Consider the following 72,089-nt stretch of genomic DNA (forward strand, 5'->3'; position numbering starts at 1 on the left):
CATTTAAATAATACTCATCTTTCCTATTATTGCCCCCAAAATGGATAACCTCACATTTGCTTACATTGAACGTCATCTTCCATTCAGCCGCCCACTCCCCCAACCTGTCCAAGTCCCTCTGCATTTTCCTGACATCCTCCTCACACCCCACACTGCCACCCAGTTTCATGTCATCTGCAAATTTGCTCGTTATTAATAATCCCCTCATCCAAATCATTTACATAAATTACAAACAACTGAGAACCCAATACCGATCCCTGCGGCACTCCACTCGTCACATCCTGCCATCCTGAAAAAGACCCGCTTACCCCAAATCTTTGTTTCCTATTTCTCAACCAATTTCCTATCCATGTCAGCACCTTACCTCCAATACCATGCTCCCTGATCTTGCCCACTAGTCTCCCGTGCCGTACCTTATCAAAGGCCTTCTGGAAGTCCAAATACACCACATCCACTGGCTCTCCCAAGTCCACCCTCTTTGTCACATCCTCGAAAAATTCCAGAAGGTTAGTCAAGCATGACTTACCCTTAAGGAATCCATGCTGACTAGCCCTTATACTATTATTTCTGCCTAAGTGTTCTGCTATTACTCCTTTTATGATAGACTCCAATATCTTCCCCACCACCGACATCAGGCTGACCGGTCTATAATTTCCCGTTTTCTCCCTCCCTCCCTTCTTAAAAATCGGCACCACATCAGCCACTCTCCAATCCTCAGGGACCTCCCCCGAATCTATGGAACTTTGGAAAATGTCGACCAGTGCTTCCACAATTTCCATAGCAAATTCTTTAAGCACCCTGGGATGCAGCCCATCAGGCCCTGGGGATTTATCAGCCCTCAATCCCAACAATTTACTCACAACCTCCTGTTTCTGGATCCGGATATCCATTAGATCCCATACTTCCCCAGGAAAGTTCCCCAAGTCTCTTGATACCGCATGACCACTACCCCCTAACTGACCATAACCTATATCCTCCTTGGTGAAGACAGTTGCAAAGTATTTGTTAAATTCCTCAGCCATCTCCTTGTTTCCGGTAATAATTTCACCCTTTTCCATTCTTAATGGACCAATTTTAGACCGAACCAATTTCTTCCTCTTCACATATTTAAAAAAGCTTTTGCTATCTTCCATTATATTATTTGCTAATTTCCTTTCATACTTCATTTTCCCCTCTCTTATGACTTTCTTAGTTACCCTCTGATGCTCTTTGAAGGTTTCCCAATCCTCTAACTTCCCACTCCGCTTCGCTATCCTATACTTCTTCTTTGTCTTTGGCTTGGCTTCGCGGACGAAGATTTATGGAGGGGGTAAAAAGTCCACGTCAGCTGCAGGCTCGTTTGTGGCTGACAAGTCCGATGCGGGACAGGCAGACACGGTTGCAGCGGTTGCAGGGGAAAATTGGTTGGTTGGGGTTGGGTGTTGGGTTTTTCCTCCTTTGCCTTTTGTCAGTGAGGTGGGCTCTGCGGTCTTCTTCAAAGGAGGTTGCTGGCCGCCAAACTGTGAGGCGCCAAGATGCACGGTTTGAGGCGTTATCAGCCCACTGGCGGTGGTCAATGTGGCAGGCACCAAGAGATTTCTTTAGGCAGTCCTTGTACCTTTTCTTTGGTGCACCTCTGTCACGGTGGCCAGTGGAGAGCTCGCCATATAACACGATCTTGGGAAGGCGATGGTCCTCCATTCTGGAGACGTGACCCACCCAGCGCAGTTGGATCTTCAGCAGCGTGGACTCGATGCTGTCGACCTCTGCCATCTCGAGTACTTCGACGTTAGGGATGAAAGCGCTCCAATGGATGTTGAGGATGGAGCGGAGACAACGCTGGTGAAAGCGTTCTAGGAGCCGTAGGTGATGCCGGTAGAGGACCCATGATTCGGAGCCGAACAGGAGTGTGGGTATGACAACGGCTCTGTATACGCTTATCTTTGTGAGGTTTTTCAGTTGGTTGTTTTTCCAGACTCTTTTGTGTAGTCTTCCAAAGGCGCTATTTGCCTTGGCGAGTCTGTTGTCTATCTCATTGTCGATCCTTGCATCTGATGAAATGGTGCAGCCGAGATAGGTAAACTGGTTAACCGTTTTGAGTTTTGTGTGCCCGATGGAGATGTGGGGGGGCTGGTAGTCATGGTGGGGAGCTGGCTGATGGAGGACCTCAGTTTTCTTCAGGCTGACGTCCAGGCCAAACATTTTGGCAGTTTCCGCAAAGCAGGACGTCAAGCGCTGAAGAGCTGGCTCTGAATGGGCAAATCCTATACTTACTCCCTTTGGATTTGATATTACACTTGATTTCATTAGTCCTGCTTTTATGCAGAGTGGTGCATCAGTAAGTCGTCCAGAATTATTGTAGGTGGGCCAACGGTTGCCATGGTGCCACCTGTCATAAATACACAGCAGAGTAATGGCTGCCTTCCCTATCCATAATCCACCACTCAGCTGGAACCGCTCTGTGTTTCCCAGAGAGTTCCAGCTGCATGGGGGAATTATGGGTAGGGAAGATGCCATTGCTCTGCCACATATTGAGCCGCTAGCGGTGACGAGTGGCCCTGAAGCCCGAAGTGGCCCCGTGCAGTGCCAGAACAGCCGGTGGGGCTGTCACAGCCCACACTGGCTGCCCCCTAAAGGCTCCCACCAGCCGCCCTGCCCTGACGACTCCTGCCGGCTACCCCTGCCCTGACAGGCCCCGCAGGCTGCCCCTGCCCTGAGAGGGTCATGGAGGGAGATGGGTGATCAGCCCGCCCCTAGCGAGCCATTTGTTGCAGCATTACATTCATGCTAGGCAGAAGAGCACAGCCGGCCAGGGCACGTCCATGGGGGTAGGTCTCCTGGTGTAAGGGCAGAGGATCTCTGCCTTTACACTCGAGCTTTTGGACTCTATGAAAGGCCTCTCACCTCATAACAAAGCCCTAGCTTTACGACTTGGAACAGAACTGATGTATGTCTAAAAATAAATTAACAGAGACCTCAGAGTGGCCAACCATTTTAACTCCACACCCCACTCCTGGGCTGACATTTCTGTCCATGGCCTCATACACTGCCAAACCAAGGCCACCTGCAAACTGAAGGGTCAGCACCTAACATTCTGTCTGGGCACTCTCCAATCAGAAGCCATTAATATCGACCTCTCTGGTGTCTGTTAACGCCCCTTCCCCAGTCTCTCTCCCTCTCTCTCACTCTCTCTCTCTCTTTTCCTATCCCTATGTCTTCTTTCCTCTAGTTTCCCATGCCTTCCTTCTCTCTCCATTGAGAGAGCACCCTCCCCTTATCACCTCAGCTTTTTTTCTCTTCCTCCCTCCCACCCATATCCACCACTTGCTTCTTGACCTGTAACCCTCCACCTGCCCCTACTTTCCTTTTCTTCTCTCCAACACGCCCCCCCCCACCAATCTTTATATTCCAACATCTTCCTGCTTTTTGCTCATATCTTGATGAAGGGCTCAGCCCTGAAACATTGGTTATATCCCTTTACTTCCGATAGATGCTGTGAGACCTGCTGAGTTTCACATTTGTGCATCACACTACAATCACACCTTACTTGTTTATCTGCTTATGTTTCTATATATTTTATGTGTAAAGCAAAGCACTTAATTACAGAATTTCTTCAAATGTTGTTATTAGCCATTTGTTTCTAATTTACACATTTTTTAATGCTCATTGCCATGTGGCGGTGGATATATAGTTATTGAGTTCCACAGCAGAAACACAGGCCCTCTTAGGTTGGGGTATTGTCCATAAGTTACAGGAGCAGGGATAGGCCATCTGGCCTGACAAAGCCTGCTTCACCATTCAATAAGGTCACGACTGCTCTGGCTGCGAACTCAGCTCCACTTACTTGACTTTTACCCATAACCCTTAATTCTCCCACTGTCCAACCACATATATTCATATATTTAATGAGACCATTTACTGCTTCATTGGGGAGTATTCCTCAGATTTACTGCTCTCCAAGAGAAGAATTTTCTCCTCATCTCCTAATCATGTTACCACTACCAATAAAGAGCAAGAATCCCTGTAAGACACCTGCCTTCAGGCAAATTTCAGGTGCCTCCCTACATTTTGCTCACACCTTGATGAAGGGCTCAGGTCCAAAACGTTGGGTATGTATCTTTAACTTTGCTATATAAAACACACGTTGTACCTACTGAGTTTCTCCAGCATTGTGTTTTTACTTCGAGCTACATTGATCAAGTCAGTCTCATCTGTCTCTGTTTGGCCCTTATCTTTCCGTATCTTTCCGATCCATGTACCAGTCTAAGCGTCTTTTATCATTGCAATTTTACTTCCTCCACCACTTTCACTGGCAACTCATTGCATACACCTACCATTCTCTGGGTGAGAAAAAAAATTCCCCTTGGGTCCATCTGGTTTTAAACTCCCTGCCCTGGGTCCAAGACTAATCTTTCACCTTAACTATGCCCCTTGTGATTTCATACAGTCAGACCTCATCTTCACATACTTGAAGCAAATATGAATGTAAAATCCACTGTAAACAGTGCAATAAAAAACATGTAACTGGGCAGGGATCTAAATAAGTGGTCGAAGAAAGATTCCTTTTATTGAGCACCCAATAACCTAAAGAGGTTTTCAACTGGTTGAAATCATAAAATCACTATTTCTGTTGGAAATGTGCAATTTTTAACAATTTTCTCATGTTTGACTCTGCTTCAATGAAAGTTCTTTGAGAAAATAAGGCAAGATCTGCGTGGGGGAAACAAGAATTTGAATTACACTTATGACTAGTGTTACCTTTTCTGGCGTTCTGCTGATGACAGATATTTGGAGCGGGGTGGTTTGTAGAGAGAGCAAGAGGTCAGGTCATCACTGAGAGCTAGGATATGGCTCGGTCTAAATGAGTGAGTGAGGAGAGGCAGATGGAGCGTAGCGCAAGATAGAGTGGGGAGGACAGAATTAAATCGCAAATTATTATTTAAATAGAGCGAGACCATTCAACATTGCTGTGTGACGGGATCAGGTTGAGGGTGGGTGAAACATAAAGCACCGAATAGCCAAATAATTGGGCAGGTTCATTGGATGTAAGTCTTATTACAGTGGGTTTGGAGGATAAGCTGAGAGAAATGTTGGCACAAAGTGGTGAGTCTGTACTGGGGGTACCTCTTAAAGTTGTATCTATAATCTAAGGACTTTTGCATGTTATTGATTTTTAAAAATTCTCTCTATATTGCACACTCATTTCTCTATTTCATGTGTACCTATCTTCTTGAGTACAGTTTTTCGCACTACCAGTTAGTGGCAAATCTGCCTGGCCCCCATGATAAAGAATCTTACGGTTTTATGTGATGTAATGTATGCGCTCTGACAATAAATATGAACTTTGGGATGTGCAGCCCACTTGATTAATGCCCTGTCCACTATCCTAAACACAATCCCTCCAGCTCCACTCACCATCTACAGGCTGCTCTGACAGCAGATCCCAAACCTGTTGCCTCCACCAATGAGAAACAGGAATTCCCTCAAGATATCTCCTCCCCCTATCCAAGCCTGAATTGGAAAAAAAAAGTCACCAGCCTTTCACCATCACTACATCATGGAATTTTCTTCCCAATACCACTGTACAGACAACTCAGCCCCACCTTCTCAAGGGTGATTGCCAAGGATGACCACATCTCCATGAAAGAATAAAAGCAATGTCAACTCTACATTAGTTCAATATGTGTGTATGTCAAAGTAATGCTATCCATCATTTTGACAAGTATACACAAACACACTCAACATAAGGGAACATACAGTTGCTGATATCACAGGTGCAATAATATCCTCTGAATATCAATTGCCAAAGTGAAATAACAAGTATTCAATAATATTTTCCTTGCAACCTTATACCATTGCTTCTGATGTCACCATGACAGTGTCAAGGGATTAACCCATTCGGTGCCAAACATAAGCTTGTTAAGATAAGCTTGAGGGAAACGTAAGGGGTGAGAGGGACTGAGTGGGTCAGGGAGCATCAATGGAGAAAATTGGTCCCGACCTGGAATGTTGACTGACCATTTCTCTCTGCGGATGCTGCCTGACCTGTTGAGTCTCTCCAATTTTTCATGGCTTGCTCAAGATTGGTGGAAGGAAACTGTCGAAGATGGTTCTGATACACCCATTGCTGAGCTCCACCTTCCCTGACAATTGGTTCCTGGGACCCACCGTGGGCTTTTCCTGTTGTGGAGTGGTATTATACATCTGCTCCAGGTAAAAGGTGCAAGGATGAACCATTGCTGAGTTCGACACCAGCCTCCGACTGTGCACCATCACCATATTGCAGCTCGACAACTGAAGTTGGGGTGACCTTGGTTTTGGGGCAGAGGTGATGTTGACCAGTCTCCCCTTTATCTTATAGATTCATTCCACTCCAGCATTAAGGTGTTGAAAGTGAGGTGCAACTTGGCCTTGAGAATAATTGCTGATAATGCTGGGGGAGTGACACAGCCATATGTGCACCAGTCTGTACTGAGAATGGGCCTGTCATATTCAAGTTCACTATCACTGACTGAGAAGGAAAACCAAAGAAGAAGACCCATGGGATGGTGATCTTGGTGGCGGACCAGTGAGGGGCTCTGATGCTGAAGAATATGCAGGCAGCAGGCTGTTGGTGACTCAAGATGAAGAAACCACCTAGACTGAGGGCAGCTGTGGGCAAATGATTCACACCAGGCTGCAAACTGTTGGAAACTGGCTCAAGATTGGATGAAAGTGTATGAGGACGTGGAACAGAATGTGAGAGGGTGCCGAGGGTGCTGAAGGCATCCTGATCATGTCAGAGGTTCACATCTGGAGCTTGGGTTGCCAATGGCTTGGACTCGAGTCTGTGTGGCTGCGGAGGTTGCAGGAGCTCTGGAGGTGAATCAATGGACGTTCAGTGACTCTGACTGTAAGGAACGCTGGGAAATTTTGGTGATAGTGAATCTTTGTCTGCCTTACAGTAGACTAAGGGAAATTTCATGTCATATCACATTTTCTGTTTTATCTCATGACAATAAAATGATCTTGAATCTTGAATATACAACCAGGTAAAAAAGTTTTTCTCCAGACCATGGTGAACATGTGCACTCACATTAACATGTGAGCACGCACACACACACACACACACACACACACACACACACACGCGCACACACGCACACACACGCACACACACGCACACACACACACACGCACACGCACACACACACACACACACACACACACACACACACACACACACACACATAGAGCACATTATTAATCACATACAATACATGATAATTTAATACAAATATGTTGGGATGATTTACTTGGTTTCAGGATACTGTTCATCAATCTCACAGCCTGTGGGAAGAAGCTGTTTCTCAGTCTGGAAGTCCTGATTTTAATGCACCTGTACTTCCTTCCTGATGGAAGTGGACCAAAGGTCCTGTGTGCTGGATGGGAAAGGTCCTCAATAATTTTTGAGCCCTGTTTAAGCCACACTCCTGATGAATGTGATCAATAGTGGAAAGGGGGACCCAGAGATCTTCTTACCTCAAATTTATGAAATTCCTTCTCGTATGATGGATTCAGAGATTCAAGGTTCAAGCTTTCATTTATTGTTATTAACACAAAATACACAAGAAACTTTTTTTCCTTTGTTTGCTCCTAAAGGCACACACAGAGGCACTGGCAACACAATGTCGCTATCAAGATAAGAAAGAGAAACAAAAGAAAGTTCGTTCAGAGATATCAAGTGTTTGTAGATCCCTCCATCTTTTCCGATGTCGCCGTCTCCTCTTCCCCCGTAACCTCTGAAGCTTCACGGCCTCCTGTCCAGTCCAGTGGTGAGGCTGAGTTCTAGGCATCTGAGACTCCTTCCTCAGACCCTGATTCCGAACCCCTAATATGAAGCTTTCAATGCTGAGGGCTGCTTCAGGAGCCCTGCTCACCATCGGCACCCTTCCGGATCACTGTTCCCACAAGCCAGCTCCTTCATCCAGTGAGCCCTGCACTGGTCACTGCAGTGGTCTCCTACCCTTGTAGGGTCCTCTCCCAGGCTTCATCTTCTCAGCAGGAGAATAGGGGAAGCATACTCCCATTCTGGTGACCTACAGCAGTCTGCTGTTCCTGCAGAATCTTCAACCCTCCAGGACTGGCCTGCTGAGCGTGAAATTCTCGATCGTGGACCAGCAAGGCTCCTGGAAGATGGAGGAAGGCATGGAATAGGGCTTGATTCATCTCTGGGAACTAATGCTCACATTGACTGTAATTGACACTAAGAACTGATACTTATATCCCTAAGTATCCAAAATAACAATTAATCATCATATGGCTTGCTCAAGGACCAAAAACACAGTCTGCCATCTGCACTAATGGCCAATGCACACACCCTCTCCCTCATTTACTCTGTGCTAGAATTCTTGCACAGATTATAATCTACAGCACAATGTGTGTGTTGTTAATGAAGAGAAAAGAATCACTACTCCATTTGCAAATAATTAACTAGAAGTAATGCTCATATGTAGTATTTTATAATGGCAGGTTATTATATTGTCTGCAAACTTGGGTAAGAACTAATATTCACATTGTTTGTAATAATATGGTAAAGACCAATCACGACCAGCAATCTGCAGAGTAAATAATAATCACTGTTAGAAATTAAAGCAGCTCTAATATTCCTCATGTACAAAACGTAATCAAGAATTGATCATGGGTCAACAATTTCATTCTTGTAGTAATTTGCAGCAAAGATGAATCGTTATAATGAACTAATTAATTAAAAAAAAAGTTTAATGCAAACTAATGGTGGTTTACTGCAATGTGAACCAGGAGCAAATATCAAGGGGAGCACAGAAGTAGCAGCCTTATTAAACAAATGCCATGATCACAGAAGATCGCAATAACGACTTTCCAGTAATGAAAGCGAGAAGATTAGTAAAAACACACACAAATGCTGGAAAACTTAAGCCAGTCTTACAGCATCCATAGGCAGTAAAGGGTAAAGATATATTGCCAATGTTTCAGGCCTAAGCCCTTCTTCAAGGAATAAGCAAAGAACAGGAATACTCAGCATAAAGACAATGCTGGCTGGGGGAGGAGTCTAGATCAACAAAAGGTATTAATTAGATATGATAAGAGGAGAGGTGAGAATTGATTTTGGGTCTGTGAAAGGAGATGGAGGAAAAGGGAGAGAGACAAAGCTGTGGAAAGGCAATGGATGAAGAAGGTGGGGTGGGGTGAGGGGGGGGCAGAATCTAATGAAAGCCAGATCAGTTGATCTTAATACCAGTAAAGACACAATTCTGGAGAACTTCAGCAGGTCAAACAATGTCTTTTATATGTTAAAGATAAAAATACATAATCAACATTTCAGACCTGCTGAGTTTCTCCAGCATTGTGTTTTTACTTCAACCATGGTGTCTGCAGCCTTTCATGTTTTCTTCTCTCTCTTTGGCTTGGCTTCGCGGACGAAGATTTATGGAGGGGGTAAATGTCCACGTCAGCTGCAGGCTCGTTGGTGGCTGACAAGTCCGATGCGGGACAGGCAGACACGGTTGCAGCGGTTGCAGGGGAAAATTGGTTGGTTGGGGTTGGGTGTTGCGGTTGGGTTCATTACATTTAAACTTAATGCCATCCGGTTAGACAGTGCCTGGTCAGAAAATAATGTATTGTTCCTCCAATTTGTGGGTGGTCTCAGTTTGGCAGTGCATGAGACCATAAGCAAACATGTCAGCAAAGAATGGGACAGGGAATTGAAATGTGTGGCTACTTGGAGATCCCCTACTATTGTGGTGGACAGAGCTGAGGTAATCAAGAAAGCAATCCCCCCAGTCTGTGCCAAACCTCTCTGATGTTGAGGAGGGAGCACTGAATGCAGTAGATGACCCTTACAGATTCACAAGTGAAGTGTTGCTTCACTTGGAAGTATTGTTTGGGGCCCTTAATGGTGGTGAGGGAGGAGGCGTGGGGGCCTCATGCAGTCACAGGGGAAGGTGCCAAGGGAGTGAGGAGCGGACAAGGGAGTCATGGAGGGAATGGTCCCTACGGAAGGCAGAGAGGGGAGGACAAGGATTCACTGAGGGAGCAGTGAGGAGATTAGTAATGGTGAGTAAACAGTGCTGGAGAAATGAATGAGCCTTTGGAGTGTGAATGAAGGTGACTGTGGAAGTAGTTATCATTTTCCAGAACATTGTAGCTCGTGGAATAGTTCCTGTAAAAGTAATCCCACTCTTCAGAAAGTGGAGGAGTAAGTAAGTAAGGGAACTGTTGGCCTAACATCGATATTTTGGAAAATGCTAAGGATAATTAAGAAGGGTGAGATAGCAGGACCCATTGAAAATATCAATGGGATGAGTCTTTCTGGAAGCAAAATCACACATGGAGTGTAGATCGGTACGATAATAACATAATCTACAAATCTGCTGACAATACCATGGTAGTGGATTATATGAAGGATGGGGATAAGACTGCAATGCAGAATGGAGATTGGAAACTTGGCTGAATGGTGCACCAATAATAACCCTGTTTGCAATGTCACCAAAACTGATCGTTGACTTCAGGAAAGGAAAGCCAGAGGTATACAATTCAGTGCCTCTACTTCCTCAGAAGTTTGTGGAGGTTTGGTATGACATCAGAAACCCTGGCAGATTTCTACAGATATGTGCTGACTGGCTGCACCACAGTTTGTTATGGGAACACCACCACCCCTGAGCATAAAGCCCTCCAAAAGGTAATGGACACAGCCCAGTACATTACAGGCAAAACCCTCCCCACTATTGAGTACAGCTACAGGGAACACTGCCATCGGAGAGCAGCAGTCATCATCAAAGACCCCTACCACCAACACATGCTCTGTTCTCACTGCTGCCATCAGAAAAGAGGTGTAGATGCCACAAGACTCTCACCACCAGGTTCACGAACATCTGCTCCCCCTCCACCATCAGACTCCTCAACAACAAACTCAGTCAGGGACTCATTTAAGGACTCTTACTTTTGCACTTTATTGATTTTCTTTGCTCTCCCTGTATTGCAGTCAGTTTGTTTGCATTCGTTCTCTGTTTACAGTTCTTTTGATGGTTTACATGTTCATTCGGTATGGAGTTAATTTTTGCATTACCAATTAGTGGTAATTCTGCCATGCCAGCAGAAAAAAGGAATCTCAGAGTTGTATATGATGTCATGTATGTACTCTGACAATAAATCTGAAATCTAATGGGTAAAATACTTGTGGATTTGTCTACTCAGATTTTCAGAAGGCATTTGAGAAAGTCACATGTTGAAAGTCAATGTGTAAAATTAAAGCCTATGGTATTGGAGGAACTAGGGAGTAGGGGCAAATGGAACTTTTTCAAGGCAGTGGGTCTCATCCGGATGCATTCCTCATGGAGTGAATTGAATTGAATTGATAGAATTGAACTGAATTAAGTTGAATTGAATTGAAATGAGTGGAATGGAATTGAATATTTTATGGTTTCCTGTCCTGGATTTAACATAAATCAAATTTAAAATTTAAATCAAAAATAGCAGCAGCTTCCCTATGGGAGTCTGACATGACCATTGCCCCATTCACAGTCCCAGACCTGTCCCTGCACTGGTCCGATCACCTCTCTTCCTCTTCATGCTGAGGACACCAAGGATCAGGGCTCGGGTGTCAGCTACTTGTAATATATTCCACCGATTTGGCTGACAGAACAAAATTAAATGCATTGAAACTTGTCAATGATACTAAAGCAAACATGCAGGGATAGTGACCGATCGATGAGGCTGGTGGTACATTGGCCTCCATGTCAACAGGATATTGGTAGCTGGCCCACAGGTCAGATTGCATGGGATCCAGGGTGTATATTTGCATACAGAATTGGCTTGTGATGGGAGACTGAGGGTGGTAGTCTGACCCAATCAATCAGTGTCAGTAGTTCAGTCTGGACCAATCAGTGTCAGCAATGCATATTTTAGACCAATCACTGATAGTGATTTACAACATGCACTATTAGTCAAAACATTTTAAATCTGTGATTAGGATTAGAACATATGCTCCTACATTCACTGATTTATTATGAGCAAATTACTCTTAACTACTATAAAAATCCTGAAGCAAGGTCACGACTTGTCCATCGCCCTCCGCAGATGCTGCTTGACCTGCTGGGATATTTCAGCACTTCGTTTATTGCTCTACATTCCAGCATCTGCAGTCTCTTGCGCCCTCATGACTGCAATGGTGGGCAAAAAAAGAACACCTAGTTGCAGTAATTTATAACAATACTGTCCATAATCTACAATAAGGAGCAAGACTCACAATAGTTTATTTCAAATAATTAATTAACCACACATTTGTCTTCATTGATGGGATGGTGCTGGAAAGAGTTAATACCTTCAAGTACCTGGCTACCCACATACAAGGACTTCTCCAGAGCCAGTCCATTGAGGCAACTGTGAAGAAGGCACATCTGCACATCTATTTTCAATGACAGTGGTTCTCAACCATTTTTTTACCATCTTAAGTAATCTCTTATTAATCTGGAATAGGATTTCTTAAGGTGATATGTGAGTGGAAAAAATGGTAGGAACCACTGATCTGGATCAATAGTTATCAGTAATCCTTCTTTTTCTTTGGCTTGGCTTCACGGACGAAGATTTATGGAGGGGTAAATGTCCACGTCAGCTGCAGGCTCATTTGTGGCTGACAAGTCCGATGCGGGACAGGCAGACACGGTTGCAGGGGAAAATTTGTTGGTTGGGGATGGATGTTGGGTTTTTCCTCCTTTGTCTTTTGTCAGTGAGGTGGGCTCTGTGGTCTTCTTCAAGGGAGGTTGCTGCCCGCCAAACTGTGAGGCGCCAAGATGCACAGTTTGAGGAGATATCAGCCCATGGGCGGTGGTCAATGTGGCAGGCACCAAGAGATTTCTTTAGGCAGTCCTTGTACCTCTTCTTTGGTGCACCTCTGACATGATGGCCAGTGGAGAGCTCGCCATATAACACGATCTTGGGAAGGCGATGGTCCTCCATTCTGGAGACGTGACTTACCCAGCGCAGTTGGAACTTCAACAGTGTGGATTCGATGCTGTTGGCCTCTGCCATCTCGAGTACTTCGATGTTAGGGATGAAGTCGCTCCAATGGATGTTGAGGATGGAGCGGAGACAACGCTGGTGGAAGCGTTCTAGGAGCCGTAGGTGATGCCGGTAGAGGACCCATGATTCGGAGCCGAACAGGAGTGTGGTTATGACAACGGCTCTGTATACGCTTATCTTTGTGAGGTTTTTCAGTTGGTTGTTTTTCCAGACTCTTTTGTGTAGTCTTCCAAAGGCGCTATTTGCCTTGGCGAGTCTGTTGTCTATCTCGTTGTCGATCCTTGCATCAGATGAAATGGTGCAGCCGAGATAGGTAAACTGGTTGACCGTTTTGAGTTTTGTGTGCCCGATGGAGATGTGGGGGGGCTGGTAGTCATGGTGGGAAGCTGGCTGATGGAGGACCTCAGTTTCCTTCAGGCTGATTTCCAGGCCAAACATTTTGGCAGTTTCCTCAAAACAGGACGTCAAGCGCTGAAGAGCTGGCTCTGAATGGGCAACTAAAGCGGCATCGTCTGCAAAGAGTAGTTCACGGACAAGTTTCTCTTGTGTCTTGGTGTGAGCTTGCAGGCGCCTCAGATTGAAGAGACTGCCATTTGTACAGTACCGGATGTAAACAGCGTCTTCATTGCTGAGGTCTTTCATGGCTTGGTTCAGCATCATGCTGAAGAAAATTGAAAAGAGGGTTGGTGTGAGAACGCAGCCTTGCTTCACGCCATTGTTAATGGAGAAGGGTTCAGAGAGCTCATTGCTGTATCTGACCCAATCTTGTTGGTTTTCGTGCAGTTGGATAACCATGTTGAGGAACTTTGGAGGGCATCCGAAGCGCTCTAGTATTTGCCAAAGCCCTTTCCTGCTCACGGTGTCAAAGGCTTTGGTGAGGTCAACAAAGGTGATGTAGAGTCCTTTGTTTTGTTCTCTGCACTTTTCTTGGAACTGTCTGAGGGCAAAGACCATGTCAGTAGTTCCTCTGTTTGCGCGAAAGCCGCACTGTGATTCTGGGAGAACACTATTGTGTGGATCTGACCTTCTGGACCAGCTACCAATATCCTCTTGATATAGGATGCCACAGATATTCCGTGGTTATTAAGGGATTACTTAAGGTGGTATATAAATGGAAATAAAAAGGTTGAGATGTCTGCGAAGATCTGGCACATCACCAGATATTCTCTTGAATTTCTACGGGTGCACTGTGGAAAGTATACTGACTTGGTTGCATCATGACCTGGTTTGGAAAGTCGGGTGACCAGGAATGCAGAAGGTTGCAGAAAATGGCCAGCCTAGTCCATCACAGGCTCCAACCTCCTGTTCATTGAAAGCATCTATGTGAGGCACTGCCCCAAGAAGGCAGTCAACATTATAAAGCACCCCATCACTCTGGTCACAATTTCTTACAGCTGGATATCTTCAACAACTCACTCCATCAGGGCATAGTACTCACCTGTTTCAAACAGGTGCCAATCATACCAGTGCCAAAGAAGAGTTTAGAGTTTAGTAACTTGCCTTAATGACTATTGACCAGTAGCACTTAAATCAAAAGCGATGAAGTGTTTTGAAAGGCTGGTGATGAAACCTCCTGTCTGAGCGGTTGCATGGATCCATTCCAGTTCTGTATCATAGAAACAGATCCACAACAGATTCCATCTCACTGGCTCTACACAAAGCCCTGAACACTTGGATAGCAAAGATGCATACATCAAAATGCTCTTTATCAACTACAGTTCGGCATTTAACACCATCATCCCCTCAAAAATAATCAGTAAACTCCAAGACCTGGGAGTTAACACCCACTGTATAATTGCATCATGGATTTCCTCACCTCCACATCATAATCAGTGAAGATTGGTAAGAACTTCTCCTTTACCATCTCCATCAGTACCAGAGCAGCACAGCACTGTGTTCTTAGCCCTTAGCTCTTCTCACTTTACACCTATGACTGTAGCTCGGTACAACAATAACACCCTCTAAAAAATTCACTGATGATCCCATGGTCGTAGGTTGCATAAAGGAAGGGGATGAGTCAGCCTACAGGATGGAGATTGAAAGCTTAGCTGAATGGTGCAACAACAACAATCTTGCACTCAATGACACCAAAACTAAGGAGCTGATTGTTGACTTCAGGAAAGGAAAGCCAGAAGTATACAATCCAGTGATCATTGGGGGATCAGAGGTAGAGAAGGTGAGCAAATTTAGGTTCTTGGGAGTCACTATCTTGGAGGATCTTTCCTGGACTCAACACACTAATGGCATCATGAAGGAAGCATATTAGCACCTTTACTTCCTCAGGAGTTTGTGGAGGTTTGGTATGACACCAGAAACCCTGGCAAATTTCTATAGAGGTGTGATGGAAAGTTTACTGATTGGTTGCATCATGGTCTGGTATGGGAACACCAATACCCCTGAGCATAAAGCCCTCCAAAAGGTAGTGGACACAGCTCAGGACATCACAGGCAAAACCCTCCCCACAGCTACAGGGAACTCTGCTGTCAGAGGGCAGCAGCAATCATCAAAGTCCCACATCACCCAGCACATGCTTTATTCTCACTGCTGCCATCAGGAAAGAGGTGTAGGTGTGACAAGACTTGCACCACCAGGTTCAGGAACAGCTGCTACCTCTCCACCATCAGACTCCTCAATGACAAACTCAATCAGAAACTCATTTAAGGACTCTTACTTGTACAGTTTATTGACTTTCTTTTATTTTCTCTGTATTGCACAGTTTGCTTACATTCATTATCTGTTTATATTTCTTTCATTTGTTTTACACTGTGCACAGGTTTTTTTTTTGCACTACCAATTAGTAGTAATTCTGCCACACCCGCAGGAAAAAGAAATCTCAGGGTTGTATGTGATGTCATGTATGTACTCTGACAATAAATCTGAAATCTGATCTGAAATCTTTGAGCAGAAGGTTCAAGAAAAATGTTTTATCCAACTCCCATCAAACTCTTAAACCTCCCAAATCCTAACCACAAATGACTCTGGGTCCCCGGCTGCACTCCTGAAACCACTTTTTTTCTTGCACAAACTGCTACTGTGAATATTTATTTATCGAAACTCAGATTTATTATCACTCTTTTTCTGCCTTGAATTAGTGGTGATTTAGTTTTTTTTTACAACTGTGTGGCTGCAGTGAGTAAGAATGTGGGTCCATTTGTACAATGTAGTATATGACAATAGACTCACATTAGTGCTCTCTGTGAGGAATCAAGTCTCTTATAGTCTATATTACAGTGGTTCTCAACCATTTTTTTTCACTCACATCCATAGGATGCTATAGGTGTTAACCATATAACCGTTTACAGCAGGCCATGTCGGCCCTTCAAGTCCCTACCGGTTCACTTGAACAACTCCACTAGCTCCTCCACAAACTCCTGAGGAAGTAGAGGCTTTCTTCATGATGCCATTGGCGTGTTGGTTCCAAGAAAGATCTTCCGAGATAGTGAATCCCAAGAACCTACATTTGCTCATCCTCTCCACCTCTGATCCCCCATGATGAATTTTTAATCGTAGATTCTTCCTGCAGCACTTCTATTACCCATTACTGAACTAATAAAAGGATCCGATACATCCCTGTCCAGTTCTGTGGTTATTAAGAAATTATTTAAAGTGGTGTGAGTGGGGGAAAAAAGGCTGTGAACCACTGTTCTAAATCTACACCAACAGTCTCCAACGGAGGTTATAAGGACCCTTGAGGGCCACAACACATTTGGGGGAGGGAAGGGACTGAAATCATTAAAAATGTTTTTTTTTAATGTAGTCGATTGGAGTTAAGTACAGAAGAAACCAACTAAACCTGACTACTTCACAGGGAAGGGGGCCCATAAACTTTGAGAAAAGTCCTAAGGGGGCCACAGCCGAAAAAAAAGACGGTGAGTGGCTGGATACAATTTGCATGGAGTAATTTGTAACCGGGAACCAATATTCCTATTGCCAGTGTGAAACAAGGAAACTGCAGATGCTGGGATCTTGGGCGGACAAAGAGCTGTTGGAGGGAGCAGCAGTTCAGGGTTAGGGTTAGGGTTAGGGTTAGGAGAGAGATGGTCAGTCAACGTTCCACGTCGGGACCCCTTTGTGATTGTCTGAACGTCTTCAATGCAACGTCTGCAGCGTTACTGGTAGAGAATTTAACGTTGGGTAGGGGCGCTGGGGAATACTCTCCTCATTTTGCCTTGAGATTGGGTTCTTTACCCGAGAGAGCAGGCGAGGTTTAAAGCCCCAGGGCGCGGGAGTGTCTGCCCCACTAGATCGAGTTCACCAGCTATTAACTGCGGTTACGGCAAGGAAGCAATCCGTCGGGGTGACAGCACAATTGGGATGTCCTGTGTGGATGATACTATATTGCCTTAGTAGCACCTTGCCACAAGCGGGCCTCTTTGTAAGAAGATTAAAGTCACCATCTGAATTGCAGACCAATGAATCCAATGGGTCAAGATTTTATTTTGCAAAGCAAGATTTTTGGCCAAGGAGAACCTGGTTTTGGAAATCCTCCCAGTGTCCACACTGTGATTCCAGAAGTCTGGATATAATTCTGCGGCAACACATTGAACTGACACCTACGGACTGCCCCAAACAGTGTATATTATCGACAAGTCATTAAAGAGTCTCTCTCCCTCCCTCTTTCCCTTCCTCTCTCTCTGTATTTTCTCTCTCCCTCTTCCCTCTCTCTCGTCTTCGCCCTCTTTCTTCGATTTTCTTTCCCTCCCTTCTCCCTCCTCTCACCCTTCTCTCCTCTCCCCGCTTCTCCCCCTCCCCATTCTCTCTTCTTGCCTCTTCTTCATTACCTCCCCCTCTCTTTCTCTTTATTCCCCTCCCCTCCCTTCCTTTCTCTCTCTCTCTCTCTCACCCCGTCTTTCTCAGTGCCTCGCTCACTCGCAGGGCTGTTGACTTTCTCTGAGAGCAGGTCCGTAGGCACCTGCCTGCAGCCGCAGCTTGAGTGTGAAATATTTTTACTGGATGTGATTCAAACTTCGGAAGTTTTTAAGAGAGCGCATTGGGTAGAGCCACGCCACTTCTGCCTGTCGGATATGGGATTTAAACAAGGCTGAGTCACCCCTGGAGCTGGAGAAGGAACGAGAGGAGGTTAGGAAAAATTCTCCCTTCTCTCTCTTCCTAATTGTCTGGATCCTCGGCGATCTGAAGGGGATAATCTGCGTGCATCAACATTCCACTATGGGACAAACTGACAAACTTCGGAGGAAAGTTGTGAAGAAGTTTGCCTGGGAGTTTTGGGAGCCTTTACATGTGCAGTTGGGTGTCAGTCAGGAAGAATCTGTCCCCGGCCAGCTGCGAGCATGGAATTACTGAGGAAACTCGCTCTTTTCATCTGCTACCTCGGTTACTTCGGCAACTTTCCCGCCTCGGAGCCGGCCGCTCTTGGGGACCCATCCCGCGGCGCCCGCAAGAGCCAGACTGGGGTCCGCCAGGGGATCGTCGGCGCTGTGCCCAGCAAGAGGAACCTCGCCGGGAAGGGGCAGAACCCGGGAGCCGGGCGATGGAGCCCCGGGGCGGGCAAAGGGGGCGCAGGCGTTAGAGCGGGAGTGCCGGGCAGGGGGAAAGGCAGTCACAGGACCGGGGAGGGGGAGAAGGGCAGGGGCGAGGGGAGCAGCCGGCGGCGTTTCAAGGGGGCAGCGGGCAGCCCCCTGGTAACTCCCCACGATTACATGCTGTTCCTCTACAAGACGCTGTCTGCCACCGAGCGCCACGGCTTCAACGGCAGCGTGCAGCAACCGAGGGCTCTCGCCAACACCGTCACCAGCTTCGTGGACAGAGGGCAAGGTAAGACGGAGTTCATGGGCTCGGAGTTCACACCCACCCCCTTCGCCCCTCACACTACACACACGAACACAACACACGCACGGACAGATTCACACTGACAGACACACACAATCACATAGAGACAGAACCGCACACAGACACACACACACACCCAAGCAAGGTACATACATGTACACGCGCGCCCACACTCTCACATGCACACAGACACACTCAAACACAGCACAAGACACGCATGCACATTGACTTATGCACAGGCACACACATACACTCCGACGACACACACACTCTCTCTCTCTCTCTCTCTCTCTCTCTCTCTCACACACACACACACACACACACACACACACACACACACACACAAACAGGCAGGGTCATCCAGTGTTAACGATGCTGACTCACTGAGTTCCTCCAGCATTTTGTGCGTTGCTATTGGGTTGCTCCCTGGTTCTAAATCCAACCCCCCTCCGCCCCATTACCTGGTCTTCGGCAGATTAATATTACAGGATGATATTGACCTGCGGGTGGGTGGGAGGTGGGTGAAGGAGACAGGACCCCTCCCAACCCCAGCCCGCCTAGTCTCCATCTCCGCAGTAGAGACAACCCAAGGCAGGCGAAAAGCGACTCGTGTCGGCAGAGAGGGGAGTGAGATCAATCCCTCCGGGACCCATACTGCCCTTCAACCCGCGGGGATTAAACACAGCAGAATGGCTTTGAGGGTAAACTCTCTCCTCGGCCGGAGACTGAGGGCGTCCTCGAGACCCTTCAGAGTGTGTTGGACAGCCCCTTGTCCGAGATTAGACCCTGGTTCCATTGCGGTGGGGAAACAGGAGCAGACGAAGGATGGCGAACGCCAGACCCTTGTGGTCAGCGCTTCCTCTGTCTGCTTCAGAGGGCTTTTCGCAGCCGTCCCAATAGGGTGGGCATTAACGTCCCATTCTAGCAGCTGCCTGCCAAGGGGTCAGACCCAGAGTGGAGATACGGGGTTAGAAAGCTCCGTCCTGCCTGCCCCCTCTGAGAGGGGCACTTACGCCATCCCCTCCGCACTCTGGAAGGGAATTAACCGCTTGCTGGCTGGGATATGTTGTTCTCTGCTGGATTCTGTTAAGGCATTTTCCGAGTTTGTCCAACAACTTGCTTGCATCCATTGAATGGGAGAGGCTGGCAAAAAAAAAAGAAACAAAGCGTCCTCAAACCGTTCCTCATTCTTCCAGCAGCAGTCCCCCATCTGCCTTCTCAAAGCATCCACCTCCCATCTCCAATGAGCCCCTGTTCGGGAGAGATGCCCGTTTTGCATCGCGCATGTGGGCTCATTGCAAAGACGAGACTCCAGCAGGAGGCGGCGTCGAGAGGAGGGGGCGAAGATATAAACCCACTTCCCTGTACCGTTCCCTTGTGCAGGAGAGCCGGCGAGATGTTTAACACAGGAAACAGAGAATGGGAATATATAAGCCATTTTATTGAGCAAGGAGGATGGATTGCAGATATTACTGTTGACTCTGAGGTCCCAACTTTTCACAATTTGTCTTCTTCTTCTGGCTATCCATCCCATAGGATCCTTTCAGTCAGTTTGTGGGGTTTGGTATGTGCGTCCTGGAGTGGCTGTACAGGCCGATCCTTGACAGGCACTGTGAGAATACCCCACTCATCAAAAAGGAACAGAATGCGCATGAATGGATTTTAGATGAGAAGAGTCCAGACTTACCCTCTCGACATCCCCTCCAGGATCCAGCATGGTGAGATCCAAGACGCCTGGGGGAAGTTCTGTTGCAAGTGAATGGCCAGACCAAGCTTAGATGCATGGGATGTCTTTTCCGTGCTTCATAGTAAGTGTTGACCCTACCAGAGGGTTTGTCTGCCCTCTGACAGGTCTTGTTTTTCATCCTGCAGGGTGTCTAGCCACCCTCCACACCAGGCAAGACGTTGGAGAGCCGGTTTAGTCACTGACCTCCTGACCATTCCACAGATAGTATTGGGTTACATAGGGACCAGTAGCACTCAGACAAGTGGCCCGACAGTCACAATTTGTACAACTAAACCATATGATCCATAAAATCTCTATTATTTTTCTCTGTTGAGACAAAATTGGGTGGCAGGGTGGGCTGTGAGGAGATGCTCCTCTGAACATCTCCTAGCCTCATATCCAGCAGAAGTTATAGGGTGAAGAGAAGGGGACTGGAGTTGGTTGTTCCATCTCATGGATTGTCCCATGCCAGTCAATGGAGGGCATGGCAGACATCGTCCCCCCAAACAGGTTGCAAAGCATTAGTAGCTTGAGTGATCGTGGGTCCCACTGATGCCAAAGCAGTGGATGATGGTGAGGCTAGTGGAGAGAAGGCGCTGTCAGGGAACTTGGCTGGGACAGTGGGGGGGGGGGGGCAAGGAGGGGGTGATGGTGAGAAGAGGGTAAGGGTAAAGGGTAGTGTGGGAGGATGTTAAGGGTAAGGGTGGTGATTAGGATTCTGTGCTGAGGCAAGGGTTGAGTAGAGGAACTAGCCATGAGATTAGAGGGTGGATGGAGATGGGATCATACTCTGTAATATTTGCAGCCAGAGTTATCCTATCTGCTTTTCTGTTTGCAATTGCAAGGTCACATGCCCTATCCTATGCCATAGGTGCTCTGTGGTTAGTAAAGGGAATACTTGAAGAATTATGTGAGTGGAAAGAAGAAGATTGAGAACCACTGTCTCAGTAGGATGGGTGAAAGAGTGAGAGGCCAATATCAGAAGGGCATTAAAGTGATCAGAGTCCCCTTCCCTCTAATCCCTTCATCTCCCTCACACTTTCTCTTCCTTCCTTTCCTTCCCCTTCTCTCTCCATCTCCACTTTCCCTTCCTCTTTTCTTCCCCCTCTTCTCTTTCCATCTCCCCTTTCCCTCCCTCCCCTCCCCATACCCCTTCCTGTCTCTCTAATGCACACTTATCAATTTCACCTCTTCTGATAATGAAAGATGACTAAAAATACACAAGCACATGCAATGCAATGCTCTTGTGCAAGGATGTTTGTTTCCTTGGTGATAGAGCACCTGTGTCACCTGTTCACATCCAGTCTTCCACCACAATATTGGTTTGGATAGACCTAGTGTTGGATAAAGCAATTGTAAAGTCCATGAGAATTTAGAGTCATTGACCTTGGGGTCATAATCCCTTTTCCACCACTTCCTTTTTGTTTAAGATACTCATTGACATCTATCACTTTGAGACCTATCCTAAGATCCCCCTGTGTGGGTTAGTGTCAAATTTATGATTGATAACCATCTTTTGAACTGTTTTGATATGTTAAAGATGCTAACCACTTTCAGTTTCCTTGTTGTTGAATATTATCTCAAGATGGGATCAGCCATGAAAATTTATTGGTTCCCATTCTGTAGATTTTCCATTTTAGTCATGAAAACCATATTTTTAAACTCAAATTGTGTGCACATGTATGTGGCTTTGAATGTATTTGTGTGTGTATCTGTGTATGTTGGTGTGTGTCTGAGAAGAGAGAGAGAGAAAAAGATAGTAATTGATGGCTTTTCTTGGCATTCATTTCAAAGAGAAATAGAATATAAGAGCAGGGATGTGATGTTGAGGCTTTTTAAAGCACTGGTGAGATGTCACTAATAGTATTGTTAGCAGTTATGGGCTGGTCATTTAAGATAGGATGTGTTGACGCTAGAGAGGGTTCAGAGGAGGTTAACAAGGATGATTCTGGGAATGAAAGGGTTATCATACTGTAAGTGTTTGACAGCTCTTGGCCTGTACATGTTGGAATTTAGGAGAATGAGGGAGGATCTCATTGTAACCTTTCAAATGTTGAAACGCATGGACAGGGTAGTTGTAGAAAAGTTATTTCCCATGTTGGGAGAGTCTAGGACAAATGGGCACAACTTCAGGATTGAGGGAGTCCATTTAGAACAGAGAATCGGAGGTATTTCTTAAGTTAAGGGTGGTGAAACTGTGGAATTTGTTGCTGCAGTCAGTTGTGGAGGTCAGGTCATTGTTTGTATTTAAGGCAGAGATTGATAGATTATTGATTACCCAGGGCATTGTAGGTTATGGGGAGAAGGCCAGGCAATGGGGCTGTGGGAAAATGGACCAGCTCATGATTGAATGGTGGGGCAGACGATGGGCTGTTCTTATGATTTATGGTTGTAGGTGCCATGGTTTCAGGAAATGGTATCAAAGATGCTTTGACAAGTTACTGCATTTTGTAGACAATATTCACTGCAGCCTCAGGGCACCTGTGGTGGAGTGGGTGAATGGTTAGGTTGGGGTAGTGTGTGCCAAACAAGTATGCTGTTTTATCAGGAGCTTTGCAGGTCTTGTTGGAGCAATACTCATTCAGAACATGCAGAGTGTCCAACTACATTCCTGAATTGTGCCTTAGAGGTGGTAGGAAGTCTTTGTGGTGGAGGGGGGGGGGGGGCACTGGAATCGAATGACTTGCTTCCAGTCTATCATTGTATCAGCTGCATTTGTATGACGTGGTGCAGTTAAATGCTCTTCCAGTAGTTACAGGACAGGAATATAGGTTGAAATTTCTCTCCTTGGTTGAGGGAGCTGAAGGTAATTGTCAGAGCTTGACACCACTGGACCCAGACCTTCAGCAGGATGGAGTCTGGATTGCCTGGATCTGTGTTTGATTGACAGAAATTGTAACCGACTCTATCGAATGTGGGGACATATTTAGCAAGGTTTGATTTGACAGGATTAAATTTTAAAAGTCTTCTTCTAGACAAAGCCTGGGGGTGTTTTAAAGGTTCTCCCATATAACCTTTGATCATCCAATATGTTTTTACCCATGGGCATCTACTGGATGCTAACTATGGGTTTGGCAGCAGATACAACGGCATACTCCTTCATGACCAAAACTCTTTCAATCCGTCACAGTGGGCAGCAGAGCTGTGCACAGGTGGTGATGATATGTGACCATTCCAGCAACCTAGTCTCAATCCTGGTCTTGGGCACTGTTCATATGGAGTGTGGCCATATCATTCTCCACTGGAACTCTGCTTTCCTCCCACATCCAAAAAGTGCTGGTGGGTTAATATGCACTGTAGGTTAATGGCAGAGAGAAGTGAAGGGGAGGTTGTGTGTGTGTGTGTGTGTGTGTGTGTGTGTGTGTGTGTGTGTGTGTGTGTGTGTGTGTGTGTGTGTGTGTGTGTGTGTGTGTGTGTGTGTGTGTGTGTGTGTGTGTGTGTGTGTGTGTGTTTTAGAGAGTTGAGGAGTGGGGGAATGGGACAGATGAGGTTGCTCCCCTATGAGTCAGAATGGATCAGATAGATTTGTCTCACTTTAAGTATAACTTTCTCAATGAGGCATCCAATTTGTACAAGGTCAATATGAACATGAGTGCCTGAAAATTTGCTTAGAAGTCAATGATATTAGGACTAAGCCTCATTACATTGCACAATAATACAATGTTGGCATTCACATCTAGAGGAATAGGATATATGAGCAAAAATGTGATGTTGATGCTTTATGGGGTGTTGGTGAGGCCTCACTTGGAGCACAGGGCATAGATTTGGGCAGTAAAAGTTGTGCTAGCTTTGAAGAGGGTTGAGAGAAGATTCACAAGAATGATTCCTGGAATGATGGGATTACCATATGAGGAAGCTCTTTGCCTGTACTCCTTGGAGTTCAGAAGAATGAAGGAGGACCTCAAAAGCATTTTGAATGTTGAAATGCCAGGACAGAATAGATGGTAGGGGAGTCAAGGACAAGAGGGCACACTTCAGAATTGAAGGACACCCATTTAAAACAGAGATGCAGAGGAATTTCTTTAGCCGGAAAGAGATGAACCTCTGGAATTTGCTGCCATGGGTGGCTGTGGAGGTCAGGTCATTGGGTGTATTTAAGGCAGACATTGATAGGTATCTGAATAATTGGGGTATCAAAGGTTATGGGGAGAAGGAAGGGGAGTGGGTGAATAGAACAGCTCATGATGGAATGGTGGAGCATACTCGATGGGGCAAAAGGCCTGTGTCTAATTCTATATCATATGGTCTTATGGAACACATGTCCAACCAGACATAGGCTCACCTGAAACATCATGGCCTGCCCTTCCCACCAATGGGGTATGATCTGCTGCATAACTAATAAAGTCAGTAATGAGCTAAAAGATGGTCACTTCATTGTAAGCCCTAGCTGGATACTTCACTGATGGGCCATGGCCCCTTTGTTAATATTAAAGGAATGCCATCACAAGTGTAATGCTTCAGTGACAACTAACAAGGTTCGTGGCAGACCATGAATTGATGGAGGAACTCAACAGGTAAGGCAGGATCTATGGGTAGAAATGATCGGTCAATGTTTCAGGTCAAGAAATTAAGACTAACCATTTCTACCCATGAGGCTGTCTGACCCCTGAGGTCCATCAGCAAATCTTTGTTTGCTCAAGATTCCAGCATCTGAAGTTTGCTGCGTTTTCCAAGATTTATAGCATCTGGATCACACTGCGCCCTATCTACATGTCTCCTTCTTCGGATGTGGCCATTGTTGGGTGTGTCAGCATTTATTTCCCATCCCTGATTGGCCCTGAATCCCTGCAGCATCAGTTCATTCAATAACATTGGTGTAGACTTGGTCATATAGAAGCCAGGATGGACAAAGACGGCAGCCCAACTTCCCTCAAAGTCATTAACAAACCAAAAGGGATTTCCTACAACCTGCTAGCTTCATGGTAAACTTTTAATTCCAGATTCAGTTAAAATTCTACAAGTATTCATTGGCAGGATTTGATCTGAGTTTCGAGTAAAGAAATGGAAATGCAAGGATTCTACAGTGCCCGGACCTACTTCCAGCCTCTCTGGAGCTCATCACTGCTCAACTAGACCTCTAGGAGGAGCTCAAGATCCTTCAGCTGATTGAGAAACACAGAAGGGTTTGATGATTCAATTGGCAAAACGATGGCATCATGGATTGGTCTATAGCGTTGGTTAGTGTTTGTTTTGTGCCTCTGACCAGGTCCCTTTTCATGTTTTTATTGTTTTCCATCCTCTGCTGTACTGCTGTTCATCTCCTGCATCCAGTAGCCACAGTGCTGGATCACTGGTAGTGTTTCCCCATCAAATATTACATGAACTGTGGACCAACAATTGAGAGACCCAGTTCAAATCCATGGCAAGTTGAGTCAAGTCAAGTTTATTGTCATCTAATTGCACAAGTACAACCCAACGAAACAGCATTCTCTGGTCCTCGGTGCAAAACACGCAGATGCATAACCAGACATGACACACATACAGACAGGCAATATATATGGAGGGCAAGTATTCAGATATACAAATAAATAAATAAATATTGTTTTTGAAATATGAGAGCCTTGGAGGGTTTGTATGAGCAGTTCATCAGTCATTCACCATTCTCACTGCCTGTGGGAATAAGTTTTTCCTCAGCCTGGTGGTGCTGGCTCTAATACTCCTGTATCTCTTTCCTGATGGAAGCAGCTCCAAAATGCTGCATACAGGGTGGAAGGGGTCCTCAACAATTTTACGGGTCCTCTTCAGATAATGATCTAGGTAGATCACTTCGATTTTGAGGGGGAGAGACTCCAGTGATCTTCTCTGCCACTCCTATGGTCCTCTGGATTGACCTCCAATCCATTTCTCTTCAGAACCATGCCACATTGTGATGCAGCCGACCAGGTCACTCTCAATAAAGCCCTGAAGAAGGCTGCCATCACATTTAAATTTGTTCAGTGATCTTGAACTTGCAACCACAAGAAGGCTTGGTATTGATAACTACAAAAGAGGGGCTTAGATAGGGTGGACAGCCAGTATCTTTTCCCCAGCGCTAAGGTAGCAAATTCCAGAGGATATCTGTTTTAGATGAATAGAGGAAAGTTTAGGGAAGTCATCAGGGGTACCTAATTATTTTGCAGAGTAGAGGATGCCTGGAGTGCATGCCAGGGTTGGTAGTCGAGGCTGCTACAATATGACATTAAAAGACTCTTGGATAAGCACATGGATGTAAGGTAGAGAGTTGATGGGTGTAAGGTAGGGAAGGATTAGATTGTTATGGAATCATTTTACATAGGTTGGCACAACATTGTGGGTTGAAGGGCCTGTACTATGCTGTAATGTTCTACCTTCCAACTGAGAAAATTCACCACAGTTGTGCAGGTCCTTCAGGAGAGGAATCTATTCTCCTTAACTGAGTCAGGATTCCTTTACTGTCATGTATATAATACACAAAAATTTGCTAACTTTTGTCTGTTGTAAAGGCACACAAAGTGGCAACACTAACACGGAGCCCCAGAGAAAGAGAATCCCTTCAGAGACACCGTCTGTGGATTTGCCTCCAGTGCTCCCTCAGCCTCTGCAGCTGCACGGCCTCCTGTTCATTCTGAGCTCCTGATTCCAAACCTCCGATATGATCAGGAAGCAGTTCGTATGGGAGCCCTGGTCACTCGCGGCACCTTCACGGACTCCGATCCTGACACCCAGTTGCCATGAGCTGGTCTTCAGCAGCCCATGGCCTGCTACGAGTCCTCCAGCTTTCGAGCCCCTCGCTGGTCCACTGCCTCCACATGACTTTTGAGTTGGTCACCTATGTGTGTCCACGAGTTAAAAAACAGTGCACATTTGGAAAGGCCCAGCCACCTCCTCAAGTGGAAATTAGAGATGAGTAATTGAATTCTGGCCTTGCCAGGAACACCCCATTAATTAAAAAAAAGTAGGTAGAGGCTTCCTTCCTGACCCAAGGGCTTGTGAGATTGCAGTATGAGTCGTTTATTTTTTTAAGAGCAAATTTTAAGAAACTTTAGTACTGTGTGTATGTTATATATTTACATTACACGCAGACTGCAATCAAGTGTGGATTTATCATTTCAAAAAGTTAGACTACTTACAGAGCAATCAATAATCCTTTAATGTGTGATGTGAGCAGCGTGGTTTCTGGATTGAGTTTGCTCAGGAACTTCCCTTTGGGGTTTGGAAGGACCCATGCAGGGCACAACAACAGGACAACAGGATGATTTCTCTCTGCACCTCTACAGTTCTGTACTGTGTGAGATGTCTACAAGGAGCAAGAATCATCTTTAAGAGGCATCTATACAGAAACTTTAATGGGCTAGGCACAGAGGCATGTGGAATTAGCAAGCAAATGGGATTAGAACATGAAACAGGAGCAGAAATAGGCTATTCAGCCCATCAAGACTGCCTCACCATTTAACTATGAGTTGATCCATTTTCTCACTCAGCCCCACTGCCCAGCCTTTTCCCATTACCTTTAATGCCTTGGCTAAACAAGAACCTGTCAATCTCTGCCTTAAATAGTATGGGACAGTCAGTATAGATTGGTGGGCAGAAGGGCCTATTTCCATGCTGTACAACTCTGTGACTCATCCTTGAAACCTTACAACAAAGCCTTAACAATTGATGTTGTTGCCTCAACAAACTTCCCTTGCACACTATTCCAACATCTGTTCTCACAAACAGGCAGGAAATAGTGAGATATAAAGCAGTCATTCTCAACAGGGCGCTATATGGCCCCTGTGAGGGCCACAGTATATTTAATTAAAAGTCTCATTTTCTTTTTACCTCACGTAACATAAATATTGTTTCAAATGCTTTTTTAAATGTAATTGGTAGGAGAAAGGTGTGGAAGAAACTAAAACTTTACTGCTTCACAGGAAAGGGAGCCCATAAACTTTGAGCAGAATAATTTAACTTAAAAAAAATTTAAAGTTAAACCTACGAGACATACAGCACAGTAACAGCCCCTTTTGACCTACAAGCCTGTGCCACCCAATTACACCCAGTTAACCTACAACCCCCGCAATGGCTTAGCTAGGGAAAGTCATTTTTCAAAAGTGGCGCCCCCCCCCACCCCGGTCCAATGCTGCTGACACCCCCCCCTCACTCCAGTATGATGCCAACGCCACCATTCCCCCTGCTTTGGTCTGAGGCTGCCAACCCATTTGGTCTGATCACCACCCAATCCAACACCGCCACCACTCACTTACTCCAGTCTGACATCTCTGACAACATCCTGCCCTGCTCTGGTCTGACGCCGCCCCCATGCCCCCACCTTCTGGTCTCCCACTCCCACCACCACCACCACCACCCCGCCCGCTCTGGTCTGATGCTGCCGAAAAATCAGCGCAGCCCGCCATTCAACTGCTGACTCACCATCTGCTATGTGTCATGGCGCCTTTTTTATGTGCTTGCTCCCTCTAACTTTAGAACCTGGCTATGCCCCTGGACCTCCTGTATGTTTTTGAATAGTAGGAGGAAACCTGAACACCCGAAGGAAACCCACGCAGATACAAGGAGGACGTACAACCACCTTACAGACAGTATCGGATTTGAACCCCAGACCCAATCGCTGTCACTATAACAGCATTGTGCTAACCGTGCTGCCCTAAATGTGTCATGGAGGGGGGGGGGGGGGCTATAGCTGAAAAAAGGTTGAGAATGGCTGATTTTCACTATCTGCGTGCAGATGTGGATCATGGTCAGCATAGACATGTTGGGCTGAAGGGCCTGTTCCAGCACTGTATTATGCACTATGATCTCTGGCTTTGGATGCAAGTGGTGATGTATTACATTACCTATTTAGCTTAAACTCTGAAAGTGGTTGAAAGCAAACCACAAGTATTCAAGTCTCTGCAGTTGAAAGAAATTGTTTTAGTTCCAGGCACTCAGCAAATGGAAGAGCTATTGCCTTTAACTTTGCGTTTGGTCACATGGTTAAGGGATCAGGGTTAACATGAGGGGAATTTTGTTAGAGGCATGCAAAATTACAATGGATATAGATCAAGTAAATGCAAGCAGGCTTTTATCCACTGAGGTTAGGTGAAATACAAACCAGAGGATAGGGTTAAGAGTGAAAGGGGAAAGGTTTAGGGGGAACACCACTCAGAGAGTGGTGGGAGTGTGGAATGAGTGGCAACTGAAGTGGTGAATGTAGGCTCAATTTTAATATTTAAGGAAAATTTGGACAGATACATGGATGGTATGGAGGGATATGGAATGGAGGCAGGTCAGTGGGACTAGGCAGAATAATAGTTCAGCACAGACTAGAAGGGCCGAAGGACCTGTTTTCTGTGATGTAATATTCTATGTTTCTATGGTTATTGATAATAAACCACTATAGATTTAGCTGCAGCCAGTCCCACAAACTGTTTTGGACATGAAAACCCACACCCTCATCCCTGAATCAATATCTGGTATTCACCCCAAACATTATCATCCCACGGATAGAAGGTGTTTAAGTTTAAGCCCCATCTCTTACTTCATCATAGAAAGAGATCATTAGTTCATCAGATCAATGCCAGCTCCCATCCATTCTATTCACTCTTCTCCTCTCCCTACACCCCTGAAACTTATTCTCAACATCTCTTTGACTTCTTTTTGCCATTTGGCCACTCTCAGTGCCCAGTTAACCTACCGGCACAGGTTTGGATGTGAGAAGAAAGCAGAACACCCGAGAGAATCCCACATGCTCATAGGGAGAACGCACAAGTTCCGCACAAACATGGCACCGGCACAGAACGGAACTCAGGCCGCTGGAGGCAGCAGCATTACCCTCTGCACTTCCATGCCACCAAACACCACAAGCTGGCTAAGGATGGGTGACTTTGCTGCTTTGTTCCTATTGTCCATACATCATGCACAAACCAGGCATACGGGAGGTGTGGCCACATAGGAGAGAATAAATGATGCGATATATGCTCCCAATGCACAAATACCTCTTTCTTGTTAGTGAATCTCTGAAGAAAGCAAGCTAGCTGTCATTTACAATCAGGCATGCATAGCCTTAAAAACCCCACACGCCTTTTATTCTTTACTATTTTTCTAGCTTATCTCTGAACAAATTAAATCGAACTAGGGAGGAAGGCAGCATGCGTGGGAAGAAGTGGTCTAAAGTAGGAAGGGGATGATGTCAAATATATCAAGGAGGAAAACAAGTGGGTGGGGGGGGGTGAGGAGGTGGTAGGGATTTGGTCAGAGAGATAGGCAGTGGGAGAGGTGGAGAGACAGATAGATGGAGGGACCATGCGTGGGGGAGGGGGGTGGGTAAGGTAAGAGAGAAAAGTAAAAACGGAACGAGGTGAAGAAGAAATGGAAACAGTGGAACCAGATAGAGGTGGGGATTACCTCAAAGTGGAAAAAACAAGTGTGGAGATTTAGAGCATCCATTCTTAATGGGGCCCTACACCTCACCCCCCCACCCCACCCCACAAGGGCCACAGCACATTTATGTAAAATTATTTTTTTTCACCTCACATAACATAAATATATTTTATGCTTTTTTAAAAATAGTTGGCAAAAGTACAGAAGAAACCAAAACTTGACTGGTTCACAGGGAAGGGGGTCCATAAATTTTGAGCAGAATCCTGGGTTGGGTGGGGGGATGGTGGCATACCCAAATAAAAGATGATAATGGCTTGTCTAGAAGGTTGGGTCCCTTGGGAGGAATGAGTGAGTATTGGATGTTGCAGCAAAAGGTGCAGAGATGAGGAAGGACCTATTCTGTTGAGTTGAAACTGAGACTCTGCAGATCAAAACCAAAATTCGAACAGATGTCAAAAGTCTGAAATAAAAACAGAAACCTCTGTTTAATGTTCAAGTTTAATGTCTCTACAAAATACTGCCTCATCCACTGAACATTTTCAGTACCTTCGGGGTTTAGTTTCTCATATATTGGAGTTTTTTTTAACAAAAATAGACATTATTCATAATAAATTATTTACAAGCAGAAACGGCCCATGCATGGTTTCATATCCATACATTTCCATCACTGTACAATGTTACATTCATTTCTATTTAGCAGCATGTCCACCACTGTAGCTCCTTGTCATTACTTCCCCCCCACTGTGGTTTGAGGGACAGATATATCTTGTGTACCTGTGTGGCTGGAGCAAGTAAGAATTTTAGTGCAACTGCACACTGTACTTGACAATAAACTCTCACTCCCATGGGTTTTTGTATAGTGTACTTGTTTTAGACTCAGTGATCTCACCTTGCACTAACAATGAAGCGAACAAAAGTAATTATCTTCTCAATTTCCTCTTTTGTGAAAGGAGCTTCTTGCTCCATCTGATCTCTGGCCTTCAATTTTGGGAGCTCAATGGTTGCAAAGAACTCATTCATCTTATTATCATTTCCTAATAATTCTGATTTATACAACTTTGTATAATATTGTCTAAAAATATTATTGATCTCTTTCTGATTGTGGGTTAACATGTTTACATCTGTTTTAATTGCATTTATTGTCCTCGACGAATCCTCTGCCTTCACTTGCCAAGACAAAACATTATGTCAGTGGTTCTCAACCTTTTTCTTTTCACTCACATACCACTTTAAGTATTCCCTATGCCATAGGTGCTCTGTGATTAATAAGGGATTGCTTAAGGTGGTATGTGGGTGGAAAGAAAAAGTTTGAAAACCATTGTTTTAATTCTACCTAATTGATTCATTATGTGCACTGTTTCAGAACTTCAAAGGAAATGGGCCAATGACAATTTTTCTCAAGCAAAATTGTCTCTCCACCTCTACCACTGCCTGTCTCTCTGAACTAGGGTTTCTTCAGTGCACTGTGACACTGGGCAGAGTGTTAATGGTGACATAATCAGACTGCACCAACCACAAGGATCTGGAGTCGAGGTTGTGTTCATGAATCACACAGTGTGATACATTTAGCATCATTCCCTCACTTTGCCGTCGAGGCTGGCAGGTCACTAGAAGGTGCTCGGTTTGTGGAAGGGGCCTTTGCAGTTCTGCTCTCCTCCTCACCATTATTCCCACACAATGCAACATGTGCAGGTTGCTACGGCAACAGTTCTGCAGAGTAGTGGGCTACAGGCCAAAAGGCATTGCGTTGATGGCGCCTTTGAGGATGGCCAAACCCTGGTGCTGCGTGAAATGGGCACCAGCCCGCTTTACTGGTGAACCGTGACTCATCATCCAGAATGTGAAACCAAGTATTTCACCGCGGGGAAGGAAGACTTTCTGTAAAATTAAATCATGAAGCTCCATGGCTCCCAGACATATTATACATCAGGGCTGCTGCTTGTGGAAGGTTGAAAACTAGTTAACCCTTTCAATGTTGAACTTAAATTATAATTTTTCATCAGGATTCTCCAGAATCCAGAATTGAGTTATTTTTTAAAATTTAGAAATACTGCTCAGTAACAGTCGTTTCCAGCCCATGAGCTCTTGCCATCCAAATACGCCCATGAGACCAATTAAACTACTAACCCTGCGTGGCTTTGGAATGAAGGAGGAAGGGCGTCCACTTAAACAGAGATGCGGAGGAATTTCTTTAGCCAGAGGGTGGTGAATCTGTGGAATTTTTTGTCACAGGCGATTATGGAGACCAGGTCATTGGGTGTATTTAAGGTAGAGATTGATGGGTTCTTGATTAACCAGGGCATCAAAAGTTATGGGGAGAAGGCTGGGTAGTGGTGCTGAGTGGGAAAATATATGCTCATGATTGAATGGCAGAGCAGACTTGATGGGCAGAATGGTCTACTTCTACTCCTATAACGGAAACTGGAGCTCTCAGGGAAAACCTACATGGACATGGGGAGAACATACAAACTCTTTAAGGACAGCAGCAGATTTGATCCGGGTCACTCGCTCTGTAATAGCATCGTGCTGACCTCTACACTAACCATGCCACTAAATTTTAAACTTCTCATATTTGGGCAGAATTCTTACATAATGTAACTCCTGATCTTAAGGGAGTGTCTCTCCATGAGATAGAGAGCCCACGGTAGAGAGATAGCTTCATGAACTCTTCCAGAAAGTTCTCTGGGATTCCACTGTGGCTGGCAGCAATGCCCACTGATGTGAGGGGGCCGATGCACTAAAGTTGATGTGCCCACAATGGCTTCGGTCTCATATCAAAACCAGTCTGACATGGAGACGTAACGCTCCGAACCAGACCCACCGGCTCACCGTACCATCTACTCTAATCCCATTTGACCGTGTAAGGATTGCATCGTTCCATTCCTTGCCTACTTAAATGTTGAAATGCCTGCTAAATGTAATGATTGAATCTGATTCCACCTCCTCTTCTGGCAGGCATCAACTGCTGTTGTGGTGAAACAACTTATTCCTCAGGTAAAAAATATTGGTGGCGCTGCTGTAACAGCAGCCCTGTTGCTGGTGTGGACCAGAGGGAGAGTGGGAAGCGGAGACACAGCCCTCCCCAGCATGTTCCAACCACCCAGTTTGATTGCCATTGGTTCGGTACGGGCTTTAAATGGCCTGTTAAAGGAACCTGTTGTGGTTTATTTTGAAATCCTGTTATTGTGGGTTCTGGGCCCAAGACGGCAGCATCTGTGATTAGCAGCAGTCATAAAGGGTTGCAGACTCCAGGGAAGAAAAGGACTGGCGCAAGGCACCAGAAAACGGGTAGACCACCACCCCCACATTTGAGAAGGAGAAGCAGAGATGACGACCCACGGGACTCTGAGCCTAAAGAACACACGGCGGCAGGCTGCTGGTAACTCCTGAAGGGGTAGCAGGTATTGGAACCGGGATGCAAGAGGATGTGGGTGGTGCTGGAAGCTTCCTGATTGTGTCAGAGGTGTGCATCTACAGACTGGGTTGCTGATGGTTTGGACTGAAGGTTGTATGGCTGCGGAGACTGCTGGAGCACTGAAGGCAAATCCATGGACACTCAGCGAGTCTGGGGCAGCTCTCTTTTTCTTCTCTTTCTCTGACTGTAAGGGGCACTGGGAAATTTCTGCTGTTAGTGAATCTTTGTCTGCCTTATGGTTGACTAAAGGAAATTCCTGGAATAAGACATTCTCCGTTTTATTACATGACAACAAAATAATGTTGAGTTTTTAAATCTTCTGCCTCTCACCTTGCACCATATAAATCTGCCTATTATAGCAGGTAAACAAGGAAGACTGTAGATGCTGGAAAACGGGAGCTTCACACAAAATGCCGTCCTAGTGAAAGGGCTCAGCCTGGAATGTTGACTGTCTCTTGGCCTCCACAGATGCCGTCTGACCCATTGAGTTCCTGCAGCATTTTGTGTGCTGATCCTGTTGTTGGAGGTACTATTGCAGAAGAATAGAACTGCCCCAGCACAACAAGGAGAAGTTTACTTTGTAAATCTAAGACACACAGTTTAGGGGGAGGTGGTTCAAGTTCATTGTCACATATACTAAGATGCCATGACAGAGTTTTGTGAGCAGACCAGCAGACATCTCATTTACAGGACACCAAGTAAGGCACAGTAGAGATGGATAAAAGTGCAGAGAGGGAGCAAAGACAACACAATTTCACTAGTTTGAGACTCATTCAGGGTCTGATAACAGCGAGAAAGAATCTGGTGGTGCGTGATCTTGCACTCGTGAATCTTCTTCCTGAGAGGAGTGGGGTATAGAGAGTAAGATGGTAGAAGTTGTGGACAGAGTTGATGGGGGAGGGGTGTGTTTGTGATGGGGAGAGGGTGTGTGCTTGTGAAGGGGGAGGGGGTGTGTGTGAATGTCTGAGCCTCATTCACAACCCTCTGCAGTTTTTTGCGGTGTTGGGCAGAGATGCATCCTGACAGGATGCTTTCAATGGTGCATCTGTAGACGTGGTTAAGAGATGCAGATGACACGTTGAATTTCCTCGGGCTTCTCAGGAAATAGGGGGACTGGTGTGCTTTCCTGGAGATGCTTGCCCCAAGGAAGTTTCAATTGTCTACTCTCTCCACCTCAGCACTCTTGTTGTGGTTTTGGGAGTGAGCTCTACCCCTTCTCTGGAAGTCTATAACCAGGACTTTCATCTTGATGGCATTGAGGGAGAGGTACCAAGGCATGTCCATCTCTCTCTGTCTTCTGTACTCCAATCTCACCCTGTATGGTAGCAGCATCTGAGAATATATGGATGGAGTTGGAGGTGGGTTTGTCTGTGTAGTCATGGGGGTACAGGGAGTACCATGGGGGACTGTGTATATACCTCTGTGGTGCCCTGTTTTTGAGTGTGTAGGATGTGCTGTCACCAAGGATGGCATGGTTAGCCTAGCGGTTAGTGCAACGTTATTACAGCGCCAGTGACCCGGGTTCAAATCTGGTGCTGTCTGTAAGGAGTTTCTACATTCTCCTCATGTCTGCATTGGTTTCCTCCGAGTGCTCCAATTTCTTTACACCATTTGAAACATATGGGGATGATTGGTTGATTGGGGTATTTGAGTGGCATGGGCTCATAGGGCAGAAGGGCCTGTTACTGTGCAAATGTCTAAATTTAAATAAATGAAAAATGATAATTTAAATCCTCACTGAGGGCTGCCTGCAGATTAGAAAATCATGGAGCCAGTTGCAGAGAAGAAGCTGCAGAGTGTCCTTGTCCTCAGCTGAGTGAAGGGAGATAGAACCTGCTGTGGACTTGTTTCAGCAGTATGCAAACTGGATTGGGTCAAGGGTGCAGATGGGCTGGAGTTCATGTAACCCATGACTGACCTCTTGGAGCACTTCATGATAGTGAATGTCAGAGCCACTGGTTGTAGTCATTTAGGCCTGTCATTACATTCTTCTGAGGCACCAGCATGATAGTTGCCTTCTTACAGCAGGTGGGTGCGTCAGCCTTTAGGAGAGCAAGGCTGAAGATGTTTGGATCACCTGCCAGTTGTTTGCACAGGCATGGAGGTCAGTTCCATGGACTCCACCTGATCCAGTCCCTTTCGGTGGAATCACTCTCCAGAAGGGCGATCTGACATGAGTAGCAGTGACCCTGAGTACAGGTATGCCCAAGGCAGGAGAGGTGTGCCCCACTGTCTCACTGGCCTCTTGCTCGAAGTGAGTGTAGATGGATAAGGCTCATCCAGGAAGGATATATTGAGGTTTCCTCTTCTGCCCAGCTTTTCTTTGTAGTCTTTGATGGTACATATGTCCTGCCAGGTGTCCATGAAGTTCCTCTTCCTCTGGAAGGCCACTCTGCCCATCATATTTCTACCAGGTCTTCAGAAGAGCTGAGCAATTAATCCCACTCTTTCCCTGGAGTCAAATATTTTTTTATCCTGTTTGCATTATACAATTCCCCTTTGAAAATTATACATCTTTTTTATATACTGTATATAGTCATTAAACATAAATCAACTTCTGTGAATAATTTGTGTGATTTGCCCTCAATTTTAGTTGTGTCTTCAGGGTTCTTGTGCAGTTTTTTAGCTCCTTGGTTACCGCCTCATTAACATGATGCTTTTAGTGATGTTGGATAAGAACATAAGAAACAGGAGCAGAAGTTGCCTATCTGACCCATTGAGTCTGCTCTGCCCTTCAATAAGATCATGGCTGACTTGGACGTGGAGACTCAGCTGCCTTTCCACCATAACCTTTAATTTCCCCTAATAAGCAAAAATCTATCTATCTCTACCTTAAATATATTTAATGAGGTAACCTCTACTGCTTCTTTGGGCAGAAATTTCCACAGATTCACTACTCTCTGGGGAAAAGCAATTCCTCCTCATCTCAGTTCTAAATCTACTCTCCCAAACCTTTAGGCTAAGTCTTCTAGTTCTAGCCTCACCTACCAGTGGAAACACCTTTCCTGACTCCCTTTCATCCTTTTATAGGTTTCCATGATATCCCCACTCATTATTCTGAATTCCAGTGAGTATAGTCCCAGGAGACTCAATCTCTCCTCAGAGACTAACTCCCCCTCTTCGGAATCAACCTGGTGAACCTCCTCTGCCCCACCTCCAAAGTTTCCTTTCTCCTTTCTCAAGTAAGGAGACCAGAACTGCCTGCCGTCCTCCCAGTGGAATAAGAGAAATGAGATAAGAGATGAACATGGACCAGAAACCATTGGATGTGACACAAGAGTCTGCAGACACTGTGATTGGAGTAAAAACACAATGCTGGAGAAAGTCAGCAGGTCAAACAGAGTACTTTATAGCAAAGATATAGACACCTTGATGAAGGTCTCAAGCCTGAAGCATTGGTTATGTATCTTTATCATTACTATATACCCGTTGACCTGTTAAGTTTCTCCAGCATTGGGGGTGATAACTCTTCTTCAAACAATGCCATGAGAACTTTGTCTATTTCAATGACAGAAGCTAGTTGCTCTGAATTTTTCTTTAATTTCTTTGTTTTTGATCAGCGACTGATCTGTTTTCCCTTTCCCCAGATGATCGCCATTCCTTTGTGAGGAAACAGAAGTACATCTTCAACATCAGTGGATTGGAGAAGGAAGGGCTGCTGGGTGCGGAACTGCGGATCCTGAGAACACGATCTGTGGATGGGAGGAGAGTGCGGGCTCCAGGAAATGTCTACACTCTCCGATTATCCAAATGCCCTGCAGACAGGCAGAAGTCCATTGTGGTCGACTCTCGCTCAGTTGACCCATTGGACACACCAAAGTGGGAGGTGTTTAACATTTGGAAGCTCTTCAGGATGTCCAGGAAGGAGCAGCCACTGACACAACTCTGCGTTGAAATGGAAGCCCTTGATAGGGGGAGGACAGTGGATTTGAGAAGCCTGGGCTTTGGTAGAGTGGGGAGAACGACCAAAGAGAAAGCCCTCCTGCTCATGTCTGGTAGGACCAATAAACGGGACTTGTTCTTCAATGAGGTCAAAGCCAGGTCTGGGCAGGATGACAAGACGGTTTACGACTTCTTGTTCAATCAGAGGAGGAAAAGGAGAGCTCCTCATTCTTCCCGCCAAACAAAAGGCAAGAAATCCAAGCCACGGTGCACACGAAGACCCCTCCACGTGAACTTTAAGGAGATGGGTTGGGATGACTGGATCATTGCACCATTAGATTATGAAGCGTATCACTGTGAGGGGGTTTGTGACTTCCCCCTCCGCTCTCACTTGGAACCCACAAACCATGCCATAATCCAAACACTCATGAACTCCATGGACCCAGAATCCACTCCCCCAAGTTGTTGTGTGCCAACAAAACTAAGCCCCATTAGTATTTTGTACATAGACTCTGCAAATAATGTGGTGTATAAACAGTATGAGGATATGGTGGTAGAATCCTGTGGCTGCAGGTAGCAGTAATGACATGCATGCTGGGGTTTGTACCAGATTGAGTATTGCAGGTACAGTTGGCTTCCTGGTAATGCCATTTGCCATCGAGACACCACAGGCTATTGTGAGTTGGAGATGGATGTTCCATGGTAGTAAAACTGCCGCTGAGGTTGAGGGAGCTCCACCGTTGCTTAAAATGAACCAAATAACCATGACATAACTCCCTCCATATGGCCCGTCTCTTTCCTGGAGGTATCTGGAGCCACTTATCTGAAGGCTCGTGAAGTGCGATGTTACAGTGTCACACAGCCATCACTTGATGCTTCCTTAACATTGGATAGGCAGGAGAGAGTTTGGGGTCAATCGGCGCTGGTTTAAGATGGATGGCTGTTGTTGTGGTTGGAAGGAGCAGTTAATCTGAGGTACAACTCCAACAAGATTCTTTAACTCAATGAAAATGTTACAGCATCACCTTCAAAGCAACCATTCATTGATCAGCTCCAGAGAGCTCAGTCTGCTGTGAGAGACATTCCCTACGGTATAACATTGGAATGGAAATGAGAGCAAATGTACCATCAACCATCTGCAGGTCTGAACCCTTCAAGAGGGTCTATTCAACTCTGATGCTGATGGGCAAGGCTTGTTGCTGGCAGTATAGGCCTCGGAATCTCCCTGCCTATAACATTCTCACCCCACTCACTGCCCAGAGGAGCAGGGCTCCCTATGTGAAGATGTAATTCTAGTGTCTCGATAAAGAGTCCTGACCTGAGACATTGATCACAGATGCTGCCTGACCTGCTGAGATGCTCCAGGTTCTCTCTGTTAACAGCTAGCAATTTGTATTAGATTTAATTCAATCCCTTTGTCTAGTCTTGTGGGTAGCAATGCTTGAAACAGCGGCCTTCTTAAGTTTTAAGCTTATTTGTCACATTATACCTAGTGCAGTGAGATGGGTTCTTCTCCGAGGAGGCTAACAGATTAGCTCTGATACGCATAGAGCCGTACAAAGCAGATGAGCCAAATTTACAAAGTATCGATAGAGTTTAGGGCAGCACGGGGTTAGCATAATGGTTAGCACAACACTATGACGGTGCCGGTGACCCTGGTTCGAATCTGGCGCTGTCTGTGAGGAGTTTGCACATTCTCCCCATGACTGAGTCTTTTTCCTTCAGTTTCCTTTCATGTTCCAATGACAAATGGGGTTAGTAGGTTAATTGATCACCTGGGGTGTATTTGTGGGATGGAAGATCCTGTTACCATGCTGTCTCTAAATTAACAAAATAAATTTAAAAATCAATTGTAACAGAGCAAGGGCACTGTGAGAGTACTGTTGTGGGGTTCTTTCAGGAGCCTGATGGCTGCAAGGAAGAACTGTCTTTAAGCCTGTTGGTGCATGATTTCATACTCTTGAGCCTCAATGGGAGGAGGGAGGACACCTGGGGTGAGGTGGGTCCTTCAGTCTGTTGGCTGCTTTGAAGAAGTGAACATTAAGAACCCACAAGTTTGAGAATGATTGTCAGTAGACCAGGATATCATTTGAATCTGCATATTCCAGGGGTCAAAGTAAAGGGCAATGGTCTTCGTCCAGTACAAAAGTAGACCAGATGTCTGGGAAGCATTCACTTGCTTGCATGTGCAGCTCAATCAACAAGAGCAAAGCAGCCTGCTTGACTGGTTCCTGAAAGAACTGTTGAACCATTGGTCTTCCTTCCTCACCAATACTGCACCATCCACATAAAGCATTGTGGATAGAACATAAGAATCAGGAGTAGAAATCATCTGACCCATCAAACCTACTCCACCATTCAATAAGATCGTGACTGCCCTGGATTCATTTACCTGCCTTTTCCCCATAATCCTAAATTCCCCTACTATTCAACATCTATCTTACTGTGTATTAAATATATTTAATGAGGCAGTTTCTACTGCTTCCTTGGGCAGACAATGCCATAGATTCACTCTTCTATGGGAGAAGCAGTTCCTCCTCATCTCTGTCCTATTCCCTCAAATCTTTAGATTATGTCCCCCCTAGTTCTAGACTCACTTCATGGAATCAACTGTCTTATCTATTCCTTCTATCATTTTGTGTTTCTATAAGATCTCTTCTATTTCTTCTATGTTCCAGTGAGTACAGTCCTAGATGACTCAATCCCACCTCAGAGCCTAACCCTCTAATCTCTGGAATCAATCTGGTGAACCTCTGCACCACATCCCAAGCCAATGTATCCTTTCTCAAGTAAGGAGACCAGAATTGCACGCAGTTCTGGTATGATCTCACCAGTCCCCTGTACAGTTTCAGCAGAACTCCCTCCTCTTTTTTTTTTTTTTTTTTTTTTTTTTTTTTTTTTTTTTAATTTTTTTATTTTTCACACCATAAATCACATTAGCCATGATATACACTATTTCTTTTCACACATATACAGTGACTTTTTCTCCCCCCCCCCCCTTTCCTCCCAAACCACCCCCCCACCCCCCCCTCATCCATTTTAGGTATACAATCTAGGTTGCATTAAGCCAGTCAGACAATGTTGTCATTCAACAAAATTACACCAGAAATTCTACTGAGTCCATTCTTTTCTTTCCTTCTCCTTCCATCAACTTAGGTAATGTTTGTCCCCGGTAGGTTTTCGCTATTGTATTTAATGTAAGGCTCCTATACTTGTTCGAATATTTCAATGTTATTTCTTAACCAATATGTTATTTTTTCTAATGGAATACATTTATTCATTTAAATTTGGTAGTTTCTTCCTTTTAATTTGGTTATGTATTCCATTAATATTTAAAGACATATAGTTCAGCGTAGCCCTTTTATATTTTGTTTATCTTCTCTTTCCGTTTTTCCATCATTACCTTTCCTCCTTTTCCATTTCTGTTTTCTTATTTTCAACTCTTTATAAGACAACATTCCTACAACATCTAACATTTTCCTTATTCTCCTATTTCTATCTTATTTATCCCCAATCTCCCCTTCACCTCCTGAGTTGTCCTTTATCCCTTGTCGGACAACCACATCTCCCCTCTCCATTTGGATTTGCGAATCCACTCGCAAGCGTCAACTGATTTTGCAGTGACCGCTATTTCCCCCCACCCCGCCTCCCCCAGAAAAGATTTCACTTTTCATATGTCACAAAGGTCCCTCTTTTAATTCCCTCCTTATTCTCTCTATTCCATTACCTTCCCTTATTAATTCTTGTCTATACTATCTATATTTTCCTCTAAGTACAGATACATTCATGTATGCTCATTGTCTCTATTCACTCTTATACCTCTTTACCTGCATACATATCAATCGTGATCATTTTTACTCTCATTACCCGTCTTCATCCCTCAGTCTATTTTTGTCTTTACCCACATACATATCAGTCGTGATCATTTTAACTCTCATTACCCGTCTTCCTCCCTCAGTCTATTTTTGTAATTGTTCTGCAAATTTTCGTGCTTCTTCTGGATCCGCGAATAGCAGAACTCCCTCCTCTTAAAATCAATCTGTTTAGCAATGAAGTCCAAAAATCCATTTGTCTTCTTGATTACCTGCTGTACCTGCAAAACTATTCTTGTGTGATTCATGCACAAGTACTCCCAAGTCCCACTGCACAACAATATGCTGCAGTCTTTCACTGCTTAAGTGATAGTCTGATCTGTTTTTTTTCCAAAGTGGATAATCATGCATTTACCAATTCTTTTTACTCAGTGGTTACTCACCCAGGGTCAACAGAGAGGACCACCCCAATCTGCCCCTTTCTGTCTCCTAGAAGGTCAAGGTCAGCAGGCACAAGACATCACTGCTCCTGCAGGTTGCTCTCCAAACCACACACCACCCTGACTAGGAAATACATCGCTGCCCTCTTCATTACCACTGGGATTAAACCCCCAGGCAACCTCGCCGACTTTACCTCCAGAAGCAGATGCATAAGAACCACTTTCTCAGTGGCAAAGAAGGAAGGGTAATAAATGCTGGGTTTTCTGATGATGCCCAGACTCTAGAGCAGCCAATCTCAACCTTTCTTTTGACTGTGTCCCTTTAGGACTCTGCTCAAAGTTTATGGGGCCCTTCCCTGTGAAGCAGTCATTTAGGTAGTTTCTTCTGAACTTTTCTCCTACCAATGACATAAAAATATATTTTTTAATGATTTCAGTCCGGCTGTTCTAAAGTAATGAATATATTCATAAATTCATCCACTGAGGGATAAGGGAAGGGGACAAAAATCGAAGGGAGGCCAAGCCATCATTCACTCACCATCTCTGCAAGACACTTCAAGTGAAGGACCATTAGCCTGTTCATTGGAGAATGAAGAAACAAGAGAAGGCGGATGCTGGAACCTAGAGCAGAATATACATCACTGAATGAACTCAGAGGATCAAGTTGCGTCTGTGAAGGGTTGCGGCGGGGGGTGGGGGATGGGAGACATTGTCAATGTGTTAGGACTGAGTGGAAAATGAAGGCAGCCAGTTTAAAAAGAAGAGGTAAGATAGGACGTGTTAGATGGACTGAGGAAAGGGTGATGAGCAGATGGAGGCAAACGGGGGGAGGCGGAGTGATCATTGAGACAGCTGCTGGACTGTGTCAAGCAGAGACACAAAGGAAGTCATAGAGAGAAAGCAGTGAGGGAGGACTCACAGGACTCTTGGAGAACAGAGGTGGAAAACATCTTCAAAGATGACATGCTTTGAAGGGACTTTGCAGTGAAGTAATAGTGGAGACACAAGAGACCTGAACCTTTCTTGTGTGTTCCATAGAACCATAGAACATTATAAGCTCTCTCTACCTTCCCACTTCCTACACAATGATCCATCTGTTCATCATCCTTCATTTCTCCTTACTCCACCAATCAACTGCCTTGTGCCTTCCACTCTTTTTTATATAGACACTCTTCGCACTCTCAGTCTAGATCCCGAATTATCGACATTTCCTTTCCACCCAATGCACACACCCTGTTCACAGTTTCTGCTCAAACAACTGCCTTCCAGATGCATGGATAGATCATAAGAACATAAGACAAGGGGTAGGAATAGACAATTTGGCCTGTCGATCCTGCTCCACCATTCAATGAGATCATTGCTCATCTCCAGCTTTCTGCCTTTTCCTCATATCCCTTAATTCCTTTACTATGTCTTAAATATATTTGCTGAGGTCACCTCCACTACTTCCTTGGGCAAAGAATTCCATGGATTCACCACTCTCTGGGAGAAGCAGTTCTTCCTCATCTCCATCCTAAATTGACTCCCCCGAATCATCAGGCTATGTCCCCTAGTTCTAGTCCCATCTCATGGAAACAACTGTCTTGTCTCTGTCTTATCTATTTCTTTTATCATTTTATATGTTTCTATAAGATTCCTTCTCAGTTCCTGTGAGTACAGTCTCAGACGACTCAATCCTTCGTCATAGGCTAACCCCCTCATCTCTGGAATCAATCTCTGCACTGCTTGCAAGGCCAGTACACTCTTCCTCAAGTAAGGAGACCGGAACTGTACATAGTATCCAAATGCAGCCTCACCAGTACTTTGTACAGTTGCAGCATAACCTCCCTGCTCCTAAACCCAATCCTTCTTCCAATGAAGGTCAACATTCTATTTGCCTTCCTGATAGCCTCAGTATTGGAAGAGCTTAGGAAGATACAAACTAAATGCAAGCAAACAGGACTAGGCCAGAATGCCAACTTGGTGGGCATGGACTAGTTGGGAAGAAGGCCTTCTCTGGGCTGTGTGGCTCTATGACTATTTCGCAATTGGAAACAAATGGCAATTGGAGACACTGTGACCTTCAGCAATTCCATGTATGGAAAGTTTAGAGACCAGGGTGGAGATCCTGGCACATGTAACCATGGCTATGTTGTGGAAAAGACAATGGCTGTCACTGAATCTCCTCACCTCCAATTTGATGATGTTCTGGGAATGTTATATGTGTCCAAAAGACTTCCTACGTTGATGATTATCAGATGTGTTGGTCACTCAAGGGGTTTGAGGAGTGGCTCAGAGATCATTTTTAATAAAGGTGAGCACTGGACTTCTATCTCAAGGGTTGAGAAAGTCGATGGTGGGAAATCCTGCTTCACTGGTACAGAGCATTGGTTAATCCTATCAAACCTCTTCTGCAAGCAAGAAATATGAAGCTGGAGGAACTTCATGAGTCAGGAAGCATCTATGGAGAGAAATTGACAGTCATTGATTTGGATCAAGATCCTTCTTTGAGACTAAGGTGGGAACAGGAGATAGCAAGCTTAAAATGGAATGGGAGGGAAGAGGGGGAAGGCTGGGGAAGACCTAGGCAAGAAGAAGGTGAGTGAGGTGGAGAAGACAGGTAGGGGAGGACAGCACCAGGAAGAGTAAATGAGCACTTAAAGGACAGATGGAACCAGTGGAACCAGATGCAATTGGTCTTCCTCTCCAAGGGGTCAGGATGAGCTGCTTTTATCCCAGTTCTATGAGTTCAGAGATTACTGATGAGGTTTCTTCCACAGATGGGACAGGAGGTGCCTGACAATGTGAGCAAGTGCGTAGGTTGTGAGCTGATGGACTCCTTCTGCAGAAACTCTATCTGCTCCCAATGCATGGACTAGGATGGTGGGTTTTTTTTTAACCGGATTTGGTCCCATTGCTTGGATTAATGGAGACATAAGTTCAAATCCCGTCAAGGTAGTGATGGCAATTAAAATACATCTGGAAATTTTACTTTATAAAAAGCACATCCAATTCATTCTCAGCCTTTAGATTAAGGGCATATCAACAGTGGTTGACTTTGAACATCCTTCGAAACAATTCAGGGAGTTCAGGGCAAAGGAGAGAGGGTGATGCCAATACCCTGTAAAAAGTCACAAGACATCACTGCTCAACTCTGTGCTCCATTTCATGATTAGCTTAGCTGCCATTGGGAATGTGGCCTTCAGATGGTCTGAAGTGCTGGCCTGCCCTGTGAAGTCAACTCGAAAACTGTACAGAGCTTGCTTTGGGAGCCACAGGTTTAATAAATGCGTGCTGGAATGAAATCAGATTATGTGAATTGTTTACTGTGTGTATGATAAGGAACCTGTTACTTGCTCATAAATGTTACTGTAAATTTGAAGTTGTCGCAATTTTCCTGAATTCATGTACTGTACCACACAACAAAAAGAAAACAAAAGGGGTATATGAGATGTTTTTAAAAAATGACATTGAATGCAGAGAATCTTAAATAAAAAAAATACACAAAATGCATCGAATTGCAAGGTCATGACAAATCTAACTGGGGTGAATCGAGGGAATCTGCCCCCATGAGCAGATGGGGCAAAGCACAGATTTAATGATTGGTGTAATGGATATTGGCCAAGGTGAGGACAAAAGGCAGGGTCACCATGATCTGGACTTTTATTGCCTAATGAGACAATGGAAACACAGTTAGGGGGTTCTCAAAGGGAATTGGTCAGGTGTGTGAGAGAAAGCTGGGACTGAGGAGATTGTTTTAGAACCAGAATGGATTCTATGGGCTGAATAGCGTCTGCCAGTGATTCTATTAATTTATGCAGGCTATCTGGCCTATCTAGGCTCTTCCAATGTTTTCAACTTCTCCTCTCATTTATCCTTCATGTTTATCCGTCTTTCTCTCAAATATATCTTCGTTGTTCATCTTGACTGAGCGAGTTCCACATTACACCATTCTGCACAATTAATTCTCCAGTATTCCAGAAGACCATGAGACATAGAAGCAGAAATAGACTATTCAACTCTCTGCCCCACCAGTTAATCATGAGCTGATCCATTTTCCCACACAGCCCCACTGCCCAGCCTTCTCCCCATAACCTTGATTCCCTGGCTAATCAAGAACCTATCAATCTCTGCCTTAAATAGAACCAATGGCCTGGCCTACACAGCTGCCCATGGCAACAAATTCTACAGATTCACCACTCTCTCTCTGAAGAAATTCCTCCACATCTCTGTTAATCCTGAAGTTGTGCTCTCTTGTCCCAGACTCTCGCACCACGGTAAACAACCTTTAGATCTTCCCTGTCCATGCCCTTTGGACTTATTGCTGACAATATTTTATAATAGAACAGAGAATAGTACAGCATGGGAACAGACTCGTTGGCCCATCAAGCCTGTGCCAAACATGATATCAAATTAAACTAAGTCCCTTCCTTGTCATATGATCCATATCCCGCCAACCCGATGTACTCGTGAGATTATCAAAGAAGCCTTTTAAAGACGACTATTGTATCTATTTGCACCACTACTCCTGCCTGCCAGTTCCAGGCTCTGTGTAAAAAATTTGTCCTTCACATCTCCTTTAAACCTCTCCTCCCTGTCTCCTCACCTTAAGTGCATGTCTTTTAGTATACATCATTTTTACCTTGGGAAAAAATTTCTGATTCTCATAATTTTATAAACTTCAATGAGGTTGCCCCTCAGCCTTCGATGTTCCAGAGAAAACAACCCAGGTTTTTCCAAACTCTCCCCAAAGCTTTTACCCTCTAATCTCTTCTGTACCCTTTCCAAAGCCTCCACATTCTTCTTGTATAGCACTCAATAATCCAAGTGTGGCCTAACGAACTTTTAAATAGATACCAAAGTTTTATATGTTGATCCCTTATTCTAGTCTTCTGCAGGATTTACATTTAAAAAAAAATTAGACATACAGCACAGCACAGTAACAGGCCATTTCAGCCCATGAGCCCATACTGCCCAATTACAACCAATTGATTTACAACCCCTGGTACGTTTTGAAGGGTGGGAGGAAACTTGAGCCCCCGGGTGAAACCCTCACAAGACACAGGGAGAACAGACAGATAGCACAGGATTCAAACCTAATTGCTGGTGCTATAACAACGTTGCATTAACCAGCACACAAAGCGTGCCACCCCAATTTATCAACCCTCTGAAGGAGAAAGTGCAGCGTGATGCTTCAGGTTGGATCCTTGCCTGAGATGCTTCCTTGAATCTCAACTCTAATTGTTCCACCCTTCGTGTCTGCTACCAAGGTCCTAAGCTTTGGAACCTCTTCCTCATCCTCTTTGGCTTCTTCAACATTAAGAATCCACTCTCTGACATGCTCTTGAAAATCCATATTTTAACTTTGATAGTTCTTTGATAGGGATGTCAGGTTCTACAGAAATGCAGTTTGCCATTGTTGCCTTGAATTACCCACATGCCAACCCTTCTAACCAATGCTGTCAAACAGAGCAGATCTCCAGCACAAAACTGTGAGAAAGTGTAGAAGCTTTGCCTTGAGCCAAAAGCCTGAGAGGCAGAATGTTTTTCATAATTCTAGTTCCAATATTAAACTGAGAAATTGTCATGACTTCAGCCTTAAGCTTAGTAAATTTGGGGGCTTCAAATAAACATTCAATTTGGTGCAGTAATATGTAGCTGTTTTTATTTCCAACCCTACTTCCGTCAAAGAATTAAAACAGCACAGGAGAGAACTTGTCTTGTAATTGCTGCAATGTGCTTTCCCCCAGCAGGGGCGACTTTGGAATGTCGTCTACAATAGCAAAAGGCATACGTAATCAAGTGGAACAGTTCCAGGACTTCACTGGAGAGAAAATGGGATTTGTACAATTGGAACAGAGGTTACCAGGGATGTGATTCCTTTAGCTTGCCTCCCTCTGATCCCATTTTCTAAACATCTCCTGGCTGTATACATTGCCCCAAACCCCGTTGGACTCAGTTCAAGGACTATCCCACTCATGGAGAATGGTCCCCAAGTGCTTACCATTACCACTTCTCCTTGTGTCTCATCTCTCAGCAATCAGAACACTGTCCTGCCCCAAGGATCATGTCTAGTAGCTCTCTAAGGGGCATACTAAACTTGATTTGCATGTTTAATTCCCCATTTCTAATTGCCCTTGAGAAGCTGGAGGTGAGCCACCTTCTTAAACAACTGCAGTTGTTCTGGTGAAAGTGCCCCCTCGGAACTGTTGGGCAGGGAGATCTGGGATTTAGACCCAGTGAAGAGGAAGGAACAACAATATATTTTCCAAATCAAGGCAGTGTGGGACTTGAGGGAGGTATTTTGAAGTATGCACTGTGGTCATGGAGAGATAAATGGCACAGCAAGCTCCCACAAACACAAATCTGATGCTCACTGAACCATTTGGTTCCATGAAGAAGATTAAGCATTGACTAGGAGGAACTCTAAATTGTGCCATGGATTTTTTACATCAGAGGGGATGGGTATTTTAATATCTAAAGAACATCCGGTCTATTGTGAAATTGGCACCTACAGCCTCCCAACTCAGAGGAGGGAGGACCTCTCTCTGACACACAACGTCTCCTTGCTCTTCAACCTTTTTTCATTACATTTACTTTTATAGACATACAGCATGTTAACAGGCCCTTCTGGACCACAAGCTCATGCTGTCCAAATACACCAATTAGGCTACAATCCCCCTGCATTTTGAAGGGTGGGAGGAAATCGGAGCACCTAGAGATAACCCACAGAGACATAAGGAGAACGTAAAAATTCTTTACAGATAGCACCGGATCAAACCCAGGTCACTGGCGCTGTAATAGTGTTTCACTAACCACTATGTTAACCGTGCTACCCCAAATTCTATTTTTCTCATTGCAGAACATACTGAGATTTATATCTTCCTTGTCTTTGCTCCCCATTCTTTACCTACCTCTCTATTGTTATTTCCATCAGATCCACATAGAAGCATCCACAGTTGTACATCACTCCTCTGAAAGCAAGGTTAGCTATAAGAGAGTTCATTCTATTGGAAAATACTTGTCGATAGACCACGATGTATTCAGGTCTCCCTTGATGATGACCACATTCACTACATAGATTGTGTACAGTGTCATAGAGACATAGAGATATACAATGCAGAAACAAGCCCTTCAATCAAATTCAAGTTCAAGTTTTTATCATATATACCAAACATGCAGTGAGAAAGTTTGTGAGCAGTCTAGGTAGATTTCCCAGGCATAGTACAGAAAATACAAAACTGCAGAAATGCAGAGTTACAGAGAGAGATCAGCTGGTACAGAACAAAGAGAGTATAATTTACTAATGTGAGGTTCATTCAAGAGCCTGTTAACAACATGAAAGAAACTGTCCTTGAAAATGGTGGTGCATGATTTCACACTCGTGAATCATTTTCCTGATGGGAGGACGGAGAAGAGAATGTGGAAGGGGTGGGATGAGTCTGTTAATGTGCTGGCTGCTTTTCCAAGGCAGTGGGAAGAAGTTATAGTTGCAATGGTGGGAGGGCATTCATGTGAAGGTCTGAGCTTTGTTCACAGCCTTCTTCTGCAGTCTGCACTCACCCTACATTAATCACACTTTTATTTTATTATTCCCACACTCTCATCAACAAACTCAAAATTCTATCAGTTACCGATGCTGGGGTAAACTACATTTATTCCACCAATCCGCATGACTTTGTGATGTGGGAGAAAACTGGAGCACCCAGCAGAAACTCACATAGTATCAGGGAGAATCCCACAGCAAGAGCCTGAGGTCAGGATCGAACCTACGACCAAGCAAAGCAGCGGGATGCCGAGTTTGACATTAGGTACCCCAAGGACTGGGGAGAAGGACTCTGGATTCACGAGATAGACTGACCTTGACCTTGCTTGAACAAACTGAAAAATAGTGGAGGCGCACAGGGGTGTGCAGATGCTTGAATCTAAAGCTAAACATCGTCTGCTGCAGGAACTCAGCAGGTAAAGTAGCATCAGTGGGAGACTAAAGAATAAAGAGTTCCGTCTCAAAACATTGACCATTCTTTTGCTCCTACTGATGCTGCTCGACTCACAGAGTTCCTGCAGCAGATTGTGTTTAGAGAAACCACTGGGCTTGTATTGTAGGTCATCGAGCAGTACTAACAATGCAGAGCTTATGCAGACAACCTGTGCCTTCTAAGATTTTCTAGGTTTCCACTTGCAAATTACACTACATAAGCACATGGGAAAAGTCTGTGCAAAGCAGGCCAAGAATATCAGGCTTCTTTGCAGAATACTTCCTTTTCCAAAAGGAATATTGTTAATAACCACAGGAAAAAAATCTGTGCTTGTCTACCTCGATTCCAAGCACACTTCAGAATCCAAACCCTTCTTTGTGTTTATAAAAACACCCTCCTCCACTCTATTGAAGGAACTCAGCCTTATTTTTCATGATATACCTAGGTGTAGTTATTTTAGACAAACTTTGTGCTTTACATTTTCACATTCTTCCATGTGAGAAACCATTAAAAATACTCATTAAAGCAGCCACAAAGTAGCCTTGAGAGGAAATAGCACTATTTGCAGTTGGGGAGTGGAGGAGAGTGGGAAACAGCCAGTAATAATATCAAAAGATGCAGCCTCAAGGAGTTACCCCTGATTGGGACATGCCAAGTTAGATTGCTTCCCAGCCTTAAAGAAACAGTCCCACCATAGGTCTTTCGGGATGTTGAAATATCACAGGAGCTAGGCCACTCCCAGTTCTCCCTCTCTTCCTCATCCATCTTTCCTCTAGCACTCCACCCCCCTTCCTCTCCATTCACAGAGCTATTCCCCTCCCCCTGTGCTCTCCCTCCCTTATCCCGTCTGTGGGCCTTTGCTCCTCTCCCTGCCCCTCCCCCCCACTATTTTATCCAGGGACCTGCCTACATTTTGCTCAAACTTTGATGAAGGGTTCAAGCCCGAAACATTGGTTATTTGTTCAATTGAAATTGAGACATACAGCAAGATAATAGGCCCTGTGCTCGTGCCACCCAATTACACCCATTTAACTTAGAACCCCCAGTATGTTTTTTGAACAGTGGGAGGAAACTGGAGCACCCAGAAGAAACCCAAGCAGACATGGACAGTGCAGGATTTGAACCGAACATTGGTACTGGAACAGCATTGCTCGAACCGATCTCTCCTCAGAGGCTAACCCCCCTCATCTCCAGAATTAACGTGGCGAACCTCCTCTGCATCACGTCCAAAGCCAGTAGATTCTTTCTCAAGTAAGGAGGCCAGAATGGCCTGCAGTGTTCCAGATGCAATAAGGAAAATGAGATAAGAGGTAAACATGGAGCAGAAACCACAGGCTGTGAAGTAAAACACAAAAGTTCTGCAGATGCAGTGATTGAAATAAAAGCAGAATGTTGGAGAAACTCAGCAAGTCAAACAACATACTTTATATGGCAAAGATACAGATACCCTGATGAAGGTCTAAAACCTGAAATGTTGGCTAAGTACCTTTATCTTTGCGACTTAAAGTACACTGTTTGACCTGCTGAGTTTCTCCAGCATTGTATTTTTACTTGAAGAAAGACTGTTCAGTTCAGGAATCCCTTCATCTCTCTGTGGCCCTATTCCTCTCTGGTGTCTGTGGAGGCCAAGTCAATGGGTATATATAGTAGATAGGTTCTTGATTAAGGAATCAAGGGTTATGGGGAGTAGGCAGGAGAATGGGGTTTAAATGGAGAGCCAATCAGCCATGATGGTGGGCAGACTCGATGGGTCAAATGACCTAATTTTGCTCCAAAGTCTTGTGGTTCTTTGGTCTCTCTCTTCCAACTTATGGCATGGTTAGTGTAGCGGTTAGCAGTTAGTGAAATGCCAGTGATTGGGGCTGGGGTTCAAAACCCACGGGGTCAGTAAGAAGATTGGGTGTTATCCCTATGTCTTTGTGGGGTTTCCCCGGGGATTCTGGTTTCCACCCACTGTTCAAAATGCACCGGGAGTTGTCGGTCAATTTGGTGTAATTGGATGGTATGGGCTCGTGGTCAGAAAGGGCCTGTTACCATGCAGTGTGTCTAAAATGAAATTCTCTGAAGATCCATCTCTTGAGTTCACCGAAGTTCCAGCTTCTTGCTCTCCACATTTACCCTACCTTCTCTGCTGGACATCCCAGCAACTTGCTTGAGGAAACATTACAGAGAGCAGAAGATCCAACTGGCAAAGATGAGTGTCCAGATGCTGTCATCCACAACCAGCAGAGAGGCGCGCTGCCAGGAGTCAGATGTTTCCAGCTGCAAATGTGCAATTCACGATGCAAATATACTTCACCAAACACTTTCAAGAATTTGGCTGATTCTGTCAAATTATGTTGCTCGGCTGAGGAAAAAAGGAAACAGGAGGAGGCCATTCTGCCCCTTGAGTCTGCCTTTTCATTAGATCACAGCTGATATAACAGCACAGCAGAGGAACAAGCCTTTTGGCTCATAAGATCTGCGTCGAAAATGATGCCAAATTAAACTAAATCTTTTCTGTCTGCAAATGATTCATACCCTTCCATTTCCTGCTTATTCATGGGTCTATCTAAAAGCCTCATAAACATTACTATTGTATCTGCTTCCACCACTACTCCTGGCAGCATGTTCTAGGCACCCACCCCTCCCTGTGTTAAAATCTTGCTTTATACAACTCCTTTAAACTTTCCCCCTCTCATCTTAAATGTATGCCCTCCAATATTTGACCTTTTCATCCTGGGGAAATGATTCTGACTGTCCACCCTATCAATGCCTCTCATTATTTTGCAAACTTCTCTCAGGACTCTCTCCAGAGAAAACAACTCAGGTTTGTCCAATCTTTCTCCATAGCTCACACCCACTAATCCAGGCAGCATCTTGGTAAATCTCTTTGATATCCTTTCCAAGGTCTCTACATCCTTTCTTCAATGGGAGGGGGGAACAGAATTGCATAAAGTACTCCATGTGCCACCTAACCAAAGTTTTATACATGTCTCCTTTACTCTTGTACTCGATACCCTGACCAATGAAGACAAGCATACTGTGTTCCTCTTTGCACTCTATTTATTTGGCCACATTCAGAGAGCTGTGGTTTGGATCCCCCCAGGTTCCATTGTACATCAGTGCTGTAAAGGTTCTGCTATTAACAGCCATTCCTTTACATTTCATCTCCCAAGGTGCACCACCTCAGATATGCTTAATGCAATTCCATCTGATGTGAATCCTAACCCTATCTACCTGTCCCAGTTCCACATTCTTTAAGATCTTAGTGAAACAGAATTCTATCACTTCTTTTATAGTTGAATCCCAGACTCCTTGAATTACAAATTGGCTTCAAAGCACAGAATACTGATGAATGTGCTTGAGATCGACTCAGATGCAAACAGACCCATCTGTGGCCAGTCTGATCTGTCCTGAATGAGCATTTTAACTCAGTCATCATCTCTGCACATGTCTCCTCCCCTCCCCACCTCTCTCTCTCATCTGCTTCTAATGGCCTGTTGGAGATCACGTACACCAAGCTTGAACCCTACACATATATGTAGTCGGAGGATGCCTCAGTCAGGGTATCAAAATTCATAGGTTTCATAGTTATACTGCACATACCCTTCAGCCCAACCAAGCTTGTCCTATTTGCCTGTGTTCAGCCATTATCTCTCAAGTTTTCTTCTCCATGCTCCTTTCTAAATGTTTTTCAAATGTTTCCTTTGTCCACCCATGTTAGATTCCATTTTCCAGACCTTGGCCTACTTTTCCAATTCATCTGGACCGAGTTGTAATTTTAACTTTTTAAATTTAAATTTAGACATACAGCACGGTAACAGGCCATTTCGGCCCTTGAGTCCGTGCCGCTCAATTTACACCCCATTAGCCTACACCACCAGTACATTTTTGAAAGGAAGGAGGAAAATGGAGCCCCCAGAGAAAACCCATGCAGACACGGGGAAAATGTAATATTATGAGCCCAGAGGACCCCAAAACCCCGCAGCAATAGAAATTCACCAAGACAAATGGTTACTTAAACAAAAGTTGCTTTTAATTATCTTTAAACATGAAAACAGGATTAAACTTTAACTTATTACTATTAACTTAACTTAAGCCAACTTAACCCCTTTCTAATTCTAAGCGCATGTGTATGTAATCTGTATGTAAGTTCAGAAAAGTTATTTGATTCACAGTCGAATCTCACTTCTCACTCCTCTAAGTTTACTGGTATCAGGCAATTCTTATACTGTGCACTGAATTTAACATTTATGAATTTCACCAGGCTTTGATACTTAAAAGGTAAATGATTACCACTCAGGAAGGTTCTTGTTGGTTTTCAGAGAGATATTTGTTGCTCGTTGGACACCCACAACTGATTCCTTCTGAACAGCCACTTCAGTGTCTTGCCAAAGAAACTTGCCTCATCAGGGTTTTCCAGATGATAACCTCTTTCTTGTAGGTCACCACAGAGTTCCTTTTTCCCCCCCATTATTTCAAGTAAAACATTATGCAGCCAGTCCTCTCCTCTTGTATGGACCACAAGGGCTTTGACTAGGCTGAACAAAGAACTCACAACCCATCTTCAAAATGGTGGGTTTCCACAAGCTTGATAGCTTGTCATGTTCCAATCCCAGCAGCTGTAGAACTGAATTCTCTCTCTCAGAGAAAACCACACGACCCTCTTAGAACTGCAAGCTGCAGACAGACTGTGGCACCGGACCCAATCTTCCGAGTTCATTCATCTGTTGCTTTCCAAAACAATAATCCATTACTCCAACTTGTGAAGTCCTTATAGGCATTCTTCAAAGTTTTTGTGAAGGCACTGGAAGCCTGGACTGTCTGGTTTGAGCAGAGCTCTGGCATTTTAAATGAGATCTGTTTTGAAGTATTTGTTTGTGACCTACACTAAAAAACCAGCTACAATTTATCTCCTTTTAAAACATATCTATATACAATATAAAATATAACATAATCCATCACAGTACAAACTCCTTACAGATAGCTCAGGATTCGAACCCTGGTCCTGATCGCTGGCGCTGTAAAGGCATTGTGTTAACCTCTATGCCAATCTTGTCAGAAATGCCGGGGGTGAACTCAGGAGTAGAAGCATAAAGCTCTTTCTTAACATAAACCAAACTTCAGCCTGGACAATATTTTCCATCCCCCTGTTTGCCATCACACTTGATCTTGACCTTGATGATACATTCATTAGAAACAGTTCAATTGCCCCAAGAGGTTCATATCGGCCCATTGCAGTTCTGGGCTGACACTGGCACCAGTGAAAAGGACACATGTAGAGAGAGGACATTGAGTCAATGCACCGTCTGCTCTCCCAGCGGGGCCTTAACAGATCCAATGCACAGTGAAACTACATTTGGTTTTTAAATATCGGAAGGATCAGGATCAGAATTTATTGTCATGAACATGTCAGGAAATTTGTTGTTTTGCGGCAGCGTCTCGGTGCAAATATTGCTATAAATTACATTTAAAAGATAAATAAATTACTGTAAAAGAGAAAGTGAGATTGTGTCTGTGGTTCATTGTCCATTCAGAAATCTGATGGCAGAGGGGAAGAAGCTATTTTTTTGTAACTGGGTGTTCATCTGCAGACTCCTGTACCTTCTTCCTGATAGTAGCAATGAGGAGAGGGCATGGCCTGGGTGGTGAGGGTCCTTGATATTAGTGGTTGCTTTCTTGCAACACCACATCTTGTAGATGTCCTCAACGGAGTGGAGTCTGATGCCCTGATGGTGCTATCCTAGTACACAACCCTCTGTATCCTCTTCCTGTCCTGTGCATTGGGTCCCTCCATACCAAACGGTGATTCAACCAGTTATAATACTTTCCACGGTACACCTGTAGAAATTTGCAAGACATACCACATCTCCTCAAACTGCTCACGAAGTATAGCCGCTGGTGAGCCTTTCTCATGTTTTCATATAATTTCATTTAAAATAAATTACTCACAGCATGGTAAAAGCTGATTCTGGTCCATGAAACCCATGCTGCCCAATTAACCTACAATCCCTATGAATTTGAAGGGTGGGAGGAAACCAGAGAACCCGGAGGAAACCCACGCAGTTCCCATGAAGATGTTACAAACTCCTTGCAGGCAGCATCCATTTTGAACCTGGGTCGCTGGTGCTGTAATATCTATGCACAATTCTGTGCACATTTCTGATCATCAAGTTTTTAGAAAGATGTCATTAACCTGGAGAAGATGCAGAAAAGATTCATGAGAACTTTGGGTGGCACAGTTGACATAGAGACGAGCGCAATGCCGTTGCAGCGATCAGGTCTGGGGTTCAAATCCCGAGCTGTCTATAAGAAATTTGTACGTTCTCCATGTGTCTGCGTGGGTTTCCTCCAGGTACTCTGGTTTCCTCTCACCATTCTTCTGTACGCATACAACCAGTGAAAACAGCATTTCTCCAGATCACGGTGCAAACACACACACACATAATACATGTTTCACCCAGCACATAATAATCACATGCATACATAAAAATATAATATAAAATAAATATGTACAATTATTCCAGAATAATTTACTTAATTTCATTAATAAGAGAACCAAGGTTACAGGATGCCGTTCATCAATCTCACAGCCTGCGGGAAGAAATTATCGGTATTTCTTGGCAGCCCTGATTTTGATGTAAAACACAAAGCCTGCAAACTCAGTGATTGTAGTAAAAACACAGAAATGCTGGAGGAACTCAGCAGGTCTCGCAGCGGCCATAGGAGGTAAAGCTATATTACCGATGTTTCGGATCTAAACCCTTCTTCAAGGTATGAGCGCTTACTCATACCATGAAGAAGGGCTCAGGCCTGAAATGTTGGTCATAAACAGTATCTTTACCTCCTATGGCCGCTGTGAGACCTGCTGAGTTCCTCCAGCATTTTTTATTTTTGTACCTCTTTCTTGATGGTGGTTGGTCAAAGATACTGTGTGATGGATGGTAGGGATCCTCACTAATTTGTCCAGCCTATTTAAGACACACTCCTGGTGAATGTCATCCATAGAGGAAAGGGAGACCCTAGTGATCTTCCCCGTCATTTTGATGACCCTCTGTATTGAAGGTATAAGATATCTGAGAAATATCTCAAAGTACTTTAGAAACAGTAAAAGGCCAACTGGTGTGGAGGAGTCAAGAAATGTATCGATTGAGATGGAGAGATCATTAAAAACCAGGAGAAGGGTTGGAAAGCGGGGTTACTGAGAGCACTGGTTTCTGCACGTGGCTGGAGCAGAGGCTGGTAGAGTACCAAAAGCTGCAGTCTTGAGCAGTTGAATTGCTGGAGGGACCCAGCAGATCAGACAGCATTTGTGTGTAGAACTGGTCAGTTGCAGGTCGGGACCCCTCTAAATTTTAAATTGATAAAGTTTAAATTTAGATATATAACACAGTATCAGGCCCTTCCAGCCCACGAGCATGCTACCCAATTAGACCCAATCAACCTTTAATCCCCCATTTGAACAGAGGGATGAAACCAAGCATCCAGAGGAAACCCACACAGACATGGGAAGAATGTACATACTCCTTACAGACAGCACCAAATTCAAACCTGGTTGCTGGAACTGTAACCGCTACACTAACCATGCCTCCCTAAGAGGGCAGAGGCATTGGTTTGATGGAAAGCTGGACACCAAGGTTTGAGATCAGCTTCTGGGAACAAAGGAGGTGATTATATGGGAAGAGGCAGCGTGATCCACTACTCGGTGTCTCGGAAAGGACTTTCTTCCATTTCCTTTTTTTCTCCTTTTATTTACAAGATGGTGTCAAAACACTCTTTGCAAGTAAAGGAAACCTCACTGTATCTCAGTACACCTGACAATAATGAATAAATCTAAACCTAAAGCACTCAAGGGATGTGACTTCTTTGGAGGGGGTTCACCAGAGAGGTTATGTTCTGAGGAGCTTTTCATAGATTCTTAGAAAATAGGAGCAGGAAGAGGCTATTCAGCCCTTCAAGCCACCAGTTAACACGATCATGGCTGATCATGTGATCCAAATCCAATATTCCTCGTTTTTCTGCATATCCCTTGATCCCTTTAGCCACAAGGGGGCTCATCCAGGTCCCTAAAGAACATATCTAATGAACTGGCCTCAGCATCTTTCTGTGACAGGGTGTTCCACAAGTTCATTGGTCTCTGAGTGAAGAGGTTTTTCCTCATTTCACTCTTAAACGGCTTCTACCTTCATGTTCGACTGTGACCTCTTGTTCTGGATTTCTCCAATATCAGAAACATTCTTCCTAGATCTTTCCTACAATTTTTACATCTCAATAAAATCCCTTCTTATTCTTCTAAATTCCAATGTGTATAACGCTGGTCTATCCCAGGGATCAGTGTGGTGCACCTTCACTGCACTCTCTGTTGGTGTTGTATAAACCAGGTTAGGCTCCTCCAGTTTCAAAGTTTAAGGGATCATCTGGCTGAGATGATTTAACAGAGAAGCAGGATGGAATCTTTGCTCCTGGGGAAATGGAGAAAGTTCCAGGTCAAGGAGGATGAAACTCATTCAGGAGACAATTCTACACATGCAAGTGGGACCATCCTGCCATCTGGGGCTCTCAGATGGAAACGTCAGAGGTGAAACTGATGGGCAGTGTGCTGAGAAATGTCAGTTTAAGCGTGTGGGCAAGATCAAGATGCAGTGCAGCCATGATTGGGTCGAGGGGCTGATCCAGGATGGAAGGACAAATGGCTTCTTCCCTTCCCTCTGAATGTGCTGTCCCACCCCAATGAATTATTCTGATTTCGGATTTTCAGATTTCAGATTTATTGTCAGAGTACATATGTGACATCACATTCAACCCAGAGATTCTTTTTTCCTGCAGATAGTACAAAAAAAAACCTATGCAACATGCACGTGTAAACAAATTTAAAAATGTAAACAGATAATGAATGGAAACAATCTGACTGCAATACAAAGAGATTAAAAATAATAAAATGCGCAAGAAAGAGTCTTTAAATGAGTCCCTGATTGAGTTTATTGTTGGGGAGACTGATGTTGAAGGGGGAGCAGCTGTTCCTGAACCTGGTGGTCTGAGTCTTGTGGCACCGAAACCTCTTTCCTGATGGCAGCAGCACGAATGGAGCGTGTGCTGGGTGGTGTGGATCCTTGATGATTGCTGCTGCTCTCTGACAGCAGCGTTCCCTATAGATATTCTCGATAGTGGGGTAGGCTTTGCCTATGATGTCCTGGGCTGTGTCCACTACCTTTTGGAGGGCTTTATGCTCATGGGTATCAGTGTCCCTATACCAGCCAGTCAGCACACTTTCCACTGCACATCTGTACACATTTTCCAGGGTTTCTGGTGTTACACCAAACTTTCGCAAACACCTGAGGAAGCAGAGGTGCTGGCGTGTTTTCTACGCACTGCCATGCCTGTATCAGGATTCCGGTACAGGGTGGGTGGGAGGGAGTTAAACTACTTCTGCACTCCTTCAAAACTTTTCTGAAACTTGCAATGGCATCAGTGTGACACTCTCTATTCCTCACACCAGCCATCGTATGACCTCACCGAGTGCGTGTGCCAACTTAGTGGCAATTAGTCGTGAATTATAGGCAGTCTTGTACTGTGGACTCATACCTCTTGGGTGCAATATCAAGATTGCCCTTAATCTAGTTCACCAAGGACTAAAGTCAACATACATCAACAAAGAGAGATTATTTTCCTCCCATCCATCTGTGCTGAATTCGAACCCTCACCCCAGAGGTGAAGCCACAGAGTATGAACTCACTGCCCCGCCCCCACATCATTACAAAACCTTTATTTGTAATTGAGAAGCTTGTCTCTACATCCCAGTTATTAACATTCGTGCTTTAAAGCGAGTGTGTATGTTTTTTTTTCCTGTTCTTCATTCCCTTTCAAGTTGAGAAGTGGGTTCTGTGACTTTATCCAATGTTTAGTGGGAGGAGGTGAATTCATACAAGGCCCCATTTTGTTTCACTTCTGTGTCTACAGAAAATTTCTCAAACCAGGCCTGTACATGATGAATAAAGGCCTGTGTTGGTTGAGGATTACTGGGAGTAAATGCAGGCCATGGTTTAGGATTACAAAGGGTGAGTGTAGGCCCAGCATTATGCAGGACAGCACAGGCAGCATTTGCTACGGCTAGGGTTTGTGCACTCCTTTGGTGGGTCCATCTGACCAAGCTTTTAGAGGGTAGTTACAAGCTGGGGTAGGTGCCAGGGGTCGTTGAAAGAATGCGTGTCAGGGATCTGAGGGATTATAGTGGGTGAGGGCTCTGGAGACAAGTTGGAGATTTGGTACTATCGTGAGTTAGAGCATGATGGTTGGAAGATGAGGTAGAAGAGGATGCCACGAGTTCAGCATGTGTGAACAGCACCTCAGCAGATTGGTGGTTTAGTAGTTCAATCCCTGCTTGAGACATACTGGCACACCCACATCAGTTCGATCCTGACCTCTGGCTCTGTCTGCGCGGAGTTTGCACATTCTCCCTGTGACTGCGTGGGTTGACCCCAGGTGCTTTGGTTTCCTCCTGTATCCCAAAGATGTACAGGCCAGTGGATCAGTCATCCACTTTAAATAATTTCCAGTGTGCCGATGAGTGGTAGAACTTCACAGGAATGTGATGGAAATAGGGAATTGGATTTCACTGTGAGACTACATAGGCTTAGTGGGCTGAATGGCCTCCTTGCATGTGTAAGGAAATGTGAGAATAATATGGCACCGAGGCACCATAGTGTGATGGCTACAGACATGATCAACTCAGATTGTGCGTGTGCGTGTGCACGTGTGTGTGTGTGTGTGTGTGTGTGTGTGTGTGTGTGTGTGTGTGTGTGTGTGTGTGTGTGTGTGTGGAAGGCATTGGTGAAACATTCAGGGTAAAGAGACTCATTTATTAAAAGTTCTTAAGGGTTACCATGTTGTCCTGAATTACATAGTGTGAGGAGAGGACAGAGTGAGTTTGGTTGGTTTCTTCTGCACTTCTCTCCTACAAACTACATAAAAAAACATTAACATTATTTTATGATTTCAGTCTAAGCGCCCCCCCGCTCCCCCCTCCCACTTCAGTGGGCTGTGGCCCCCAGTGTGGCCTTTGAGAATGGCTGCTCTAAACAATCAATCCTTCTGTTATTGGCACACTGTGGCTGCAGTAATTCCCATCTACAAAGCACACAGGAGTCAGCCATCTGGTTTGTCGACCCTGCTTCTGCCATTCAATAAGATAATGGTTGATCTGGCTATAGACTCAGCTCCACCCTGGATCCATATATTTTGGGGCTTACGTCTACATAGTAATTTGATTCTCAATGTGGAGAAGATGAAGGAGATGACTGAGGACTTCAGGAGGACTAGGAATGACCACCCTCCAGGACACTTCAATAACTCTGTAGTGGAGAGCACCAAGTTCCTTGGAGTTCACTTAACTAGAGACATATAGTGGACACACAACCACTCCTCACCTGTCAGGAAGGTATAACAGCGACTGTACTTCCTGAGAAAACAGAAGCGGGCAAGTCTGCCAGCTACCAGTATGTCAACTTTCTACAGGAGCTCTATTGAGAGCCTCTCGCCCCGTTGCATCACAATGCTTTACGGCTGCTGCAGAGAAATGTATTAGAGGTCAATCCACAGAACCAGAAGAGTGGCAGAGAGGATCATGGGAGTCTCCCTCCTCCCCAACCCCTCCCCTCAACATGATCTACCGGGATAGTTGTCTGAAGAGGACGTGCCAAATCATTGAAGACCCCTTGCACCCTGTACACATCTTTCAGATGCTCCCATCAGGAAAGAGCTACAGAAGGATCAGAGCCAGCACCACCAGGCTGAGAAATAACTTCATCCCATTGGCAGTGAGAACGCTGAACGGCCAAAGGAGCTGCTCACACTGACCATCCAAGGTTCTCATATTCTTGAAACAATATTTATTTATCTGTTTATTTATTTGTACATATGAATTCTTGTCCTGCATATGTATGATTGCTTGTGTGTGTGTTATGTCTGCTTGCACGTCCACATGTTTTGCACAGAGGACCAGAGAATGCTGATTCATCAGGTTGTACTTGTGCAATCAGATGACAATAAACTTGACTTGACTTGACATAACATGATCCCACTTTACAGCAATTGGATTAAGTGGGGCTTGACTCCAGGGCTCAGCTGAGAGGTGGACCAGGAGGAGACCATTCAGCACCTTGAGCCTATTTGATGAGATCGACACTAAGCTGTTGGGCAGCCACTGAGTTCTGCAGCTGAGGAAAATCCATCAGGTTTAGATTTCAAAATAGCATTTGACCTGACACCAATTGCCTTTTGCAGAAAAAGTATCCAAATCGACCCCACCCTCTGTGGGAGGAGTTTCCTGATTGTGCTATGAAATCTGGCTCTAATTTTCCAAACATAACTTAGTCCCAGACTTCCTCACTGAGCTGAAACAGTTTACATACAACATAGGACATTACAGCATAGTACAGGCCCTTCAGCTCAAGATGATGTGCCAACCCATAAAAGACCATAAGACCATCAGACATAGGAGCAGAAATAGGCCATTCAGCCCATTGAGTCTGCCCTGCCATTCAATCATGAGCTGATCCATTTTCCCACTCAGCCCCACTGCCTGGCCTTCTCCCCATAACCTTTTATGCCCTGACTAATCAAGAATCTGTCAATTTCTGCTTTAAATAGACCCTATGACCTGGCCTCCACAACTGCCTGTGGCAACAATTTCCACATATTTACCACTCTCTGGCTGAAGAAATTCCTCCACATCTCTGTTCTAAGCAGACGCCCTTTAATCCTGAAGTGTACCCTTTTGTCCTCGAATCTCCAACCACGGCAAACAACATATTCTGTCCATGTCTTTCAACATTCAAAATGCTTCAATGAGGTCCCCTCTCTTTCTCCAAAATGCTCATCGTGATAACCCGTCAATTCCCAGAATCATCCTAGTGAAACTCTTCTGAACCTTTTCCAAAATGAGCACACCCTTTCTTAAATGAGGAGCCCAAAACTCCTCACAATATTCCAAGTGAGGTCCCACCAGTGCCTTATAAAACCTCATCATTGCATCCCTACTCTTATATTCTGTTCCTCTTAAATGTGCCTACCAAAAAAATTACATTCACAGAGGCATCAAGATGAGTGTAGATCACATGTGTGCACACATCACATGTGTGTACAGACTGACTGCATGAACTCTCAGCCCTACCCTTCCCTGCCTGAATGTTGTGATGACATCCTCTGACTGTCCTATCTGTCATCAGTTCCTAATTATAGACAGGAGAGTTCACCCAATTCCTGAGTTGATTTCTCAGTTACACACTGTCCAATCCAGGAACAGGGTTCATATCATCAATGCTTCTGTCTAGTCACACCACCTATTGAAACACCAAGTTCACAGTGTCCTTTGAACAGAACTGAAATGTATTCTGCTTGGAGGTCAGTGACTAGTGGTGTTCCAATAGGATCTGTTCTGGGACCCCTGCTCTTTGTGATTTTTATAAATGACCTGGATGAAGAAGCAGAAGGATTGGTCAGAAGGATTGCAGATGACATGAAGGCTGCAAGAGTTGTGGGTAGTATAGAAGTTTGTCATAGGTTACCACAGGATAAAGGCAGGTTGCAGAGTTGGGCGTAAAAGTGGCAAATAAAGTTCAATCTGGATAAGTATGAAGTGATGCATTTTGGAGGGTCAAAGCTGAAGAGAGAGTACATGGTTAATGGCAAGATTCTTAAGTGTGGAAGAACAGAGGGGCCTTAGGATCCAAATCCATACAACTCTCAAGGTTACCACATAGATTGATAGGGTAGTTAAGAAGGATTATGGTATACTGGGCTTCATTAAAATGGGGGATTTAGTTCAAGAATAGTGAGGTAATGTTGCAGCTCTATAAAACTCTGGTTAGAGACCACTTGGAGTATTGCATTCAGTTCAGGGCACCCCATTACAGGAAGGATGTGGCAGCTATAGAGAGTGTGCAGTGGAGATTTACCAGGATAATGCCTGGATTGAAGAATGTGCCTAATAAAGCAAAGTTAAAAGAGTTAGGGCTTTTTTCTTAGGAGCGAAGTAGAATGAGAAATGACAATAGACTTCTACAAGATGATGAGAGGCAACCAGCACCTTTTTCCCTGAGTGAGAGTAGCAAACACAAGGGGATGTCTGTACAAGGTAAAGGGAGGAAAGCTTAGGGGAGATGTCGGGGTAAGTTTTTTTTACACAGAGAGTAGTGGATGCTTGGAATGCATTGCCAGGAGTGGTGGTGGAGGCTGGAACAATAGGGACATTTACAAGACTCTTGGACAGGCACATGGATGCAAAATAAATAGAGGGTTATGGGTGTGAGGTTGGGAATATTTAGATTGTTGAGTAGGTTTATACAAGTCACATAACATCGTGGACTGAAGGGCCTGTCCTGTGCTGAGATGTTCTATTTTCTATGAAGCGTTATTTTCATGTACTGGCATTGCAACAATTAATTCTACTGCACTCAACATGACTGACCATTCTGAATATTTTTTATAAACCTTGTGCATTTTTCACTCTCAAATTATTAACCTTACTCTGTCAGAAATTTCTGTCAGTATTTCTGCCAGCGTTTACCATTGCATATTGCTATGTCAACTGTAGTCATCCAATTTTGCCAATCAACGGTCATATTGCACTTATCAAAACTGACCAATAGGTGGCAATGTGGAGTGAGTTCATGGAGTGGGAACTGTAGAGTGGGAACAGGATTTGTGTGGCTGATCATCAGTTCCTCTCTGCATTCAACCCACAAAACACAAACTGCCGGAGGAACTCAGCATCAGTGGGAGATAAAGAAAGGTTGATGTTTCAGGTTGGAACCCTTCATTGAGACTGAAAGCCCCTCTCTTACTGTTCTCTCTACTGCTCTCTAACTCTCCCATCTCACTCTGACCCAATGCTTGCAGTTTCTCACGTCCCTCTAGTACACCAATCAGCCATTTTTTTCTTTGCCTCATATCCTTATCAACTCACCCAGGTTCTACCAACTAAGTTTATTATGTGTACAACCAGCACTTCTCCAGACCATGGTGCATACACAAACTACATCAAGCCATGGAGTCATTCAGTTTGGAAACAGTCCCTATTCCCCAACTTGCTCATGCCAACCAAATTGTTCTGCCCCCACTAGGCCAATGTACCTGCATTTGGCCCATATCCCTGGGAACCTATCCTATCCATGTATCCATCCTTACACATTGCAAGAGTACTTGCCTCAACCACCCCTTCCAGCAGCTCATTCCTTACACTCACCACCCTCTGTGTAAAAAAGTTACCCCTCAGGTTCCCATTAAATATCTCCCCCCTCACCTTTGATATATCTGGTTACTGATTTCCCTACTCTGGGTAAAAGACTCTCGGCATTCACCTGATCTATCACACAGAACCTAATAATCACACACATGTATAAAATATAAAATAAATATGTATACAAATATAATATAAATATGCATAAATATTCTGGAATAATTTATTTTGCTTAATTCATAATTACCAATCAGGATCAATTGACAGTAGCCAATTAACTCACTGATCCACACACCTTTGAGGTTACATACAACTAGGAAAGTAGGCCAAGAAAGTGCAGGTGGAATTCAACTCAGACAAATGCAATTTGGCTAAGTATACCAGGCCAGGACATACACAATAAATGACAGGGTCACAAGGAGAGTCGTAGAACAGAGGAATCAAAGGGTTCAAGTAAATATTTTATTAAAAATGGTGACGTGGATAGTCAAGGTGGTAACGAAGACATAGGGCATGCATTCTTTCATTGTACAAGGCAATAACTACAAGGTATGGGACCTCATGGTTTAGGGTAGTACGGTTAGTGTAGCAGTTAGCACAAAGCTATTACAATGCCAGTGACTTAGATTTGAATCCAGCACAGTCTGTCAGGAGTTTGTACATTCTTCCTGTGTCTGTGTAGGTTTCCTCTGGGTGTTCTGGTTTCCTCCCACCATTCAAAGCTTACTGGGTTGGTAGGTTAATAAGTCATATGAGTACATTTGTGCAGTGTGGGCTTGTGGGCCAGAACCATAGAACCATAGAACACTACAGCACAGGAAACAAGCCATTCAGCCCTTCTAGTGTGTGCTAAAACATCATACCACTAGTTCTACTAACCTGCACCCATTCCACAACCCTCCAGATCTCTCCCATCCATTTATCTATCCAATTTATTCTTAAAACTTAAGAGTGAGCCTGCATTTGCCATGTCAGATGGCAGTTCATTCCATACTATCACCACTCTAAATGAAGGTTCCCCCAAATATTTCCCCTAAACCTTTCCCCTTTCACCCTAAAGCCATGTCCTCTAGTATTTTTCTCTCCTAATCTAAGTGGAAAGAGCCTACTCGCATTTACTTTTTCTATACCCCTCATAATTTTGTAAACCTTTATCAAATCTCCCTTCACTCGCTCCAAGGAATAAAGTCCTAACCTGTTTAATCTTTCCCTGTAACACAATTCCTGAAGACTTGGCAATATCCTAGTAAATCATCCCTGCGCTCTTTCAAATCTTACTGATATCCTTCCTGTAGTTAGGTGATCAGAACTGAACACAAACTCCAAATTTGGCCTCAGCAGTGTCTTATACAACCTCACAATAACATCCCAGCCTAGAAGGACCTGTTACTGTGCTGTAATTCTAAAAGAGAAAAAAACTGCTGCATCTGTATATGACCACACTTAGAATTTGTGTCCAGTTTGATCACCAAACCAAAGGAAGGCTATAACTAAAGCTAGAGAGGGTGCAGAAAAGATTCAGAAAGATTTTGCCTGGACTGGCAGTCTTGAGTTATAAGGAGAAATGGCTGGGACTGTATTGTATTGTGGAAGAATGAGGCAGGGTCTTATTGAGAAGTTTAATTATCTGGGAGTGATTGGTAGGTTGTGTGTGGGAGGTTGCTTCCTCAGTCTGAAGAGCTTTCAACCAGGGGAACTGTTTCGGAGGTGAGAGGAGATGAGGAGAAATTCCTTAACTTTGGAAGAATGCATTTTTGGAATTTTCTTTCCCTGAGGACTCAAGTCATCTGCTGTATTCAAGGGCAGGATTGGGAGTGGGTCAGGAGACTGGATTTGAGCGAGCAAACTGCCATAACCTGATAGATTTGTGGGGCGGAGCATCCTGTTTCTGTCCTTTGCTCTTGCTGAACAATTCCAAGTTTTCTGCTTGTCACCGATGATAATTTCAAGCTAATGTTGATCTAAAAAAAACATGTGTCACTTATTAATGGGGATTCTGTTACATAAATAACAGATGTCTGGGAATGTGTTGCAAGTCTGTAGTACACTGGAGGGGAGCTGGAGATGATGTTATGAAGTAACAGAGAGAAATGGGAGTGCTTTATCAGCTTGATCTGAACGCAGTGTGTTACACCCTTGTTACACAACCTCACACACTGTTGTACTCTGTACGTTGTCAAAATCTTCTCTTTTCTTCATGTTTCAAACATTCCTTGTACGAGTTGAAAAATTTGATCTCCCCCCTCCCCCCCCCCACCCACCTTCGCCTTGATACAACTACACCCTCACAGCTGTGAACCCAAGGTTTAATGCACACTATTGGCACAGATTTAAAAACAAAATCTGTTTATCACCCACAGTTACTGAGAGTTACAAAAATCTTGCTGATCTGTCATCCATGGCAATTTGAACCTGGCTGTTTGAGGATCGTAACATTTACACCAGAAGAAGAGGGTGTTACACACATCACCCTTCACGGACGTTGGATTGAATGACGAAGAGAAAAACAGAAACTGCAGATGCTGGAATTTTGAGCAAGACTAAAGTACCAAGACTCTGTTCTTGCCAGCAGGAAAGAGATATCGGTGCCACATGACTGGCACCACCAAGTTCAGGAATAGTTGCCATCCCTCCACCATCAGACTCCTCAACAACCAATTGAATCAGAAGGCTAATTGAAGGGGCTCTAACTTTGCACATTATTTATTACTGAATCTTTTTCTATATTTGCACAGTCCAGTTCTTTACATTTCTTTCTTGTTTACATTTCTACATTTCTTCTCAACGATAGTTCAAATTGACTAACAAGTAGAAATTCTGCCTGGTCCACAGGAAAAGGAATCTCAGGGTTGTCTCTGACAATAAATTTGAACTTTGAACTTTAAAGGGGGTGATATATATATAGGGAAAATGAATCTGGGGAGGGACCTAGAGGTGATAGGGTATTAGACAGAGGGTGGGAGAGATGGAGACACTGGGATGGGAAGGGGAAAATGCAGGAGTGGATAAAGAAGAGATAGAAAAGAGGAACCAGATAGAAGGGGATATCTAAAAATAGAAAAATCAATGTTTATGCTGTAAGGGTCAAGGCTCTTCAGGAGTAACATGATGTATTGTTCCTCGTTTACATTTGGCATCACCCTGGTAGTTGATGGGGCTGAAGACAGACATGTCAATGTGGGAATGGTTGGAGGAGTTTTAATGGTAGGCTGCAGGAAACCCAAGCTCAGACCTGCGAACAGGTTGCAGGTGTTTGACGAAGCGGTCATCCAGTCCATGTTTGGTCTCACCAATGAGGAGGAGGCCACATCAGGTGCCCTAAGTGCACTATACTGAGGTGATCAAGTTCAAGTTTATTTGTCATCTGATTGTACCAGTTCAACCCAGTGAAACAAACGTTCTCCCATCCATGGTGCAAAACAGTGCACAACACATGTACAGACAGAACATACATACAGTCAAATGATACATCTGCACAGTTCATATGTACATTTATTAAAATAATATTATTAATAAATAGTAGAGTCACTGAAAATTGTTTTAACAATCATTCAACAGTCTCACTGTCTGCAGGAAGCAGGTTTTCCTCAGCCTGGTGGCTCCGTCTCCTGCCTTTGTGACCACGCCTCCCCCTTACCCTTTTATTCGGACGCCTGCTAACATTTTTCCATACCTTGATGAAGGGCTCAAGCCTGAAGCGTCAGTTATGTATTTTTATCTTTGCTATATAAAAAACACTTCAACCACAGTGTCTGCAGACTTTCATTTTTGACTTCTAATACTCCTGTATCACTTTCCAGATGGGAGTAGCTGGAAAACGCTACATGAGGGGTGGTAGAGGTCTTCAGTGATTTTGCTTCCTCACTCTCAATCCACAAATCTATGGGTCAGATTTCTTCAAAGATAATGAAAATTCTCCTGCCTCTAGATGTTGAATTCCAGACCACCATCACTCATTGAATGAATGATATTGATTCAATTTTCTTCTGTGCCTTTGACCAAATAATTCAAGTCTGCAACTGGTCAGAGTATTGAGTATAGGATTTTGGATGTCTCGTTGTGGCAGTGCAGAACGTTGGTGGGATTGCACTTGGAGAGTTGTGTACAGTCTGGTTACCAAACATTCATACAGAACAGCAATAGGCCCTTTTGGCCCATGAGCCCGTGTCTCCCAATTACACCTAATTAACATATTCCCCATATGTTTTGAAAGGTGGAAGGAAACAGGAGCACCCAGAGGAAACCCATGCAGACACAGGGAGAACATACAAACTCCTTATAGATAGAGTGAGATTCAAACCCTGGTTCCAATCGATAGTACTGTAACAGGGTTGCGCTAACCACTGCACCTACTGTGCTGCTCCCTACGCTAACCATGCTGCCCCTACTGTAACCATCCCTCCCTGGAGAATGTTAAACCACTGTTACGTATGATACTCTGGTCAGGCACACTTATTGGCCGATTGTACCTGTGGCCCCATCCTACAGGTTGCTATATAATGGTCGCTGTTCCACTGCCCTCTTCTCAGTGCAGGACAATCAAGCAGTATTGATATGCCATTGTTCTTAAGTGAATAAAAGCCTATTGGTTTCTCAGCAACAGCCTTTACGTAATTGACGCTGCATCGGAGAAGTTATCTGAATGAAGCACATGGACGTTGTGGGATTGTGGGTTTTCAGTTACAAGGAGAGGGACCTAGAAAAAGCAGCCAATAAAGGGGTGACATGGTTCGTGTAACAGTTAGTGCAACACTGTTATAGTGCCAGCAATCGGGACTGGGGTTCAAATCCCATGACGTCTGTAAGGGGTTTGTGTGTTCTCCCCGTGTCTGTGTGGATTTCCTCTAGGAGCTCCTGGTTCTTCTCACCCTTCAAAACGTACCAGAGGTTGTGGGTTAATCTGGTGTAATTGGGCAGCATGGACTTGTGGGCCAAAAGGGCCTGTAACTATGCTGCATGTCTAAATTTAAGTCAGTTAAATTCTGAAGGATCTATCCTACCCAACACATGCCCTCATTCCATCAGAGTGTGAAAATACATAAAAACAGGCTTAAAGACAGTTTCTTCCTCACAGGCATCAGGCTCCTGAATTAACCCCACATGCTGCCGTTGCTTGGTGCTAATTCATGATTTTAACTGCAACTCCATACTTTGCAATTGTGCTCTAACACTTTAACTGTGTTCTGCTGTGGCATGTTAGATTTGACTTGCTAGAATTCTCACAAAAATACCCTACTTATTGTACCAGGTAAAATGTGTCAAAGTGAACTTGGACTGAGGAGACATTAAATCTGAATTCAGTCCTATACACAGGCAGAAAGAAGCCACCAGTGTATTTGCTTACAGCATGAGGAACCAAATGCCCTCATCTAACATTGTACTGCAAGGTTTCACTCCAAAGTCTGTGTTAATTAACTTTTATATCAGACATCTGTGTCACTTGGCAGCAGAAGGGTTGCTTGGATGAAAATGTTGCCAAAAAACTTCACCACTCTTCCCAGTGCAAAGATTCTGAATGGGTCAATGTTCACTCTCTGATCCCAGTGTGAATATTCTCACTTGATCCCAGGAAATGGTCCTGCTCAGAATCTTTGAATTCACCAAGCTCACACAGATTTCACTTTTGCCAGGGGAGTGATATTTTCCAAATGATTTAATTCCTCTGGTGGGGTTCACTACTACTGTGCAGCCATGAGTGAAAGTTGTCAGGAGGGCTTCTGCTGGTGAGAAGCTGGGGGAACTGAGAGTGTCACAGATGTCCCATCCAAGTAGGGAGGTATCTTGGACACATGTCCTGCAAACCTTCTCTCACGCTTGAACTCAGTGGCATGTACAGTACAGAAAAAAAATTACATAGCCCGAGATTTAAGAAGAGAGGGGAAAGATTTAAAAGGGACTGAAGGGGTACCTATCTCACATGTTCTCCCCGTGTCTGCGTGGGTTTCCTCTAGGTGCTCCAGTTTCAACCCACCGTTCAAAATGTACTGGGGGTTGTAGATCAGTTGGGGGCACGTGCACGGGCTCATGGGGCAAAATGGCCTGTTACCGCGCCGTATGTCCAAAAAAATAGTTGTAACGATCAAAAGATATTTGGATAGGTCCGTGTACAGGAAGATTGAAGCATGAAAGCCTGCAGACACTGTGATTGAAGTAAAAACAGATAGAACACTGAAGAAACTCATCCGATCTCCCTAGAAGGCAAAAATATTTTACTGACATTTCAGCCTGTAACATGGGTAATACATCTTTACTTCCTATAGACGCTGGGAAACTGGCTGAGTTCCTCCAGCATTTTTGTCTGTTTTTAACCATGAATAGGAGGGAAAGTGGTTCAACACAAGCAAATGGGACTAGCTCAGGTAGATGGCATGATCAGCATGGCAACTTGGACTGAAGGGCCTTTTTCCCTGCTGTAAATCTCTATGACTCTGCGCTTGAGACTAGTTCCATGCAAGTATCCCACTGTTCGCTTTACTCAAATGCTCTGCAACTTCAAATATTTGTCCAATTCTCAT

The 72,089-nt window shown here is 44.5% G+C and overlaps 1 protein-coding gene and 1 long non-coding RNA gene across 3 annotated transcripts in view; both read left to right on the forward strand.

The window, feature by feature from the left end:
- Window positions 1-9,155, forward strand: part of LOC138735860 (uncharacterized) — a 73,743-nt gene extending 64,588 nt beyond the window's left edge. The window contains exon 6 of one of the 2 annotated variants that reach the window (XR_011339972.1): window positions 7,621-9,155. This is a non-coding gene — a long non-coding RNA (uncharacterized lncRNA). Of the gene's footprint in view, window positions 1-6,340; window positions 7,109-7,620 lie in introns of those variants that run through there. The other variant, XR_011339971.1, reaches the window with a different exon arrangement.
- Window positions 9,156-17,947: 8,792 nt separating this feature from the next.
- On the forward strand, window positions 17,948-40,005 carry gdf5 (growth differentiation factor 5). Its single transcript, XM_069884382.1, has 2 exons — window positions 17,948-18,792; window positions 37,853-40,005. The coding sequence occupies exons 1-2, from the start codon at window positions 18,309-18,311 to the stop codon at window positions 38,722-38,724; spliced, it is 1,356 nt and encodes a 451-aa protein (XP_069740483.1). The 5' UTR covers window positions 17,948-18,308; the 3' UTR covers window positions 38,725-40,005.
- Window positions 40,006-72,089: the final 32,084 nt, after the last annotated feature.

The sequence above is a fragment of the Narcine bancroftii genome, chromosome 6, assembly GCF_036971445.1.
Source record: "Narcine bancroftii isolate sNarBan1 chromosome 6, sNarBan1.hap1, whole genome shotgun sequence".
Taxonomy (NCBI): Eukaryota; Metazoa; Chordata; class Chondrichthyes; order Torpediniformes; family Narcinidae; genus Narcine; species Narcine bancroftii.

Bases quoted from the DNA above. Each gene is read 5' to 3' on its own strand.
- gdf5 (XM_069884382.1), top strand. From the start codon at position 18,309: ATGGAATTACTGAGGAAACTCGCTCTTTTCATCTGCTACCTCGGTTAC. The intron at 18,793-37,852 runs GTAAGACGGAGT...CCCTTTCCCCAG, and splicing joins CTTCGTGGACAGAGGGCAAG to ATGATCGCCATTCCTTTGTG.